Source organism: Cupressus sempervirens, chromosome 5 (assembly GCF_028749045.1).
Source record: "Cupressus sempervirens isolate cs-2001-9-10 chromosome 5, ASM2874904v1, whole genome shotgun sequence".
In the NCBI taxonomy this organism is placed as follows: Eukaryota; Viridiplantae; Streptophyta; class Pinopsida; order Cupressales; family Cupressaceae; genus Cupressus; species Cupressus sempervirens.
The window spans coordinates 660364965-660437053 of record NC_143122.1 but is presented as its reverse complement, the minus strand read 5'-3'; the positions used below and the strand labels follow the sequence as shown (position 1 = coordinate 660437053).

The window sequence follows — 72089 nt, the reverse complement described above, 5'->3', positions numbered from 1 at the left end:
AGATCATGAGAATAGTCAAAACATGTAACCTTAATAGGTGAACTTTATTGTTGTAGCAGTGAAGAATTGTGGGTGTCATCCCCACCCTAATTTTACCTTCTCATTGGAGGGTTTCTGGGTAATCAAATTTGGTGTCAAATGTTTTTTTATGCATGCTTTTATCATGTTAATTCAATATTTTTTCATGATTGTATTGATTTAAGTTTTAAAGGTTAAATTTTAGTACTTCTTATTCAACCCCGCCACCCCTCCCCCCCCCCCCCCCCCTTCTCAGAATTATACTTCCCACTTGTAAATTCCAACAATTGGTATCAGAGCTTGTAATGTTGATTGGTCAAGGATCTCTTTAAGATCCTCTACAATCAATGGATTGATGTTCTGACCAGAGTTGTGAGGAACATCCTTTACTGTTACTATGTTTATAGGTGTAGAGGTGTCATGTGGAGGAGACACAACAGAAAAAAGATGAAGTGGCAACAGTTGAGGAGCAGCAACTCGAACAGAATTTGTCAGATACACAATTGCCACATAAGATTGTCATGAGGGAGATTTTTACATGTTTCAATCATTTTTTTGTCAATGATTTCAAACCTACTTAACCGGTTGTTTTTTGGTAAGACAATTACATAATAAATTCAAGTACTATCACTTAGTTGATTGATGAAGAGGATTTGATCAATAGATGTAACAACAACACCTAGAGGAAAGGTTGAGTTATGTTTATGTAATGAAGTACAAGGATTAGTTAAGAAAATGGTAACATGATGTATTTATTATCTACTTGAGGCTACAAATTTTGGCTAAACTTAGAAAGTTTAGAAAAACATGTGATACAAAGTTTGTCTACTAAGCTTGACCGAGTGGATAGTAGGTGCTAAGCATAGTTAGTGCAAGCCAAGTAGAAAATTAGTTAGTACTGAGTAAATGCAAATTCTAATGGATGTTGAGCAAGTTAGTTAGTGTCAAGTAAAGTTTAGTAGGTGCCAAGCACCAATAAACTTTAGCTGATGCAGAGTGATTTCATAATGGATGTCGAGTAACCCAGTATCGAGCATTAGAAATGAGATAGTATCAAGCTGCTACATTATTTAAAAGATCGTGAATTTGATGAATTTGAGATGAAAAGTTTGTTTTCTTGGATTTTGTGATTCAATCCTCCATTCTACTTGGCCTTCATATATTGTAGCTTTGATAGCTTGTTCACCCTTCAAGCATTCATCCTTAAGCCTTTTTACTTATTATGACATTGTAGACTCTTCTCCTAAGCCACTTCATGAAGCAAAACCCCTTTTGACATCTTGTCTTCCATAGGTTTTTGCACACAATAACCTTTGATTCATGACCAAACATTCCTTATAAAGGAAATAAAGATATTTTGCGGCTCATTATCTATTGTCTAAATTAGGGTTCAAATGAGTTAGGTAGGATACAATGTATCTACCCCATATCTTTTCTATTCTAGAAACTTCCTCTAGAATCCACTTGAATTTGTCTCAAAATGGTTTACCTAGAATTATATTCCACTACCTCATCATAAAGTTAGCAAGTAATTTGAGTAATTACTAATAACCCTTGATCTAGCAAACACACATTAGGATTGGGCTACACGAGCACTGAAGAAGGAGAATCATCCAAAGATGCTAAGGAAAGAAACAATAAAAGTAAGAACTCTAAACGTACTTGTCATCATTGTACAAAGAAAGGACATATGACTAATGTTTGTAGAAGCAAGAATGCTAGTTAGAAAGCCAAGCCAAAGAACATGATCCATTGTTATAAGTGCAACAAACAAGGTCATTAGGCACATGAATGCATAACAAGGATTATGTATACACCAAGATTTGAAGGATGGTGCTACAATTGTCAAAAGCTTGGACACAAAGCCCACTAGTATATTTTGGCAAATATGTGACTATGTGACTAAGATTTTTAGTCACACCACTAAAAATTTTAGTCACATGACTAAAATTAATCACATCTTACAATTTCTTTGCAATTTACAAGTCTAAGTGCCTAAACAAGTGACTAATTTGGCCACTAGGTAAAATCAAAAGATCAACCAAATAGAAATGACTAAATAGACTACCAAATAAATGACTAAATAGGTGACTACACAAATAGCCACCAATAATTAGCCACCTAAACACAAGTGACTAAATAAAATATCAAATAAATGACTAAATAAGTGAGGGGATAATTAGTCACTACTAATTAGTCATTAGATTATGGGTTCAATTTAGGCCTCTTTTATGGAGCTTGATCTCACACTTTTCAATTGATAAGGCTATGAGTTGATTTAAAGTCCATACACTAAGTTTTGGATCCATAGTGATTGGGTTAGAGGTTGTTTGATTAGCCATAAGGCTAGTAATGTAATATGAAATTGTGATGTTTTGGAAGGAATATCAAAATTGTTGATGGCTTTTTAGGAATTGATAATATCATTGAATACAAATTCATTGAGGATCCAATCACAATATCACAAAAGTGCATCTAGATTTAATAAGAGAAATCTCGATCACTTCAAAAAGCTCAAGTAATATTAAAGTTGCATTCACTAGAATAGTTTATTCACTAATAGGCTTTTCTGTAGGAACTCCATCTACACCCGTCTCATGCCAAAAATTTGGTGATTTCAAAATTGATTGGTCAATAACATTTAGAGATATTATAATAAGAATAAAAAGGAATTAACTTTCTATACTAATAACTAAAATTTGATTTCATAATTTAACTTTAATTTGAATATTAATTTAATTATTATTAATTTTATTATAATTAATTTGATATTTTTTAATTTCATAAAAGACACAATGTCCTATATATTAAAATAAATAAATAATTTATTATTAAATTTATATAATTAAATAATCAATATTTAATAAAAGATTAGAGCTACCCTCTGCAATGCTTTTATTAATGTAACTTCAAATTTTTTTTTTTATAATTATAACTTCAATAAATGAAGCATTATCTTACTAATAATAGAATCTTACTATCTTTGATATTAGAATGCTTTGTTTTAAATATATGTGATTTCCTATAAATAAATACTTAGTTGAATAGAAGCTATCATTCTTTATTAAGATCTTTGTTTCACAAGAAAAATCATTCATTTATAAGTACTGCCTATATATAAAATAATTTTCCAAATAACCTTCCATAAAGACCATTGTGATTGAAATTTATAAAATAGTTCATATTTTATTTGGAGTTTATTTTATATGCCTCTATTGTGGTTGAAATTTATATACTAGTGGATATTTTATTTGGAGTTTATTTTTTTCAATTTACCAATTTTCTATCTCCCAAGAGCAAGAGGGAAAACTTATGAGTGATTTTTTTCAGGTCGAAAGTTTGGTGGGAAACATGAGTTCTATTTTGTTCATTTTTTCAATCTCCCAAACTGTAAGGTTACATTTTGAACCTTCAAGGACTACCAAGCATGACATAGGGTAGATTTCATGCTTGAATAATATAGTAGGGGTAATAATGACATGTTTCATGGAGGAATTTTGTGCTTAATAGGAAAAGAATCCTATCTGGACATAGAAGAGGCAAAGTGGAATGTAAGAGATGACATTGTTGTGGAGATCAAAGGTGAAACAAAACCAAAAGAAGGTATTGTATATATTATTATGTACTCTAATATAGATATCTCTGAATTTGACTGTGCAACTAATGCTTCTCAATTCCTTAATTTTTGTTTCAAGTAATACATAATCTAAATTTGAGATTATCTTTGTAATGCCCCGCCAAGGGATCCAAAGAATTAACCTAAAATTTCACTAAGTTTGGTAGCATTTTTTTTTTTTTAATAACATGAAAGTAAATACGACATATAGCTTGTACATAATAACAGAAGCAATAGCAATGTCCATCTGAAAGTAAACATAACATACATAACAAATTACATTCTTTAAGATCCCTTAACATTGAATTACATACATGAATCCATCTAGTACAACATCCACATGAAATAATAAAGATACATCTAATGTACAAATGTCTTTTCTGAATTACATTCTAGAATGCACAATCATTCACTGTACATGTCACTGGGTATGATAGGCTTAAAAGAATATACATATGTGAAATAAGGTACATCATCCTTTTCTAATCCATGATACATCAAAGTAAAGATAATCACATGATACACATGATACATCATCATAGAATACATATACATCCATCATAAGATCAAAAAAAATAAACTAAGTGCACGGTTCCTCCCAACCGTTAATAGCATCATTAGACCATTGTGGGTCCTAGCCATCCCTCAATGCCTAACATCCCAAATCACTGAAGAGATCATCAGTATTAACATAGTAGGAATGCCACTCCTAACATATACAACATCATATGTAGAAAGTAATCTAACATGCAAATATAAGCATAAGATAACATCATCTAACATATGCTAATCATCAATGAAAGGATACATATCCACAATCATGAAGGATGCATCAGCCATGATGTCTCAATGAATCTCAAATGATAAGAGTGGAAAATAAACTACCACTCGACCGCATGGTACCTAAGTGGTCCACTCCCACCATGCTGAGGAGATAATCTCAAGTCCCAAACAGGCTATCCAAAACACATAGCACAAATCTCTATAGTCTAGGAATCCTAAAAGTATACTAACTCAAAGGTTCCAATCACAAAACTAACATCTACTTCCCAGAGGCGCACAATGACATGTAGGAACCTACTATGCAAGAGGGAAAGTGTCATTGCATTTATCATGTACAAGTTACCCTGGCAGTTAGCTAAACTCCACGGGTCCATACTGATCTCATGCAGCCACTAGTATCCTCTCATACTGACAAGGCATACTATGGAATGCAAGGTCACAACCATGCATTCTCACTACTCCCATCCTAGCCTATAAAAGCACTCAAGGCATGGGCGAGAACAAAACACTTATCTTTTTAGGTTCATTTAGTTAGTATTAGGTGTGAATGTTATCACTTATTAATCCAACTTACAATGAGTTACCCTGGCAGCCTCTTAGGGCCCCGACCCCCATTGCAAGCCACTTCCCATCACTACATGCAGATATCCTACCCTAATGCTCATGGAATCATAAATCTCAAAATCACAAAAATAATCCATAATAAAATCATCAAATATGCATAAAAGCATCAAATCTCCATGAGCAAGCATCCATAGAAAATCAAGAACACAACAGCTCTCTATTGGCAACTGAAGTATCACTAATAATCAAAGTATCCAATGGTTCTCAATAACCAAAATATATCTCAAATCATATTGATCGAAGACTCCAAAATGGTTGAGTCAAACATGTCACAACATGACATCATCAAGAATAAATTCACATCTCAGTCCCATCATGGCGACTAGAAAATAACCAAGGATAACTGATCGATGACCAAAAATAATGGTTAAGTCAAGTATCTCATACATAAGAACCTCAACTATAACAATCAGTAATCACAGCCAATATATAGAGCATTCCATCACATAACCATGGTTGAGTTTATAAAGATCGAGATTAAAACATCATAATGTCACCACAATCACATAACCCCCAAGCCTCTGGTAAACGTCCTATACTGGTCAACACTAGTCAACCCAAAACCCCAAACAATAGCATAAAGAATACACAATGTAAACACATGTTTTGGTTTTACAACTTGAATTTAAATGTAGAGATCTCAGTTTAAGTTTCCAAGTCTGAAGAATGAATGGAGGAACACATATATTATTTTTTTGGATATAAGTTTTCCTTAACAGAACTAAAAATATCCATTTTCCAATTTATAATATTTGTTTGATACATCCCCCACCCAACTATCAATTCCTTATTTAATAATTTAAAACATTTAAATTATTAAATAGTTGAAAGTTACTAAAGAGTCACCTTATGAAAATAAACCTTCAATATAAATCATTTATCAAATAATAATAACTTAAATTTATAAATAACATATTTACATATTACATATATATATATATATATATATATATATATATATATATATATATATATATATATATATATATATATATATATATATATATATATATATATATATATATATATATATATATATATATATATATACATATGTAAATATATTAATACGTTTTCATAAGATCGATTTAACAATTTTGATTGACATCATATTATATAGCAATGAGAAATCGATTGTATATAAATGTTTTAACATAAACATTTTTTTTTTCCCTTGCATCACATTAACATTAATAACCCCCAAAACACTTGCTACGGTACGTAGTACCTGCGGTCGCAGGCACTGCACCGACAGTGGGTACGTAGTACCCCTGTTGCCGCAGACCTGTGACGGCAGGTCTCTACCTTCCGTAGGCGTGGGGTACGAATCATGCCCATGGCATTATAATATATACTTGTCTCATGTGATATGAATCGCGTTGCGATTTATTAAATCTCCCACTGCGATTTATCAATTGCTCAATTCAGTGCATTATATATAAATATACATAGGTATATATATATATATATATGTATCAATATATATATATATATACGTATGTATGTATATATATATATTCAAATTTTATAATAGATTCATAATAAATGTATACATATGCACATATATAAATATATATATATATATATATATATATATATATATATATATATATATATATATATATATATATATATATATATATATATATATATATATATATATATATATATATATATATATATATATATATATATATATATATATATATATATATATGTATGTATATGTATATGTATACTGATCTGAATATATAACCATGTATGTTTTTTTTTTTTCACAAGATTATATCTACAAAATATTTGCATTATAAAATGCATATAAAATTCTTCAATAAAATTATTCTACCCATATTGAGAATGCATATAAATATGAAACTTCTTAGAAGACATATGGAAGACACGAAGAAGATAGGGAATGCATGATGCGAAAATAGCATAAATAAAATCACAAGAATCTACCCAAATTCTGATGCTAAATCACTTTTCCTCAAAAAATCCACAGAGCAAGCTCCTCCCTTCTTCAAAATTCTCGAGTCCTCCAATGCTCCAATTGCTCTCCCAATGCTTGTCTAAGCTTCTATGAATGCTTGAATATAAAGAGCTTTCAAGAAACATCTAGAATGCTTCTAGAAACAGCTGGAAGGTGTCACCAACTAAGCATGGGTCTTTTCCAACCTTCAAGATGAGCCATAGGGTTGTAGACACCATGTGCTTAATTAATGCACTAACCCCTATGTTGTTGACACATGAGAAATAGGAAAGTGCGTTAATTCCCATGCAAGCTTATAACTCCAATTTACTTTTTATATAATTTCTATTTAAATATTATAACTCCCATTTTAATTTTTATAACTTTTATTTTAATTTTTTTATAACTTTTATTATTATTATTTATTTATTACTTTATTATTATTTTATAATTATTATTAATTTTAATTTCTAATTTTCTTTTATTTAATTCTTTTCTCTCAATTAATTCTCATTTAATTAATTATAATCAAAATATCAAAGATCGTGATATTTTATTAATTTTCTCAAATAAATAATTTATTAATTAAATCTATTTATTAAGACTTAATTAATAGAAAATTCACCATAGACCTCCGAGATAAAATATGAAAACCCATCATAGAACAAATCATACAAAATCAGTCTAAATGGTTAAAAATCATGAAATATGTCATCCGACACATTTGGTGGGTACTCAACTCTGATACTTGTCCTAACTCACTAGGACAAATGGTTTTTAGGGTTTGGGATTTGGACTTGAGAATTTATCTCCCTTCTCTTATCATTGAGATAGTATAATAGGGTACGCTCATCCTGGCAATTCAAGGAAGTCGATACCTGGTACCTGCATCTTGTAGAAAAACCATGCATGTACATCCAATATATATATAGTGCTAAGCTAAACAAGCAATGGCAGGAAGTGGTGCATTGTGTAGATCCTGACTAAGCAGGTGCCTATGACTCCCTTCCTTAACCATATTAGAAACGCCATGCAATAATAAAACATGCACACCATACACATGCAAGTATGGGGTAAGTATCCATAATAAAGCACATGAGATAGTAAACCATCTAACTGATCATCATTAATAACTGAAAACAATATAATGATCATCATACATACATGAAATGTAAAGTCTAAATGATCTCATCACATAACAACCGAATCCATATCATAATATCTGATAGTGTCAAAACAATACCACTAAACCATCAACATAAACTAGTCCATCAAAGTCTAATAATAATAACAAAAATATGTCCAGAAAAAATGTGAACGAGGGTAGGCACTACAATCTTCAAGATCAATAGCTCCATTCTCCTTATTTCAGTAGTATATATATATATGACTAGTATCTCCTTATTCTTTATTTTCCTAGAACAATCTACATTTGAAGCCATTATAGGGCTATTAGTTCTCTCATTTTTTATTTGATATATAAAAACTCCAAAACTCAAAGAGGGGAAATGTTGAATCCAAATCATTAACCACATAAAGGATTAGAATGGATATGATGTTAATGTGTCATGTTTTTGAATTCACTAGCTTCAAAACTTAAAGAGGGGAAATGTTGAATCCAAATTTTGAACCACGCCAAGGATTAGATTGTCTATGATGTTAATGTGTTGTATTTTTGAATTCAATTGTTAAAATTTATTTGCATCAATATTTTGAACCATACTCCATAATCTATTATTATTTTGAACCACACTCCATAATCCATCATGAAAGGTCCTAAATAAAGTCTTAATAAGTCTACTAAAACTCAAATATTGATGTATTAATATAGTGGGCTTTCTTTTTAACAGGATTAAATATTTCAAGGAAGGAGAACAAGTCATCCCTTATATGGAAGAGCATGTTTCTTTTAAAAAGGAATTGTGGACATGGATCAAATGGATATTTAGCAGTTACCATTAAATCAAAAAAAACTTAGACAAACTCAAAAACTAGTCCGATCTACAAAAATACTAAGACACAAATCATAGAAAGGCCAACATTTAGTTACCATTGCCAATTAAAAATTCCATTAGAAACTACAACACAACCATTTCTTGATGGTATCAGCCTTGATCTCCAAACCAATGTGACCATAATATCCTCTTGTCCCAGCCACAACCTTCAAGTTCTTCAATTCGAATACTTCCCATGCCTCTTGGGAGTTCACACCAAGAATGGTGCTCTGAATTACATTCCAATCACCAAAAGAACTTCTTGCTAAATAGTCCAATAAACATTAAAAGCCATATGGAGGTCCAATCTATATTTTTCTCTTACAAATAATTCTCCCAATCATATGATTGCTTCTATGGATTGTGTCAATTCAATAGGAAAATTGAGGTAATCCAAAATAACCACCTTTTGATATTCATTTCTAGATGGATCAGTGCAAGAAGTTGGGTCTCACTTTTGGCCAAAAAGTGGAAGTGTTTTTCCTATTTTTGAAATATTTTGTCAATTGATGTCAAAATATGAGGTATTTAGAGATTGAATATAAAAAAACACTAGCAATAAAAATTTTAGTGTTTAGAATCTAGTTTTTGAATAAGTAACCTATTTGTCTACCCATATGATAAATTATTTTTTGGGTATGGATCTTTAAAAACAACATTCCAAAAATGCTTGTTTCAGGACCATATCACGCTCGTGTACAGACACCATAATTTGACACAAATAAATGAATTTCTGTAAATCCTTTTAAAGGGAGTTACCTAATACACCTAAAATTGATGACAATATTTTTTCTTAATTTTTTATTGAATATTTTTTTAATTATTAATTATTAATTGGCTATAAAGGTAAGTTTTCAAACCTCTCATGTACAGACCAAATAATTTGATCAAAATCTCACTTTTTTCCAAAAAAAAAAAAATTAACATCAAAAGAATTGTATGTATATTGATGACATATAAATTAATTTATGAAAAATTATAAAACAAAAATTTTATTAAAGTTTTAGTAAATGTCACTTTTTAATGTTTAGGAGATAGTTTTGATTAATAAATAATGGAAAAATAGAAAATAAACTAATAACACTATTAAATTTACATTTTTGGAATTAGAACAGTAAGACCTATAATGGGTTTTTGTCTCATCGAAAAATTCAATGGGAACGACTATAAAAAATTACAACAATACCAGAAATTGTTGATTAAATGCCTTAGAAAAAAAAGGATCATAAAGGCATGGCTTGGTAGGACCAAGCCTATGCCATGCCTTTCCCCAAGGAAAAACTCCATGCAAAAGTTAGGAGCCATACCAAATTCTCACTCATGTCTCAAGAATCGTGCACCCAATTTGTAATTTAAAAATTGGGTGCTCGATTGCTTTCAACCATTGTACTCAATTGTTTAAAAATTGGGTACCCGATTCTTTTTGAAATCAGGTACCCGATTTATAAACGGGTACCCGATTTTTAAAGAATCGGGTACCCAATTTTTAAGCAATTGAGTATCCATTTCTAATGTACCTATTGGGCCCTAGACTGAGTTTCAATGATTGAATAATAGTTTTGATCTGCAACAACAAATTCTATCATGATTATTCTATTTTCTTGTCCTCTTATACAATTTGCAAGCTACTGATTCAAATTCAAAATTGGTGCAAACATGGGATCAAAAAAACGAAGAAAGAAGAAAGGAAAAGTTCTAACGGATGAGGAGATTGCAGAAAATAAAGAGAATGAAGCACAACATCAATGAGAGAGAAGACAAAGAATTAGAGACTTGAACAATGTTTCAAAGGAGAAAGACATTGAGGATACCACAATGGATGAAGAGATCAAAGAAGAGAATCCAATACAAGAAAATTTAGGTGCACATTCTAATCATGCATTCAATATAGGTGTGTCTCCAAACCCTCAAATTTTCTCTTGTGATGAAATTGGTGATTTTTTAAAAGTGAGTTACGATTTAAACGATTTAGATTTTCTTCATGAGAAGCAATTGTCAAACGATCATGCACAAAAAAATCCAATTGAAATGCATGCCCTGAAAGAAATACCAAGAAAATTTGAAAATGATATTGAAATCCCAAATAACAGTGAAAATAGTAAAGTGTCTGAAAATAAAAATTGCATGAATGTAGACATAGAAACACCAACTACTGAACAAACATGTCAGGATGATAGTAAAGTGTCTAAACACAATTTTCATATTCCTTATGATGTGTTAGATAATCTTAAGGGATTGGTTTCATGGAGACAAATTAGGACACATGCTAATAGAATGTATAGGCATTTTTTTTATAATAAGAAATTTGGGTTTCAATATTAGCTAATGTTGCAACTAATTAAAATGTCTAAAATGTGAAAAGTAATGAGAAGGTTGGGAATGTATGCAAAACCCAAGAATAAAAATGAGTCTTTAAAACAAATTGTATCCACTGTTGCTTGTGCCTTTGATGTTATCAGAAAGAGAAGTCGGTCTAAAGATAAGAATGCAGCACGATGAGCAATAACAACAACTTTAGTTAACAAATCAACATCTAACAAAAAATTGATTAAAAAAAAAAGTGGATATCTTAATGTGAATTGTAAGACATTAGAAAGAGCTATAAAGAGAAGGGTTAATTTTGAATGTGATCCAACAAATATTTTATGGACTTCTACTAGTAGACTCCCGAGATGTGATATGAAACTTACTAGTGAAGTCAAAAGTTTGATTGAAATTTTTTGGCATGATAATACAAGATTATCACCTAATTCAAGAGATGTTCTTAAATTTATAATTGGGTCAAAAATACGTGATCCATATCCTAAACACCTTTTGGACATGACTCAAACTGAATTGTTTAAAGAATTTGTAGATGGTAAGGTATTAAATATTACCATTAGTCAAAGATCTTTTGAAAAGTGTAAACCATGGTATGTAAGGATTAACAAGGAAAGAATCACATGTTGTTGTAAAACTCATATTCAATTTTGTTACCATTATGATGTATTTTGATCTATACATGGCACCATGCATAGTAAAGAAATGTTGCAATAAAAATACCACCTCAAACTATAAAATATTTCATACCAGGTTTGTTTTGTAAGCCACCTAATGATCAATACTTTCTTTTCAATATATGTCTTTCTAGTACATGTGATATGTGTGGCAATATTTCTTTGTTAGATGAATGTTTGCATAAAAATACTTTGACTACTTTTAGACAACAATTAGTTGAGGTAAAAAGATTCAAAACTATTGAATACCCATTGAAGGATGGGAAGATTGGAAGAAGGTGTGATCTAGTTACAGATAAAGTTAGTTGTAATGCATTTATGGATGAGTTTAAAAGTGTGATCATAGGGTTAGTGCAAGAAGTTGGGTCTCACTTGTGGCCAAAAAGTGGAAGTGTTTTTCCTATTTTTAAAAATTTTTGTCAATTGATATCAAAATTTGAGGTATTTAGAGATTGAATATAAAAAAACTCTAGAAATAAAATTTTTAGTGTTCAGAATCTAGTTTTTGAATATGTAATTTATTTTTGTACCTATATGATAGATTATTTTTTTGGTATGGATCTTTAAAAACCATTTTTTCAAAATGCATGTTTCAGGATCATACCACGCTCATGTACGGACACCATAATTTGACACAAATAAATGAATTTTCACAAATCCTTTTAAAAGGAGTTACCTAATACACCTAAGATTGATGATAATATTTTTCCTTAATTTTTTATTGAATAAATTATTTTTAATTAATTATTAATTTGCTATAAAGGTAAATTTTAAAACCCCTTGTGTACGGACCACATAATTTGATCAAAATCTCACTTTTTTCAATTTTTTTTTTTAACATCAAAAGAATTGTATGTCAATTGATGACATATAAATTAATTTAAGAAAAATTATTTTAAAAAAAAGTTATTAAAGTTTTAGTGAATGTCACTTTTCAATGTTTAGGAGATAGTTTTGATTGATAAATAATGGAAAAAATAGAAAATAAACTAATAACACTATAAAATTTACATTCTTGAAATCAGAATAGTAAGACCTATAATGGGTTTTTGTCTCATCAAAAAATTCAATGGGAACGACTATAAAAAAATTACGACAATACCAAAAATTGTCAATTAAATGCCTTAGAAAAAAAAAGGATCATAAAGGAATGGCTTGGTGGGACCAAGACTATGCCATGCCTTTCCCCAAGACAAAACCCCATGCAAAAGTCAGGAGCCATACCAAATTCTCGCTCATGTCTCAAGAATCGGGCACCCGATTTGTAATTCAAAAATCGGGTGCCCAATTGCTTTCAACTGTTGTACACGATTGCTTACAAATCAAGCACCTGATTCTTTTTAAAATCGAGTACCTAATTTATAAATAGGTACCCAATTTTTAAAGAATCGGATGCTCAATTTGTAAGCAATCGGGTGCTCAATTTGTAAGCAATCGGGTACCCATTTCTAATGTACCCATTGGGCCCCAAAAGCTGCCTCACAGACCGAATTTCAATGATTGAAATGATTAAATAACAGTTTTGATCTACAACAACAAATTTTGTCATGCTTATTATATTTTTTTGTCCTCTTATACAATTTGCAAGCTACTGATTCAAATTCAAAATTGGTGCAAACATGGGATCAAAACAATGAAGAAAGAAGAAAGCAAAAGTTTTGACAGATGAAGAGATTGCAGCAAATAAAGAGAATGAAGCACAACGTCAATAAGAGAGAAGACAAAGAATTAGAGACTTGAACAATGTTTCAAAGGAGAAAGACATTGAGGATACCACGATGGATGAAGAGGTCAAAGAAGAGAACCCAATACAAGAAAATTTAGGCACACATTCTAATCATGCATTCAATACAGGTTTGTCTCCAAACCCTCAAATTTTCTCTTGTGATGAAGTTGGTGATTTTTTAGAAGCAGGTTACGATTTAAATGATTTTGATTTTCTTCATGAGAAACAATTGTCAAAAGATCATGCACAAAAAACTCCAATTTAAATGCCTGCCCTGAAAGAAATACGAAGGAAATTTGAAAATGATATTCAAATCCCAAATAATAGTGAAAATATTAAAGTGTCTAAAAATAAAAATTGCATGACTGTAGACATAGAAACACAAACTATTGAAAAAACATGTCAGGATGATAGTAAAGTGTCTGAACATAATTTTCATATTCCTAATGATGTGTAAGATAATCTTAAGGGATTGGTTTCATGGAGACAAATTAGGACACATGCTAATAGATTGTATAGGCATTTTTTTTATAATAAGAAATTTGGGTTTTAATGTCAGCTAATGTTGCAATTAATTAAAATGTCTAAATTGCAAAAAATAATGAGAAGGTTGGGAATGTATGCAAAACCAAAGAATAAAAATGAGTCTTTAAAATAAGTTGTATCCACTATTGCTAGTGTCTTTGATGTTATCGAAAAGAGAATTTGATCTAAAGATAAGAATGCAACACGATGAGCAATAACAATAGCTTTAGTTAACAAATCAAAATCTGACAAAATATTGATTAGCAACATAAGTGGATATCTTAATGTGATTCGTAAGACTTTAGAAAGAGCTATAAAGAGAAGGGTTAACTTTGAATGTGATCCAGCAAATATTTTATGGACTTCTAGTGGTAGACTCCCGAGATGTGATATGAAAGTTACTAGTGAAGTCAAAAGTTTGATTAAAATTTTTTGGCATGATAATACAAGAGTATCAACTAATTCAAGAGATGTTCTTAAATTGAGAATTGGGTCAAAAATACATGATCCACACCCTAAACACCTTTTGGACATGACTCAAATTGAATTGTTTAAAAAATTTATAGATGGTAAGGTATTAAATATTACCATTAGTCAAAGATCTTTTGAAAAGTGTAAACCATGGTATGTAAGGATTAACAAGGAAAGAATCACATGTTGTTGTAAAACTGATATTCAATTTCATTACAATTATGATGTATTTCGATCTATATGTGGTACCATGCATAGTAAAGAAATTTTGCAAGAATGTGGTATAAAAATACTACCTCAAACTATAAAAGATTTCATATCATGTTTGTTTTGTAAGCCATCTAATGATCAATACTTTCTTTTCAATGCATGTCTTTCTAGTACATGTGATATCTGCAGCAATCTTTCTTTGTTAGATGAATGTTTGCATGAAAATGCTTTGACTACTTTCGGACAACAATTAGTTGAGGTAAAAAGATTCAAAACTATTGAATAACTATTGAAGGATGGGAAGATTGGAAGAAGGTGTGATCTAGTTATAGATAAAGTTAGTTGTCATGCATTTATGGACAAGTTTAAGAGTGTGTTCATACCAAAATATGTTAAACACTCTCAATATTCTAGATGGCTTGATGGACAATTTCACATATGTAAGAATACATTTCCAATTGGTACTATAGTTTCAGTTGTTGACTTTGTAGAGAACTACACGTTTGCACTGCAAGAAGAGGTACAGCCACAATATTACAATTCAGTGCAAGTTTTAATTTATGTTCATATAGTTTATAGGCATGCACTTGATAGTATAGAGGAGGATCAAAAAGTACCATTTTTATTTAAGTGATAATAAACTTCATTCATATGAGTTTGTCCAATATTGTTTCAAGGTCTTTTATGATAATTTAAAAGAGAGACAAATTCAAATGACACAATATTGGATATGGTCAGATAATTGTACAAGACAATTCAAGAATGCTAGAATGTTCTATTGGTTGAGTAGGACACATAGGCAAACTAACATCCAACATGTGTGAAGTTTCTTTGAGGCTGGACATGGTAAAGGAGAACATGATGGTGTTGGTGCATGCGTGAAGAGAGCCCTTAGTAGAGAGAAATTAAAATTTGAGGAAAAAGCTAAATTCAAAAATGCACATGAGATTATTGAATGGTGTAATAATATTATATATGGAATCAAGTCAGAACTCTACAATCAAATGTTTCTTCTACCTAGTTGAACAAAATAATATCCCTTCAAGATATGAGTGTGATACAATTAGTGAGTTAGCTAAATGGCATTCATATAGGAGTTCATATTCTAACACATGGACTATATGGACTAGGGAGCTTGCTTGTTTTTGTCAACTTTGTCTTGCAAGTGAATTGGAAGAATGTGAAAATACAGAATGGGTTGAAGATTGGCCCTACTGACATGCATTTTGAAGATGATATAGTAAATGAAGGCCAGAATGTTACATTTGCATTAGAAGACTATGATCATATTTCAGACCTCATAAAACCTAGTATGCACAGTTTAATTAGATTTTTTTGTGATCTCATGCTTCAATTTATATAATTTTCATATGTACACTCATGTGATTAAAGTGTTTCTATACTTTATCTTATCTTGTAGGACATGTTTATGCTATTATTGCACCTAGTGATAATGATGAACAGACTGAGTATTGGCTAGCTAGATGTGTGGAACCCAAGAACAAATTGACATGTCATCAAGTAGACAATGATTGTTTTGAGTATCCAATCAAGTCTGTCATTTTAGTTAGCACCTAGCTACGTAGATACCTAATAAGAAGAAATGGTTTGCCAGCATTTGAAGACTACCAAACCAAAAAGAAGATTTTACACTATTCTCATTTGGTTATGACAACAAATATCAAATTAGAAAGATACAAAGGGAGACCCGCCAATAAGGTATTATGGACAATTTCAATGGACAAGTACGAGACAATCATAGATGCATTGCAAAAGAGAGAGGATGCAGATGGTACAGTGGGATGACTACATTTAAATCAAACACATGTAAGTTTTTTCATTATTGTATTATTTTTATATATGTGTACTTATATAATTTAATTACATGTATGTTTGTGTTGTGAATACCAATTTAGAGAACTTATATACCTCTTATTTACGTCTCAATTACAATTATTTGCAAATTTAAATGTTATAGTGGATCGAACATCAACATATTGTGCAATTTTACATAGTAAGTACATCCAAATTACACATATATTTACATAGTTCAGATACCTTGAATATTAATTTATGTGTTTATTAACATCTGTGTTTTTTGTTTTACATTTTTATTTTACAGGACCTCATTTGAAGAGATGTGTTGAACCAATTTTATGTTTTGAGTTCACTGAACTATAAATATATCATTGAAATTGTCTTACATATATTGTGAAATATGTTGTGCAAACTAATTCAAAAATGAGAGTTTACTTCTATTTGAAAGTTAAAGGTATGCACTTGATAAATTATAAATTAATTTTCAATTTAAGTAATGACCTCCTATTTTGTTCCATTACTTTTACATTCAAGCATGTTTAAATTAATGTTTGTATGAAGTTTCAAATTACTATTGATTGTAATATTAAAAACACGTCACTTGCATATGATAATTTAAAGATCATTACTCATTGTATTCATTATATGTTAGATCATTACTCATTGTATTCATTGTATTGATTATATCTTACATTACCAAACAACACATTAAGATCACTTATGATACATTGTTAGGTACGTTATCCATACATGTTTGTCTTAAGGGGACATGGGAGTCCTAATAGGTCATAATAATTTCTATACATTTCAATAAGTCTTAATATGTTTGCTAGCACATAATAGGTATTATTAGGTGATAATGAGTCTTACATTACCAAACAACACATTAAGATCACTTATGATACATTGTTAGGTACGTTATCCATACATGTGTGTCTTAAGGGGACATGGGAGTCCTAATAGGTCATTATGTTTGTTATAGGTTATGATAGGTATTCATTTGTTTACTACCACATAATAGGTCTTATTAAGTGATAATGAGTCTTACATTAACAAACAACACATTAAGATCACTTATGATACATTGTTAGGTACATTATCAATACATTGTTTAATCTAGTAGGTCAATTTTATTTGTATGAATCTCAATGCATAAATTTGATGTGATATTTATCCAATAATGCTCTATAGACAGTTAAAATTATTGTTCATCTTGCATATATACTTACAAAATGTGTCATATGTTCATGAATAAAATATGTCAGAATAAATAAAATGGTTTGAATATAATTAAAACATGTTGAAACATAATAATATATACTATATACACAAGCATGATAAGAAGTTATAAATAAATAGTACTTGGTCTAACATACATAATAACATGATCTATGAATTGAAAAAATACATGGTCTAACATACAGTTTTAAATATCCTAACACAAAGTGTATACATCATAAATAATATACATCATAAAAACATAATCTATAGGTGCCAACAAGACCTAATTTATCTGATTGAATGTCCTCTTTACTCCATGCAAAGAGGACTTAGATGGATCATCATGTGTGATATGAGTCGTCTCGTCATGTCGGACACCCTGTGAGGTAGATGGATCACCCTGTGTAACATGAGGCACGTCTCATCATGTACATGCTTAACTGAAATGGGTCTCAAAATCTAGCTTGAAAATAAATTAAATATTCACTACATAAAAAAATAAATACCAGATGAGATGGGTGTCCCTTAGTAATGGGAGAGGTGCACTATCAAAACTACCAAATGCAGTAGTGGTGAGGTCCTATAATTTACAATATATACATTTTTTAAATTTGATTTTAGAGCATAATGAACTATACATTATGTACATAAATCACAATACTGACCTCAAATGATGATGTAGGTTCCTCCATTTGGCTAAGTCCTTTTCTCTCAGCAACACTTGTGGTGATGTAGTCCTAAAATTATGGATACATAAATGCTTAGTCAAAACTAAATATACATGAATAATTACAAAGTATATAATTTGTACACTACATTTTTTATACACTATAAATTGAACATGTATATATAATATATATATCATACCTGAGTGGTAGCCAATGTCACAAATGTGTCTACAAGTATGCTAGCACGATAATCATAAGATGGAGTCAAAAATAGACTATATCGAGGTTGTATGGATGAGTATGATATGGCTCGTATTCGTAAAATCAAAACATAAAAAATATATATACATGTGACTCAAAATTGTTCAAATTATAAATTAATAATAATGTACATGCATAAAAATAATACAAATCATTTTTCTTCAGTCAAAAGTTCATACCGCATGTATTTGAGGCTGTGCCTTAGTGGTAACTGGAGTAGGACTTGTACTAACATCAATCTGTGTAGATGTAGAGAATCCCTACAAAATTAGATAAAAAGAACATATGAGCACATGTTATTAGATTCGAATTTGAATGTACATTTTTATAGTGTAATTCAAAGTGCATACCGTATAAGGGACGCCAACATATGTAGGTCTCAAAAAAAGACTATACTATCTCCTAGGAGGAACAGTATCATCCATCCTCTATTATTTCAAAAGTACAAATCAATATATTTAATACAATTACACATGTATGTAGAAAGTAAATAATTATGTGTACTTTATATTTATATTAAAATTTAAATTTTACCTGCTGCTCTTGACTCTCTCTAGGCTCTTCTTTCTGCATGAGGTCAACAAATGATGACACATCTATCTCGGCACTACCATCACTACGAGAAGCATATACATCATCATCAAGATCTGCACCCTCATCATAATGGCCATCATGTGCTGCACCAGGATCACTCTACGGGCCTATGCATATGCCTCCACAACTAGTACAAACATGTCCAAGTGGAGGAGCATGTACCGCGTACGTCCACTGCTGTACTAAATTGCTTGAAATGGCACTCAAATGGGCAAAAGTAGATGAAACTTCTTGATGATGGTGAGGAGCAGGCACAACAAGTGTAGGAAGAGGTACAAGGGGCTCAGCTCGCTTGAAGTTTCTCGTTCTATCACTCAGATTTGCCCCAGGCCTATCCTGAGGCATCCCTCTACCAACCCTCTAAAATGCTTTCATATAAAAATAGTTGGGTTTCAAACCCAACTCAAACTCAGCCCATAAATTCCTAAGGAAGTACATGGGCACCTCATGGTTAGCGTGTGGTGGATGGTCAAATACCATCCACCACCACTCCCAAAAATGTGCTGCTATATGTGGATGTGTACACCATGTAATGAAAATGTGAGGCTTCTTATAACTAATTGCTTCACCTGTCTTAGGGTTTACATATATGCAGGTTATAAACCTCTCTCTATGATAAGTCATCAAAGTAGAAGGCACGCATGCTTTCCCTCCACAATTTAAATAAATCAATGTCTAAATCAAAATGATGGATGGATTCAATCATGCCTTGCATGCTATCTGCAAGATGTAGTAGGTGAGGGGGGGAGTGCCTCTCATGTTGGATAGACTCTATATCACGCATGAGATCATTGAGGTTACACCTCATGGTCTCACAGAGCTCATCTATGTTGGGTGGTGGAGGTGTGGCTAGAGGTGGAGGTGGAGGTGGAGGTAGAGGTGGAGGTGGAGGGGGCGGAGGCAGAGGTATGGGAGGGGGAGGGGGTGGCAGTGGGTCCATCAAATATAATTTGCATATATGTTTAAACAACATAAAACATAAAACATGACAAAAATACATCACAACATAAAACATGACAAAATTACTATTTAATAAAATTTAAATCTAAAATTTATCAACTAGATCTATATAAATGCGCATATCTTTATTAAAATCATATCAATTAAATAAATAAAGTTAAACACTTAAGTCAAATTAAATATTAAATACCAAATTTTTAAGTCCAATCATAAAATAATAGTCCAAAAAGATATATCTAGGTTAGTTCAAGGTTTCTTTTCTTAAAATATGAGCCACCAAGCTAATTTTTCTTTCATGTACACTTATTTTGTGATACTGGGGGATTGTATGAACTCATTATGGATTATATGTTCATCTTTGGATGAAACAAAATTAATATTATGACAAGATTATGGTTTACAATTTTGTTATGTTAACGATTTTCATGATGGCTAAGCTTAAGATTATTATAATGATTATGGTCCTTTAATGTTAGGGAACTTACCTAGCATTATGGTTTTGGTTAGAATTATATATACATGTGAACCCTATCCCTAACCATATAATAATTCTAATTCTAATCATAATCCAGAATTCATTACCTTATGAAGCTTTGGCTATCCATTTTATTGCTAGAGTAATCCCTTGAACTTTCTTAAAGTTTTCATTCCAACTTACTAATCTCCTTTCTTTATGTGAACTACTCCCGGTAGCACGATTCTTCATATTTCCTTTTCCATGTAACCACAAAATGTTCCTAATAGATTTAAATAGAAGACCAAACTGATTTAAATAAAATGAGAAGGAAGAAGAGAAACTTACACCCAATATGAGGAGACAATCTTTTAACATACTTGAATTCTACCAACTAAAGTGAGATAATTAGAGTTCCAATTGTTGAGATTTCCAAAGATTTTCTTGTTGATATAAAGACACATTTCATTTATATGTTAGGGTTTACTACAAATGGAATCCCTAGGTACCTAACCACTTAATGATGAAATCTCAATCCAGTACCATATTTACTACACAAGGTTTATCAAGGAATAATGCATCTACATTCTAGTAATGATGGTTCTCATTTTATCCCTATCTTCTAAATCATTTTGAACTATCATCGTCTTGTAACCAAAAAAATTGATAGTTAAATTAGGAAAAAGATCTTACTATATATCACTAGGAGGTGGGTATTTCTTTTTATAGAATAAGGAAATATTTTGTTATGTGGCCTTCCATTGTGCAAAGCCAATAAACATTTAGGCTAGCCATATAGGAAAATAGGAAACAAATAGGAAATCTCCAGTCTCCAAAAAAAACTTTTAGGCACTTCCAACTCAAGATAAATAGAAATTAGTCCACCCTAACATAATTATCTAGTTATGAATTGGGGTGTTAGAGTGCTTCAATACCATCCTAATTAGATATTACATGATGAATACTCACTTAGGATATAAAGGTTTAGGCATCCAATGGAAAGACAAGTTATTCGCTTCTTTAGATATATTCTTAGGCATCCAAGGGTGTAGTCTGGGCTCCTACTCGCAATGATGTGGACACCTCCACCTCTTGATGGTGAGGGAGGGTTACTTAATTAGAAGCTTGATTCGTTCAAGTCTCTTCTAATTTTTGTATGATGTATCATTTTGAGACCTTGATATCAATGTTTAATTAGTTTTAGGATTAGGGTTCAATTTGGTTTGTACTATTTGATTAGGTTTATATGCTTAGGTTTCAATTAGGACAAGAGTTAATAAACTGAATTAAGTTTTAAAATGCTAAATTTGGTTTTAGATGTAGAATTATAGTTAGATCTTTTAGATTAAAAACCAACATTAATTCAAAAAAGTTAGGTTTGAATTTCGTTTAAAAGTGTTGAATATATTATTGAGTTCTAGTTTAGGGTCATTTGGTTTAGTCTTAAGGTCAATGTTTAACTTGGTTCAATCTTAGGGTAACGGTTCAATTTGGTTAATGGTTGGGGAAAGGATTTAAGGTTAAATTCAAGGTTTCTACTATTAAGTTGGGATATATAATTAGGTTTATGATCATGGTTTAATTCAATTTGGTTTATAAGTATAATATTAATTACTTAAGGGCCAGGGTTACCTTTCAATCTAGTTTGATATATTCAATTTGGTTTAGGGTTAACCCAGGGGTTAGTTTATTTTAGTGTTAAATATTAAGATAGAATGCTTTGATATCAATCATTTTTTGATATTTTGATTATATCACCCCTATACATGTTGATAACTTATATGCGATGAATCTTACAAATATTATTTGATCTCATTACATATGTCATGGTAATTTTTTTTAGTTTATGTACATGAGATTCTCCTATATATGGTGTTTTTCTTTTCTTATAATATATAGTGTTAAATATATATAAATTTACCTAAGTACCCTTCTTGATTATCTATGATGGACATGTCGTAAATGACATATCTCTATATGATTCTTTTGATATGATATGCATGGATAATATATATAATGAAAATTTTAAATCCTTCCTATGCAATAAATGATGTAATTAGATATTTACAAATGTTTTTAGATGCACATGTACATGAAATGTAGATGTAGATATGATGCTCCTCTAGGATAATTTAGTTTAAATCATAAATAAGGTTACAATTTTAGGGTTTGACATTTGTAAAATCAATACTCAAGGTAAGATAGGAAAGTTATTTAATTATTTATATATTACCTGGTGTAGGTTTTAGCAAATTAAGATTAAGGTTAAGATGATAGTAAGGGTTATGATTAGAGTTAAATTCAATACAAATTGACATTATAGTTAATCCTAAATGACGCCTAGCCAAGGGATCCAAATAACTAATCAAAAGTTTTACTAAGCAAGCAATAACATACATACAATAATTTACATTTATAAAAAACATACGAGATTGCATTACTTAATGAGAACATTTACATTTCATTTTTAAATAATTATAAGTACTAAAAGTAAAATAAATAACACATCCACATGAAAGAATATTAACTACTTCAGTTCAATCCATTTAAATAATTTATATACATTTGTTCTGAATGCCACTTAGCAAATTAATTCGAAATGCACAATCATCCACTGTACGTGTCACAGGGTATGAAAGGCTGAAAGAATATACATTTATAAAATAGTTTACATCATCCATTTTCAATCCATGAAAAAAAGTACAATACAATTTAAGTAAAATCATTTTAGATACTAGAAGTTCTTTGTTTGGATCCCTTGATGGGCTGTTATGTGATTAAGTACTTAGTTATATATGTTTAGAGTTTTATTGTACATAACTATATGGTTAGGTCAAAATTATAGTTTAAACAATGAATTTAGGTCGAGGTTATAGTTAAAACAAGGTCGAGCTTATATGGTTCTAGGTCGAGGTTATATTTATTTGTAAAATTACATGTTTAAGCAATGAATTTACATCTAATCTAATCATTCAACATTGTAATAAATACATAAATTAAATACATTTCAAAACATCTAAAATAATAATTTTTTAAATAAACATTTACAAGACTATATTTTAATTAACAAATACAAAAATTTAAACATCTACTCATTAACAAGGTAAATTTACAATTTTATGGATATAAAAAATGAAAAAAAACTATAAATTAACATACATATTAAATTGAAAATTGAAAAAAATAAAGTAAAATAGTACAAAACATATTAAAATACCTGGTATATTGAAAACTAGCAGCAAGGCGGTGGTCAGTAGGGCTGAAAATCAGGCTCCTATATGCATCTCTAATCGGGCTCCCATTTTTGAGGTCATGAAAATGACTTCAAAAATGCTAAAAAAATGGGGTTATAAAAAGTCTTCCAAATCGGGTACCTGATTTTTAAAAATAATCAAGCGCCTGATATTTGAGCACCTCAGGCACTCAATCCTCTTTTAAATATCAGGTACCTAATTTTTGAAATTAGGCTTGGGTGCTTGAAGCTTAATTTTAGAAATGGGTACCAAATTTTTTTAAAATTGGGTACCCATTTCTAAGAAGTAAAATTCCAAGGATCTAACTTCCGTGGAATTGCGACCCAACTTCTTGTGGTCACCCCATACCAAAATATGTTAAACACTCTCAATATTCTAGATGGCTTGATGGACAATTTCGCATATGTAAGAATACATTTCCAACTGGTACTATACTTTCAGTTGTTGACTTTACAGAGAACTACATGCTTGCATCGCAAGAAGAGGTACAACCACAATATTACAATTCAGTGCAACTAACAATTTATGTTCATATAGTTTATAGGCATGCACCTGATAGTATAGAGGACGATTGAAAAACATTGAGAGAGTACCACTTTTATTTAAGTGATAATAAATTCCATTCAATTGACTTTGTCCAATATTGTTTTATGGTCTTTTATGATAATTTAAACGAGAGGCAAATTCAAATGACAAAACATTGGATATGGCTAGATAATTTTACAGGACAATTCAAGAATGCTAGAATGTTCTATTGGTTGAGTAGGACACATAGGCAAACTAACATCCAACATGTGTGGAGTTTTTTTGAGGCTAGACATGGTAAAGGAGAACATGATGGTGCTGGTGCATGCATGAAGAGAGCCCTTAGTAGAGAGAAATTAAAATTTGAGGAAAAAGCTAAATTCAAAAATGCACATGAGATTATCGAATGGTGTAACAAATATTTATACACAGGATCAAGTTAGAACTCTAAAAACAAACATTTCTTCTACCGAGTTGAACAAAATAATATCCCTTCAAGATATGACTGTGATATAATTAGTGGGTCAGCTAAATGGCATTCATTTAGGAGTTCAGATTCTAACGCTTGGACTATATGGACTAGGGAGCTTGCTTGTTTTTGTCAATTTTGTCTTGCAGGTGAATGGGAAGAATGTGAGAATACAGAATGGGTTGAATATTGGCAACAAAGATCATTAGCATCTACTGACATGCATTTTGAAGATGATATAGTAAATAAAGGCCAGAATGTTACTTTTGCATCAGAAGATTGATTGTATTTCAGACCTCATAGAACCTGGTATGACAATTTAATTAAATTCTTTTATGATCTCATCGTTTAATTTATATAATTTTCATATGTACACTCATGTGATTAAAGTGTTTCTATACTTTATCTTATCTTGTAGGACATGTTTATGTTGTTATTGAACCTAGTGATAATGATAAATAGACTGAGTATTGGCTAGTTGCATGTGTGGAACCTAAGAAAAAATTGACATGTCATCAAGTCGATGATGATGGTTTTGAGTATTCAATTGGGTCTATCGTTGTAGTTGGCACTTGGTTGCGTAGATACCTAACAAGAAGAAATGGTTTGCCAGCATTTGAAGAGTACCAAACCAAAAAGAAGATTTTACACTATTCTCATTTGGTTGTGGCAACAAATATCAAATTAGAAAGATACAAAGGGAGACCCGCCAATAAGGTATTATGGACAATTTCAATGAACAAGCACGAGACAATCATAGATGCATTGCAAAAGAGAGAGGATGTAGATGGTATAGTGGGATGACTACATTTAAATCAAACACATGTAAGTTTTTTCATTATTGTATTGTATTATATATATATATATATATATATATATATATATATATATATATATATATATATATATATATATATATATATATATATATATATATATATATATATATATAATTTAATTACATGTATGTTTGTGTTGTCAATACCAATTTAGAGAATTTATATACCTCTTATTTAGGTCTCAATTACAATTTATACAAATTTAAATGTTAAAGTGGATCGAACATCAACATCTTGTGCAATTTCACATAGTAAGTACATAAAAATTACACATATATTTACATAGTTCAGATACCTTGAATATTAATTTATGTGTTTATTAACATGTATTTTTGTTTTACATTTTTATTTTACAGGACCTCATTTGAAGAGATGTGTTGAACCAATTTTATGTTTCGAGTTCACTGAACTATAAATATATCATTGACATTGTCTTACATATATTGTGAAATATGTTGTGCAAACTAATTCAAAAATGAGAGTTTACTTCTATTTGAAAGTTAAAGGTATGCACTTGATAAATTATAAATTAATTGTCAATTTAAGTAATGACCTCCTATTTTTTTCCATTACTTTTACATTCAAGCATGTTTAAAATAACGTTTGTTTGAGGTTTCAAATTACTATTGATTGTAATATCAAAAAAAAGTCACCTATACATGATAATTTAAAGATCATTACTCATTGTATTGATTATATGTTAGATTATTACTCATTGTATTCATTATATATTACATTACCAAACACCACATTAAGATCACTTATGATACATTGTTAGGTACGTCATCCATATATGTGTGTCTTAAGGGGACATGGGAGTCCTGACAGGTCATAATAATTTCTATACATTTTAATAGGTCTTAATATGTTTACTAGCACATAATAGGTATTATTAGGTTATAATGAGTCTTACATTACCAAACAACACATTAAGATCACTTATGATAAATTGTTAGGTACGTTATCCATACATGTGTGTCTTAAGGGGACATAGGAGACCTAATAGGTCATTATGTCTGTTATAGGTTACAATAGGTATTCATATGTTTACTACCACATAATAGATATTATTAGGTAATAATGACTCTTACATTACCAAACAACACATTAATATCACTTGTGATGCATTGTTAGGTATGTTATCGATACATGTGTGTCTCAAGGGGACATAGGAGTTCTATTAGGTCATTATGTATATTATAAGTTATGATAGGTATTCATATGTTTACAAACATATAATAGATATTGTTAGATGATAATGAGTCTAAAATTGCCAAACAATACATTAAGATCACATATGATAAATTGTTAGGTACATTATCAATATATTTTTTAATCTAATAGGTCAATTTTATTTGTATGAATCTCAATGCATAAATTTGATGTGATATTTATACAATAATGATCTATAGATAGTTAAAACTATTGTTCATCTTGCATATATACTTACAAAATGTGTCATATGTTCATGAATAAAATATGCCAGAATAAAGAAAATGGTTTCAATATACTTAAAACATGATGAAACATAATAATATACTACATACACAAGCATGACAAGAAGTCATAAAAAAATAGTACATGGTCTAACATACATCATAACATGATTTATGAAGTGAAAAAATACATGGTCTAACATGCAATTTTAACTATCCTAACACAAAGTGCATACGTCATAAATAATATAGATCATAAAAACACAATCTACAGGTGCCAACAAGACCTAATCTATCTGATCGAATTTCTTCTTTACTCCATGCAAAGAGGACTTAGATGGATCATCATGTGTAATATGAGTCATCTCGTCATGTCGAACACCCTTTGAGGTAGATGGATCACCTTGTGTAGCATGATGCACGTCTCATCATGTACATGCTTAATTGAAATGGGTCTCAAATCTAGCTTGCAAATAAATTAAATATTCACTACATAATAAAATAAATACCACATGAGATGGGTTTCCCTTAGTAACAAGAGGATGCACACTGTCAAAACTACCAAATGCAGTAGTGGTGAGGTCCTGTAATTTATGGTACATACATTTTTAAAATTTGATTTTAGAGCATAATGAACTATACATTATGTACATAAATCACAATACTAACCTCAAATGACAATGTAGGTACCTCCATCTGGCTAAGTCCTGTGCTCTTAGGAACACTCATGGTGACATAGTCCTAAAATTATGGATACATAAACCTTTAGTCAAAATTAAATATACACGAATAATTATAAAGTACATAATTTTTACACTACATTTTTTATACACTATAAATTTAACATGTATATATATATATATATATCATACCTGAGTGGTAGCCAATGTCATATATGTGTCTATAGGTATGCTAGCATGATAATCATAACATGGAGTTGAACATAGACTATACCAAGGCCTGTATGGATGAGTATGATATGGCTCTTGTTTGTAAAATCAAAACACATAAAATATATATACATGTGAGCCAAAATTGTTCAGATTATATGTTAATAATAATGTACATATATAAAAATAGTACAAATTATTTTTCTTTAGTCAAAAGTTCATACCGCATGTATTTGAGGTTGTGCCTCAGTGGTAACTAGAGTAGGACTTGTATTAACATCAAACTGTGTAGATGTAGACGATCCCTACAAAATAAGATAAAATGAACATATGAGCACATGTTATTAAATTTGAGTTTGAATGTACATTTTTATAGTGTAATTCAAAGTGCATACCGTATAAGGGACGCCAATGTCTATAGGTCTCAGAAAAAGACTATACTACCTCCTAGGAGGAACAGTATCATCCATCATCTGTTATTTCAAAAGTACAAATTAATATGGTTAATACAATTACACATGTAAGTAGAAAGTAAATAAATATTTGTACTTTATATTTATATTAAAATTAAAATTTTACCCGCTTCTCTTGACTCTCTCCAATTTTTCCCTGTTGCATGAGGTCAACAAATGATGTCATGTCTATCTCGTCACTACCATCACCACGGGTAGCATATACATCATCATCAAAATTTGGTCGTTGAGGTTACGCCTCATGGTCTCGTGGAGCACATCTGTGGTGGGTGGTGGAGGTGTGGGTGGAGGTGGAGGTGGAGGTGGAGGTGGAGATGGAGATGGAGGGGGCAGAGGTGAGGGTATGGGAGGGGGAGGGGTTGGCGGTGGGTCCATCAAATATAATCTGCATATATGTTTAAAGAACATAAAACATAAAACATAAAACATGACAAAAATACATCACAACATAAAACATGACAAAATTACTATTTAATAAAATTTTAATCTAAAATTTATCAACTAGATCTATATAAATGTGCATATCTTTATTAAAATTATATCAATTAAATAATTAATGTTAAACACTTAAGTCAAATTAAACATTAAATACCAAATTTTTAAGTCTAATCATAAAATAATACTCCAAAAAACAAACTTATGGTTTAAAATTTTGTTATGTTAATAGTTTTCATGATGGCTAAGCTTAAGATTATTATAATGATTATGGTCCTTTAATGTTAGGGAATTTACCTAGGATTATGGTTTTAGTTAGAATTATATTTAGGTTTTGGATATTTATTATGGTCCTATTGTTTATAGGATATATAATAGATGGCGTTAGGATGAAAGTTAAGGTTACAATTAGAATGAAAGCTTACAGATAGAATTATGATTTGATTAAAAATTATTTATGATTGTAGTTTGAATCTTAAATAGTATCCACTTTTTAATGCAAACTATAAGTGTAGATCATGTCAGGTAATGAACTAATACATGTGAACCCTATCCCTAACCATATACTAATCCTAATTCTAATCATAATCCATAATTCATTACCTTATGAAGCTTTGGCTATCCATTTTATTGCCAGAGTATTCCCTTGAACTTTCTTAAAGTTTTCATTCCAACTTACTAATCTCCTTTCTTAATGTGAACTACTCCTAGTAGCACGATTCTTCATATTTTCTTTTCCATGTGACCAAAAAATGTTGCTAATAGATTTATATAAAAGACCAAACTGATTTAATTAAAACAAGCAGGAAGAAGAGAAGTACACCCAATATGAGGAGAGAATCTTTTAACATACTTGAATTCTCCCAACCAAAGTGAGATAATTAGAGTTCCAATTGTTGAGTTTTTCAAAGATTTTCTTGTTGATATAAAGACACATTTCATTTATATGTTAGGGTTTAATACAAATGGAATCCCTAGGTACCTAAACACTTAATTATGACATCTCCATCCAATACCATGTTTACTACACAAGGTAGGGGACTCAATATTTAGCCCTAATAAGATAGATGTAGAGACATAAATCTTACTACTCGATACAAAGAAAAGAGGTCCAATTTGATCATTAAATGATTTGTGTTGCATTCTTCTAGCTTAAAAAGAATAAAAATATTCTCAACAAACTATACGTTAGATACTTATTAATTATTTGGAGAGTAGATCCTCTAACTTTTAGAGACAATAGGTTATCTCTAAGGAGATAATGTAATGAGTCAACAACAATAAAAAATAAATAGGATGCAAGAGGACACCCTTTCATAATTGATCTAGAGAGTCCTAAAAATTATGATCTAACCCCATTAATTTATTTACCAAAACCCTAACACCAATCACAAGAGAGGACATCATTTGACATAATATTGGATGGAATCTTGCGCTTGCAACATTATCATAGTGAAACTCCATTCTGACACCCTTTTGTAGACATTTTCATAATCAATTACTTGAGCATGCCTACACTCTATCTTGGAAGTGTTTCTCAATCCAAAGTTTTCCAATAGGTTATCAAGTTCTCCAATATTTATAAATATCCTTAAAAAAAATCTTTCGTGTAGGGTTAATTATCTTGAGTAGGATATATTCTAGTCTAGACGCTAAGACCTTGGCAAGAATTTTGTATGATATGTATTTAGGAGTGTCCTGTCTCTAATTTTTAATAAGATTCTTATCTCCCCTCAGGGATCAATTTTATGAGCCCTCCGTTGATTACTTGACCTAGGGATTTTTTGAGCCCTCCATTGATCACTTGATCAATTTTATGAACCCTCCATTGATTACTTGACATAGGGATTTCTCATTACTAATTTTTTGGATGGAGGAGCTGATTTATGATAGAAATGGGTTTATCAAGGAATAATGCATCTTCATTCTAGGAATGATGGTTCTCATTTTATCACTATCTTCTAAATCATTTTGAACTATCATCGTCTTCTTACCAAAAAAATTGATAGTAATATTAGGAAAAAGATCTTACTATATATCACTAGGGGGTGGGTATTTATTTTTATAGAATAAGGCAATATTTTGTTATGTGGCCTTCCATTTTGCAAAGGCAATAAACATTTAGGCTACCCATATAGGAAAATAGAAAACAAATAGGGGAATCTCCAGTCTCCAAAAAAAAAACTTTTAGGCACTTCCAACCCAAGATAAATAGAAATTAGTCAACGCTAACATAATTATCTAATTAGGGATTGGGGTGTTAGAGTGCTTCAATACCCTCCTAATTATATATTACATGATAAATACTCACTTAGGATATAAAGGTTTAGGCATACAGTGGAAAGACAAGTTATTCACTTCTTGAGATATATTCTTTGGCATCCAAGGGTGTAGTCTAGGCTCCTACTCGCACTGATGTTCCACCTCCACCTCTTGATGGTGAGGGAGGGTTACTTAATTAGATGTCTGATTGGTTCAAGTCTCTTCTATTTTTTTTATGATGTATCATTTTGAGACCTTGATGTCAATGTTTAATTAGTTTTAGGATTAGGGTTCAATTTGGTTTGTACTGTTTGATTAGGTTTACATGCTTAGGTTTCAATTAGGACAAGAGTTAATAAATTGAATTAAGTTTTAAAGTCTAAATTTTGTTTTAGATATAGAATTATAGTTAGAGATTTTAGATTAAAAACCAACATTAATTCAAAAAAGTTAGGTTTGAATTTTGTTTTAAAGTGTTGAATATATTATTGAGTTCTAGTTTAGGGTGATTTAGTTTAGTCTTAAGGTCAACATTTAACTTGGTTCAATATTAGGGTAATGGTTCAATTTGGTTAATGGTTGGGGAAAGGATTCAAGGTTAAATTCAAGGTTTCTACTATTAAGTTGGGATATATAATTAGGTCTATGATCATGGTTTAATTCAATTTGGTTTATAAGTATAATATTAATTAGTTAATGGCCAAGGTTACCTTTCAATCTAGTTTGAGATATTCAATTTGGTTTAGGGTTACCCAAGGGTTAGTTTATTTTAGTGTTAAATATTAAAATATAATGCTTTTATATCAGTTATTTTTTGATATTTTGATTATACCACCCCTATACATTGATAACTTATATGCGATGAATCTTACAAATATTATTTGATCTCATTACATGTGTCATTGTACTTTTTTTTAGTTTATGTACATGAGATGCTCCTATATATGGTGTTTTTCTTTTCTTATAATATATAGCGTTATATATATAAATTTACCTAAGTACCCTTCTTGATTATCTATGATGGACATGTCATAAATGACATATCTCTATATGATTCTTTTGATATGATATGCATGGATAATATATATAATGAAAATTTTAAATCCTTCCTATGCAATAAATGATGTAATTAGATATGTACAAATGTTTTTAGATTCACATGTACATGACATGTAGATGTAGATATGATGCTCCTCTAGGATAATTTTGTATTATTATAAATAAGATTACAATTTTAGGGTTTGACATTTATAAAATTAGTACTCAAGGTAAGATAGGAAAGTTATTTAATTATTTATATATTACCTGGTGTAGGTTTTAGCAAATTAAGATTAGCAAATTAAGATTAAGGTTAAGATGATAGTAAGGGTTATGATTAGAGTTAAATTCAATACAAATTGACATTATAGTTAATCCTAAACGACACACAGCCAAGGGATCCAAAGAACTAATCAAAAGTTTTACTAAGCAAGCAATAACATACATACAATAATTTACATTTATAAAAAACATAAGAGATTGCATTTCTTAATGAGCACATTTACATTTAATTTTTAAATAATTATAAGTACTAAAAGTAAAATAAATAACACATCCACATGAAAGAATATTAACTACTTCAATTCAATCCATTTAAATAATATATACATTTGTTCTGAATGCCACTTGGCAAATTAATTCAGAATACACAATCATCCACTATACATGTCATAAGTTATGAAAGGCTGAAAGAATATACATTTATAAAATAGTTTACATCATCCATTTTCGATCCATGAAACAAAGTACAATACAATTTAAGTAAAATCATTTTAAATACTAAGTTTTTGTTTGGATCCCTTGGCGGGCTGTTATGTGATTAAGTACTTAGTTATATATGTTTAGGGTTTTATTGTACATAACTATATGGTTAAGTCAAGATTATAGATTAAACAATGAATTTAGGTCAAGGTTATAGTTTAAACAAGGTCGAGGTTATATGGTTCTAGGTCGAGGTTATATTTATTTGTAAAATTACATGTTTAAACAATGAATTTACATCTAATCTAATCATTCAACATTGTAATAAATACATAAATTAAATACATTTCAAAATATCTAAAATAAAATTTTTTTAAGTAAACGTTTATGAAACTATATTTTAATTAACAGATACAAAAATTTAAACATCTACTCATTAACAATGTAAATTTACAATTTTACGTATATTAAAACTTTAAAAAAATAATAAATGAACATACATATAAAATTAAAAATTGAAAAAAAAAAAAAAAATAGTACAAAACATATTAAAATAGCTAGTATAATGAAAACTAGTAGTAGGGGGGTGGTTAGTAGGGCTGAAAATCGGGCTCCTGTATGCCGCTCTAATCAGGCTCTCATTTTTGAGGTCATGAAAATGACGTCAAAAATGCCAAAAAAGTGGGTTTAATAAATTCTTTCAAATCGGGTACCCAATTTTTAAAAGCAATTGGGAGCCCAATATTTGAGCACCTCGGGCACCCGATCCACTTTTGAATATCAAGTACCCAATTTTTGAATTTTTGCTCGAGTGCTTGAAGCTTGATTTTAGAAACAGGTACCCAATTTTTTAAAAATTTGGTAGCCATTTCTGAGAAGTACAATTTTGTGGATCTGACTTATGCGGAATTGTGACCCAACTTCTTGTGATCACCCAAATAGTCAATGCTTGACCTCCTTGATGCCCTCAATTACTTCTGCAAATCACCCAATGAAAATAGTGGCAATTCTATTCTTATGAGATGCCCGCATGCCATCTCGCCTCAAACTAAGTTAAAAAAAGAGAGGTTGCATTGCTCAAACCAGCTAATATGATGATAAACCAATTACAAAACATTGTAATAAGAAAACTAGTCTATTTTCATTAGAAGTATGTCATCTCCCCTAAAACAAGTGAGAATAATAGAGGTCATGTTGCTCAAACCATCCAATATGATGATAAACCAATTAGGAAGCATTGTGATAAGAAAACTAGTTTGTTTTCATTAAAAGTATGCCATGTCCTCTAAAACAAGTGAAAAAAATAGAGGTCATGTTGCTCAAACCAGCCAATATGATGATAAACCAATTGTGGAATATTATGATAAGAATGATAGCTTCTTTTCAGCATAAAATTCCTTGTGTGGTGTCAATTTCTAACTAAAATGATTTCATGGTTGTGGACTTAATGGCTTATGAGTAAGAGTGTGAGAAATTGGATTATTATCCTATAATAATGTAGATGGCATCATCATGGAAAAGTATGCAACAAGATCTTTATATGATGAGTTGTCATATCCTAATGGATGGGAAAGACCTTTTACATCCTTTTCATAGCATGAAGGAGTTTAGATCAGATATTTATGTTGTTTGACATGACATATTCTTCATAGCATCAATATTCCAATCAGAAAGATCATGTGTGGGATGTTTAGATTATCTACACTTGTTGAAGAATGTTGTTAATTGTCTAGTTTTGAAATATTTTGATTTTGAACATGTTCATTATAATAAGAGAAACCTTATGTGTGTATTTAACTATTTATCAATAATTTAATAATATAGATCTAATGCAATTAATGATAAAATATAATACATATTACTAGTAGTAAATTATATATATAAATATTACATATAGTTTGTTATTAATTATATTCAAATATATATGTGTTATTATTATGAGTCCCCCCCCCCCCCCCCCCCCCCGGCCCTTGCAGCCCTACTATATTTTCAAATTTTTTGATCTATTAGAGTAACTCTACTTTACGAATATAGGTTATGGCAAAGAGGCAACAACATCTATCATGCATGGGTTTTTCAGTTCCTGAATTGAGTTCATTTTTAAATCAAATTGCCATCTCTGGTACCAAGTATGTTTAGGTAGACTGTCAAGTAGTTCCTCATTTGATTGAATAGTTGATAAATTTGTTTAGTTTATGTTGGAACTAGCTAATAAAGTTGTCAAATAGATCTACTTTATGTAATAAAAAATAGTATTAACCAAATGATCCTAAGTTGCCGGTTCAGATTTTGGTACGGATGCTGGTTCGAGATTCGTCTAAATTATTTTGGGCTTGGATTTGGATTCGTTTTGGGTTCTTTTGTACAAAAAAAATTTTAAAATAAAAAAATATGTATGTGTGTATATATATGCAACAAAAAAGTAAATCCATACTTGAATTTGCTAATAGTAAAAGAACATAGCAAAATACACCACTGAATCTACGTTTCAATTCAATAGGACATTAATTTCATTATTTAGCCATACGTTCAACTTGATACACTTGCTTGGTCACATGCATGGAACATAGTTCCATCTCAAGGGGATAGTTTAAGAATGAAAGGAATTACCAAAATATAAGTGCAATTCTCTGAATTTTTATTTTTTATTGGTTAGAGCATTTCTAACTAGGCTATATCAAAAGTTGTGATACAAATTTGAAGTCCCAGATTCAAAGATATAATATATTTTTAAAGACATTCCTCTATATTCACCAATTTAGATGTCACCTATTGTCAATTTAGCTTTCCTTTAAAAGCAAAATTTCATTTTCATACACAAATGCATAAATGGCATATAAACAATTTTTTGGTTGGTTCAGTGGCCACAATTCGGTTGGGAGGTCAAAAAAACACTTTTAAAAAGTCAAAAAATTCTGAGACCAAATTCAGCCCTGGTCCAGACAGCAAATTCTTCAAAATTAGCTATAAATTCTGCTCGGGTTCCTCTAATAGAATTTGTAGCAAATTCGTAGCTCTACAAGAGAATTTGGAGAGAATTTGACAAGGACCAGACTTTGTACAGAATTGAACCATAGGATTGCTGGAGAGAATCTGGTAACTTAGAGCAAATCAACAAGTATTTATTTTTTGATAGAGTGATATGCCTTGAACCCTTTCAAATGATGGCGTGTGATCTTTTGTGAAAAAATAATTACATGATGATGAAGGAAAATGAAATTTATAGAAAAACGTTACAGGTTTAAGAAACCAAGGTCATATATGTATTGTTCTCATGATTGTTAACATTGAATTCTTATTTGAGATGCAACAACTAGGATGCCATATTCAACACAACTATCTTGGACAAATTGCTCTCGATCCATCCACAATGATTCCACTTACTAACTCTCTCTATATTTAGTACAACTGTATTGTTCCTCCCATTCAACCTCCATGTCCCTTCAAAGCTGGCAAATGAAAAACAAGGCCCACATATCAGTGCAACTACATGGGCTAGGAGACACTCAATTTTTTTTTTTTTTTTTAAGGACATGCTATTGTGCTTAAACATGACACTATTCTCATGAATTTTACAAAGTTTGTTTAGTATAAACTATCCTAACCTATGATATCTTGGAACTAAAGACTAAATTTTGACTTTTGAAACTACATTCTCTTTCTAAATGTACTATTCAAAGGATAGGCTATAACCATTGACAGATAATTCTTTCTATTCATATCACTGTGCTCTGATCTACTCTTTTGGTTTCTTATTTATGACTGCCCATGCTAGTAAAAATTTTGACACCTGCATCTTCTACCTTGAAAATCCTTAGCACACATGTGGAATTTGGTGTATGATCATGTCTATGCATTCCAATACAACTAGGTATTAAGTGTTGCAGTCTAATCAATTAGTCAATAATTAGCAATTGTACAAGTGCTAAGTCATGCAATAATCTAGGTAGCCATATCATTTGGCATGACAGGATCATTTAAGTCTTTCTGTTTTGTTGTTAGGGAAAACTATTGGCATGGTGAGGCTAGATCCCTTTTCTGAGCCAAACTAGTGGTACAGATCCTTGTCTGTTGTTAAGCTTAATTACCCAATGCATTGCTCTATAATTAAGTGGAGACATTAACTTGAAAAGATCAACCATAGGGGTATAGAAATATATAACAATATTGTAGAGAAGGCCAAACCAACCTCCAGATAAATGGGATTGTGCTTAACCAATCTAGCTGGATTATATAAGATAATGTTTTCCAAAAAAAGACCTTGCAACATTAACTCCAGTTATTGTAACTTTGATGCATGAATATTTTTTCAGATGATAGAACCAACCTGGCCTATTCCCTACATATGAAGCATGTAAGTATCCCATTGTAATGGTAACTATATCTTGTTGGTACTATTATTATGGTTGCTTCTGCACTCTAGAGCTTCACTTAAATCTGTCAAAGCTCTAGAATTGCACATAAAATTTAGTAAGAATGTACAAAGATCAGAACTGTATTGTTCAAGACTTCAGATAAGATGGAATCAAAATATCAGCAATTCCATGCTTGGAGAATATTGATAATGTTTCTTTGTTTGATTAGAATGTTTGAGGAAAAGCACAGTAGCCTAATAAGAAGCAATATATAGTAGGCCATACATCCTAGAAAAGGTTGCGCCATGGCATGCAAAGAAGGCATGATGCTTGTTGGGTGAAACACTTAGTTTATGGGCGTTGTTTCTTATTGTCAAGGGGCACCAAGATCTTCCAAATCATTCCCAAACCTTTTGGCATAAATTAATGGTGATTTTGAGTTGTGATGACACTTTATTCTGTTGTACCTGTTGCAACAATATTATATCGGACCTATAGATGTCTAATTAAATTCACCAGTTCAATTAATACTCCTTTCGATATATTTTGGTGATGTTTAGAGTTATGTTGAAGGGGTGTATCAGCCTATGTTTTTTTTGGGGCATGAGTTTTTTTAGTTCTGGATTAATTTCCATCTCAATGAACAAGTGGGAGTTATGCAATTGCACATCACTAAATAAGTGAGAAGTGTCTGTACTATTGTACTGTACACTCCAATGTCCATTGAGTTAGAATCGATCTTTTCTTTCATTTAATGTGGATCAGTTACTTCAGCATATATTTTCCTTGAATAATCCATTTTGGCTAAGTGGTAAGGCTGGCTTGAATATTTGAACAAGATTTCCAACTAAAACTTTCTGATTTTCTGGCACATTTTTAACATTAAAGTATGAATTTTATTTTGTTTTATCGTCTACTTTTCCTCCATTCTCATGATACTCAAGTGATTGATAATTGAATCCCCATGAATCTACTTTCATTCAACTCAATTTTGGGGTAATTTTATTCATTTTGTTCAAGTTATAACAGTTTTTGTGTATGCTACTTCCCAGATTTTTCTGTAACAGTCTGGTTGCAGCAGATTGTACAGACTTTTATGGACTTTTGATGACCTTAAACATATATGGTTGTTAATTTTTGTGAGTCAGCTTTCATTTGCAACTGGTTTGGGTCAATTTCATGCTGATTTGAGAAAGTTAGAGTCTTTTTTGTAATTGCAGGCCCAAACTCAACGTAGTGTAACCCAAGAGCAAACAAAATGTAAAACATTATTTCCTCTCTGTTCTGGGATGCCCAGGGTTGTATTATATTTATATTTTTTATATGTTGTTTATAACTCTAAGATTTCAGGTATCCATTCACATTTTTGACAAGAGTTTGGAAGCATGAGTGGTCTAATATTCATATGTAGCAGAGAGTGAACTTACAGATTTGATGTTGCATGAGTTATTGGATGTTAGGTTGGATATATTGGAACTTGGATAAGTATTAAGCGTATATCTTGATTCCAAAAAACTCTAATATAACTTCTACATGAGCTTTTTGTGCATGAACAAACTCACATCTTTGGACTGCCCATTTAAAAGAACACTATTACAGTCATGGCAGCAGTCCACAAACATAGTTGTAAATAAAAAAGGCATTGATACATGTTGCATGCATTTGTCTTCAAGCCATAGGAGTTTTGGCGTCCTCAAATCTCAATGGCATAAAAACTTACCCATTTCAAATTAAGTAGACATTTATATTTGTGACTATCATACTACTTGCACAACTGTCAAAGGGACAATGTTATCCATTTGGAGAAGCTCATCATTGTGTTTTGAACTTTCCTTGCAAGTTTGCAATTTGCATGCATATTCGTGTAGGATCCTTAATATCCAAATATAATATAGGTTCCATAATTTCATTCCTTTTATTGATGGTTATTCATTAGAAATTGAGTATCCAATGTTGACTGTTACACTCACAGTCTAACATTGTTTTTGTCATTGTTACAAAGGAATTAAACTTTGAAGGTTTGTGCTTGATGTATAAAGTTCATGTATTGCATCAGTGGTAGATCATGTATCTAGTTTGATCTTAGGTAACTTTGTTGTATATCATGGTATCTTTGTACCCACAGTCCCATATTAGGACTATCACATGGAAACAAGAGAAAGTTGCAAGTCTAAACTTGATCAGAACCTTATTGCATTGTCAATTAGGTATGTTATCTAGGACCTAAAAGGCCTTGAATTTGTTGCTTGTTACACAAAATTAGTGAGAGAATACTGGAATAATTGATTTTCCTAAAAGAGCCTTATCCCTATTTTTTGAATCAGGTAAAAACTTGGTGGAGACTATGCGAGAAGTGGATATTTGATGCTTGAGCAGCTAATGGTTTGGAGTTTGAGTAAAATTTTCTTTCTTCAAAATCATTGCTTGTTGTTTGGCATTTCAAAGCCCAACCATGTCATTTGAACTCATTTAGTTTAGTACCTAAGGTTTTTGGACAACATATTTGTAGGTTATTACTGCTGCAATATATTATTTCTCATTTCCAACAAATGAGTATTCATTTATCATTTATAGTTAGTTTAGAGCACCTGGGTATTTCCAGCTTCGTATCCGCTTTGTGCCTTCAAATCTTAGTAGGTTTTAAGCTCTAAAAATTGCAAGTAATTGTCATTTATTATCTTCTGTTAAAAATCTGAAATTTGCAAAATATATATTTCTTCTCTATTCTGTATCTCATTCTCAAGGAAAATAGAAAATCAAAAGCACAACGAGGCTGCATATTACAGAATTTGAATCCCACATACACATTTTTCATTCATATCTGACAAATAATTTTTGATAATAATGGTAGATAAATATTAAAGTGCATATCATATGATGGATATCCATACATGTTCCAAAGCTCCTATTTTATCACAGATTAGGAGTATGTTGGCAATGATTGTTGAATCTAGCTTTATACCCACCAATTGCATTTTATTGAAATTTTTTAAAGCTTTTCAACAAATCACTTTTGTGAATACCTTCCAATCATTTCTCTCGGACCATTGCTATCATAAGATTTTTTGTGCATATATACAAGGAGTTGGTCATGCCAAATATTTTTGATGACTATGCTTTTAGCAAACATTCTCAATAAATTGAGCTTAAGAGCTAATTTAAAATGATTTGTGTAGGCCATTGAGGGGGTTCCATAGATCAAGGAAGGTTATAATCCAGCTACGTGAATCCTAGAAGTAATGTTTGGGTTCCAAAGATCAAGGAAGGTTATAATCTAGCTACGTGGATGGTGGAAGTGATTTCTAAGTTCCACAGATCAAGGAAGGTTGCTATGTGGATGTTGGAAGACTTCACCCTCTAGGTGTCAACTATAGTGAAGTCTATAAAGCATCAAGACTATATAGGTTAGTAAGTTTTCCATTTTTGATCTTTTCATTCTATCCCAATGGATTTTACATTTTATTTTCTATCTTGTTGTTCATTTTCATAGCCCAGGAAAAACATGGCAATGGTAGATAGTTTGAGCAAGCCAGTTCCAGGCCTAAGAGAGCTTCATTTTGAGATAAATTACTCTCAGCCCTTTCTAGCACAATGCATGGCTCGCTTATGGAAGCAACATAGGTCCTACAAGGGAAACCCTTAGTACACCACAGTTGGACTCTTCTTCACATAAATTTATCTCATTAATGTTTGTTGGAAATTTGGATCCAAAAGTTTAGGGTTTGAAATTCATATTTCATCTTTGTTTCATTTTTATGCTTCTAACTAAAGTTTTAGATGATGTAACTAACTATTAAAACATTCCTTTTCTTAGATATGCAAGTCTTATATTACCACATAATTAGATAAAATTTTCCCCTTGTAGAGAGTGTTTTTATATTCCAATGTTGTATGCCTGCTATTCGATAATGCAAATAACTATTGAAGCTTTTCTTTTATGACTGGAAAAAGCTCTTTGTTGTCCCTAATAGAATAAAATAATTGTTCATTATGTTGAAATAGAGTTGCTTCAGCTAAGAGATCATAAGGTTATTTCTTTCGAGAGAGATCTTGAATGTTTGGTAAACTATGCTTATACAATATGTAAATAGAAATGACATCGTAGATGGTAATCATACTTTTCTCATAGTCGCATCATCTCCATAATTCCACTCATTGAATTTTAAGAAACCATCTTGATCCAAAGTTAAAACTAACAACAATATCATGGCCAAAATTTAGCACATATATGACGCCATTATGCAAAATTTGCACTTATATTAATGATGTGTAGGATAACAAGTGACACCGAGCTTTGTTCTTAAATAACCAAGTTCTCCAAAATTGGAAAGAATCGTCTACTGAATTTTGTATCTCCCTTACGGTACATGGATGACTGGTTAAAATACCAAATTTTCTCAATGTTCTTCTAGGGAATTATGAAGCATGGATTTAACTCTTGGGATATTCTTTACTTATGATCTCTCTCTCTCTCTCTCTCTATTATTTTATAAACATATGTGTTGGTTCCCAAAATCTCAGATTGAAAATCGAAAAGCCTGCCACTTCTCCAATAGAATTCCGCAATCAATTATGGCCAACAAATGAGAATCTCCTTGATTCCCCTACAATTCAAGCTCCATTACACCTAGGCGGTTAGACCTCCTCAAACCTAATCACTTGGTCCAAAACTTTTCTAAAGTGAATTTAATCTTTGGAGTTCTCTAGCTAGCAAGGTCTTTGAACTCAATTAAAATGAAAGTAATGCTAAGTATTTGAATTGTATTAATTGTATAAGGTTTGTTTATAATTAATTTGATGCTTGTAGAAAGGAACATATAGATTTTCTGACTTCAATAATAGAAAGACCAGTGCCTTCTTTGTTCATCCGGGCAATAAAGTCAACTTCAATGAAGATTTACATGTACAACTTTATAATGTTCTACACACTGATACTGCCAACAATTAAATAATCAAGATGCAACAGATCAAATATATATGTAGTCTTAAATTAGTCCAAATTGAATTTTAACTCCTTTGGTAGGGAGACAAACTGGACATAGAAAACAATTTGATATTTCACAATATCTGTGATGATCCAATTTAAAATGCTGAATGATATGTCCACTTATCCAACATTTAAATTGTATCCAAATTTTAAAAAATAATTCCAAAAACGATTCATGCCATTTAAAAATAAACAAAAGACATTCTATTTTATTATAAAAATAAAATAATTAAATTTATATTACAAAGTCATATTATAGCCCTTCCTCCTCACAGGAATATATCTTTCATAAATGCTTCTTGTTTGTAGAATGTTTTTCCAAATGTCTGATTTTCCTTTGAGTATCTCCCTATTTATAACTTAATGATATAAGCATTCTCTCACAACCAAAGCATTTGCGGTTAATCAATCTTGGACGCACACCTGTGCCTCAACATTTGCCTCCGACCATGTCGAAATTGCACTGGGTGTAGGTAGAACAAATTTGCGATCATTGACCCTTTCACATATTCATTCTGCGTGTGGCTTTGGTGAATAATTCATTCACTGCCGGTATCGAGTGTGGGAGTTTGAATTGGTTGCCGCGATAATGAATAGAGGTTGCAGCTCCTTCCAAACTTACGACTCCTCCCAGCTGTCAGAGCCCTCTGTTTTCTTCTCTATCGTGCGGGCTCTACAATACTTTCAGTACTTGCTATACTCTAAAGCACTGATACATATTGGGAGCAGTCTGGGTGCTTTCTTGGTAGAACAAATGGAATGCAAGTTTTAAGCCTCGTAGTTATCTTGTGACACGTATCATTTCATCTTTTGTCTTCCCATATTGAGCTCCTGTTACCTCTGCCTCAATCATTCTGTATGATATGATATCAACGTTGATCCATGTACATGGTTTTGTCATTATGAGTATTTTGAGGTTTATATTTGTTTCTTTTCAAAGTCTGAGTATTACCTGATCCATGGAATCGCTCTTTGTGGGACTCTAACCCAAAAATCTTCAACGGGCTTCCTCCAATCTTCCTGTGCAACGATCCAAAGTCTGTTTGATGTGCTCAACTCTAGTGCTGTGTATTCTGATCGGTATCTGTGTATGATTTAAGGCTATGTTAACCTTTCTCTATATAGCAATCTACTGTGATCTATAGAGCAGAGCTAAGGTGTCTGTCATCTTCGCTTGTAACAAAAAGAATGATTCCAAGCCCTCGTGATTGTCTGGGTATATTAGGCTTGCTTAATATTTGAGAACATATCTTTTCAATGTATTCTTCTTCTATCTTCAGTAGAACACTGCAATCCTCTTCCTTTATCAAATCTGCATTTGTCTGGCTTTCTTCTAATTTTTTTCAGGCGCTAGAACATTCTTATCAAACATAACACCCTTGAGAACCTTGGATTTTTCTCTGTTTTTGACATATCTGTTGGGTTGCTTCTCACTCCCATGATGATTTTTGTATATGCTTTCACTTGTTCCTAGTTACAATGTGATATTTCTATTGTGACAAACTGGAAGTCACAGTTCTTTACATCCTTATAAATATAAATGATGAAATGCTGAGGTATATACATGTTGCCCAAGTGTTTGCCTCTGGTGATATCACTGACTGTTATATCTTCATTGCCTATAATATTTATGTGAAAATCTTGTAACTTTTTTTTTTCTTTCTTCTGTTACATGGAACTTCACCAAATCATGTTATTTGTATTAGTTGTTGTGTCATCCCACTCAATCATAATACTAACAAGTTTTTAGGTTCCATCAGTATGCATGTCTCAAAAAAAAAATCATTCATAATCATTGGATTTAAGGATGACTCTTTCAGAGAGGGAGACAGAGGAAAAAGAGAAGAACCAAAAAAAGAAAGAGTGAGACAACTGGGGGCGTCTGCTGTGAGGAGGTGAGCAACACTTACCAGGTTCCCTTCCTAGATTTTTCTAAATTGTTCAAAACATGTTGAAGAACCATGCATGATTACATATCTGCTGATAAATAATGTAATGTTATTGCAAAAGGAAAAAGTTAGTATTGTTTTAATTATGGATGTTTGTATATCCTCCTCTATTTAAAACATTAAGAAACCGAGTTTTCTCTGTAGATCCACTCCTTATAATGAGTAGCTTGTTTAGCTGATTTAGTGTTTCATCTTTATAACCTTGGATTTTTAACAATAAATTTGTTGGGTCATGTACCATTAATCAACGTAATTGCAGCTATCGAGATATAATATCTAATGGCTCAATCGCAGAAAGTAACAGTAAAATTTTCTGTCCAGTTTCCAATGTGAAAGTGTTGTACCTGACTTTTGTTTTCCTTTGCTATGCCATTATTGTTATGTTTTTTATTCTACTTACATTTATTCGTCACTGGTTGTTCAGATATATTCCTTACACCATTTTTTTTTAATAATTATGAGGAGACTTGTTACAAATTTGGCTATATCATCAAACAAAGAAATATAATGAGTTTGAAACAAGGAACAAACTGCATGAAGCCATTAAGAGTAGACATTAGTTTCAATTCTTTGATCATAGTTTTGTCCCAACAATGATGACGAAGAAACATTCAAAGACTTTGAGATCTAAATGTATAAGTTGAAGATATATTGTCAATGAAGATGTGAGACCTTTTGACACACTGTTAGAACTTACATTATGTGAAGCATAAAAATGTCATTATATGCAATTTTTATGTCTAAATCTCTTCAAATAACATTTTGCATACTGCTTTGAAACTTTATTGTTGTCATTTTTATTTAGTCGATTAATATTTTCTTTTGTACTTCTGCATTCTCCATCAACTCTTCCTCATGAGATAAGGACCCCCATGAATGGTGTTCTAGGTAAGATAATTAGAATATCTTTACAAAACTTGGAAACTTATATGGAAACTCTATTAGGATATACATCATCGCTACTGATTTATTAGAAAATACATCTTATGTATTAAGAAAATAATAAAAATTGTGTCTTTTGATGTCTTTTAATAGGAATGTTAATGAAGACAAAATTAGAAGCAACTCAAAAAGAATTTGCATGAACAACTCAAGCCAGTGGAGATACCCTCATAACCATTATAAATGAAGTGCTTGATAAGGAAAAAGTTCAATAAAGCAGGTTAGAGCTGGAAGTTCCTTTCCACTTGCAATCTATTTTGAATGATGTTGTTTCTCTATTCTCTATAAAATCTCAAGATAAGGCATTAAGGTATGCTCACAATTCTTATTCCTTCAAAAAACTAAATGAATGATTTGTAATTCCTTGAGAAACAAATATTCAAATTTTTTTTTTTTTTTTTTCATATAAGGATATTTTATTATATTTTTACAATACAAATTGGTTAGCATCTTGGGAAACAACATGACAGTAAAAGACAATTTCAAATAAATTATATATGTAAAGGAAATGGAATTTTTGAGCAACAAAAGAAAAGTTTCAGCCTACTGTGGATTGAGAATGTTTGTCAAGAAAGCATGTTGGAAGTAACTATATCTTCTGAGTATGACTCATGAGTGCTCCTTGCATGATATTAGGATACAACAAAGGAAACTTGTGAAACTTGGACTAAATGTTATTTTAACAAGTGGTGTATCTTCCAAACTATTCATTCTCTATAAACCCATAAAATTTACATGGAAAACCTTCTCAACATGAGCTTTCCATTACCTTTACAATTGGTACTTGGAGGAAAAATAAGTCTAGAATTGACTCCTGCCCACCATGCTAGTATACATGTAGTCATGTTCCAACATCCACTTTTATATTGAACCCTTGAAAATCCCTTGAATTTGATGAATAAATATTACAAAAACTCCAAAAAGGATGTACTATATGCCAACATCAAAATGCTTCATGCATGAAAGAAACTCTTGATAGCTTCTAAAACACAATTTTTCATGATCAATCTCTTACAAACTGCAAGGCTGATTCGGAAAATAGGCAAAAATGGAAACATCTTATGTGAAACCCTCATGTAAAATAAAGTAAACAGCATGAAATTTCATGTGATCTTATTGAAGATATAGATTGTGTAGACATAGACATTGTGGGACTGTTTGGTTCTCTATCCCCATTACAACTTCTTGATCATCCACTTAATTTAAGCATGACATCTTGAGAAACATCAAAAATCACTCATCCTTAGGGAAAATAGTATTTGGATCCATCACAATATTAGCAATGACATTTATAACTATTGAGATAATATCTCTAACTACTTGGTGCATGTTTTCGGAAAAGTAGCACCCTTGAGGTGTGAACTGCATATATAGCACAGATTACTGCAAACCCAAAGGTCCTAAAGGTTTAGTCTATCTTTGATGTTCTCCTAGAAAGTCTAATCGTCAAAAAGATAGATTATAATAGTTTCAGCTAGTCTCAACAATATAATAATGACGATTCTTCCTCTTCCAATTAATATTTCAGTGGTAGTGTATGATAACCTGTTCAGCTTGGTAAAGATTTCCTAAAATATTAGAGAGGGATAAGCATCTTGATGCCATGAGCTACTATCAGCCTTTTCATCTAAATAAATATACATATCTGTACTTAATTGCGCATCACTTTCTTAAGTAAAAATCAAATCTAGGGCATGTTGTCAACATAAATTATTACACAATTTATCAGCACTTCCTTTTAACTGGTTTCACCAATCTATGAGTTTAGTATAATGGTTCTACTTTTCAACTAATCTCTTTCAAGGATCATCCTTGCCACTAGATTTATTAGGGATGAGTTCAAGCGAAACTTGTGGTAGCGACTCATCAGAAAGGGAAAGTGCACTTCCCAGGAGGGCAAGTTGATCGGTCTCATTCTCAAATCATGATCTTACTATTTGATTTTTTGATCACTCCGAGTTTCCATCCTCTACAATTATTGTAGGAAAATCCTTTATTAACAGGCTGAAATATGAGTCAAATAGCTTTGTGAGACCATACAAGGTTAGTCCTCCCACTTGTATGCTCAAAGTTGGCGCTACGCCATGTAAAAACTCCTGAACCGTTGAAATGAACCTGTGTGCACTGCTTGAAAGCTTCAATTAGATTGAACTTCCACTAGTTGAAATATTTTAAGCTCGATTGAATAGTTTTTTAGCAACAAGGGAATATGTTAGTACCCAATCATTAGTTGCAGCAAGAGTAACAATGATCTCCTCAATATTTTTTAAGTTGGCATCCAATGCTTGTTCCATACTGGGCCCAAACAACTTGGACAATAGGGAAGAGTGCAATGCCCTAAGCTTCCAACAAATAGCAATGAGCTAAGGCTATTTGAACACATTATGTAGCAGCTCAAAGCCCTCTAGTAGGTACTAAAGAAGAAAGTGCGTGCCTCTTCACAAGGAGTGTAAATTCCCCAATTTGTTTTCTATCCCACATTACAAGCTCTAAGACATGTGTTGATTTCTCTTTAAAATAACTGGAGAATCACTCGTAGCTTGTGTAATAGAAGGAAAACCAAGTTTTGAAAGAGCTTCAATATATGCACCACCATAAGAAGTGTTGGATGGTCATAAACCTTGAATATTATGCCTAGGTCATTGGTAGTGAGCATTGAGTAATAATGTGTGCGCACGAGGACCATTAAAAAGTCCCTTGAGTACAAATATTGTAGTTCAATTTTCAATAGCACAAGTGTATGTTTGGTGAGTAGCATTGGCAAGTTTCTTAGCAAGCCAATGTCTACAATCAGATATAGAATTTTTTAATAAAGTGAGTGCAGTTGGACTCAGAATTCCCTTATCTTTGTAATACCCCAAAATTGGCTCATTGCTATTATACCAATTCTAGTCTATTTCTGATAATTTCAAAGTCCTATTCTAATAGGCAATTCTCATTCTGCTATTCGCTACTTGACTTAATTGTCAGATGCAGAAAAACCCTAATCTGCATTCATAATATTTCTTATTTAATTCCTATAGTACGTACTCATATTAGTTACATTAAACCTACTTGATTAATATTTAATTTAATTATTAAGTATTTATACTTTAATTAAATTAAATTATGTCCTAAGGCTAATGTTCTATGAAATTAAATTTATTTAATTTAATAAATACTCCTATCTCAATTAATTAAATGTAATTATTTAATTAAATGGGAAAGGTATTTCTAATTAATTAAAAGAAATTATTTAATTAAATGGAGTACTTGCTTCTAAATAATTAAACAAAGTTATTTAATTAAATGGGAAGACATTCCTAATTAATTAAATAAAGTTATATAATTAAACAAAAGTGTCTCTAATTAATTAAAGATTATTTAATTAAATAGAAAAAGTAATTATGAGAGCATATTTCATTTTATTAAATTAAATATCTCAACAAAATCTCTCTTTAGTTCAAAAAGGGGAATTTCTAGTTCACTATTGATCAAAAATGAGTTAACACAGTTAACTCCTTTTTCTACTCAAATTAAAACAGTTAACTCCTTTTTCTACTCAAATTAAAACAATTAACTCCTTATTTATATCAAATTAAGTCTGTTAACTCCCTTTAATTTGTGAATCTCCCTTTATGACTGAAACTCATCTTCAATCCTAACCGTTGATCTGAATCGATCTCAACCGTTGATGGATTCCAAGAAACTCTATTTAAGAGACCCTCATCTCTTCATTTGAGGAGGATGAATTGATTTGCTATCGAATTGCTGTTGAAATTCATGCTCATATTTACTTACATTTCTTGCATACATTCTCATTTTTAGTTTAATCTCATTTTAGTTTAATCATGCATATGCTTAATCTAGTTTGCTTCATTTGTTCTTAGATTACATTGCATCTTTCATTTTCTTAGATTAATCTGTATACTCATTCTTAGCTTAATTCCATTGTCAAAATCCTTCGTTCTTAGAGGGTCTGGTTGCTTACACCTCGATTCTGAGGATATTAACAGGAAAAATCCCTTTAGATAGAAGGCAATAGGTCGCTTTGCAGGGCAAATTTCGGATGAACAATTCAATGTTCATTCCGTGATGAATCCACAAATAAGAACCGTGTTGAAGTGTGTGTGTTAGCATAGGCCGCATTTTCACGCATACATTTCTGGTGCCCACCGTGGGGCTCGAAAATCAATTTTTTTGGCCTCTTTCTATATTTTTTTAATCATTTTTTTTGTGCTTTGTCCATACTGTTCTGTACAGGTTCGCGCGCCAAAGAACTTTCTCACGCGACACGAAAAGAATCTTTGCTCGAAGATTCTAGATCCTCGCGCAAAAATGAACAGTCAGCGCAAAGAAGTTTTACGGCCCGTACAACTGTCAGAAATTTCGCGTGAAACTCTATTGATAGAGGCAAAATTTTTTGCATTGATTTGCATGTTTTCTAATTTTTCTGTTGACTGTTAGCAGTTTCTAGTGTTTCTGTGTTTTTTTTTTTTTTTTTTTTTTTTTTGAACAGCATAGTAGCGGTTTGTGGAATAATGAGAAAAGCGTGCTAAAGTTGTCAGAAATAGGTAAGAATCTACTAAGCGCGTTGCGAGGATCACCAGGTAATCTTCATTAGCTGATAACATTTCATTTGGATCTAAAACAAACATCTTTCGTGTTGAGCTTGTGTGTTTCCTTCTGTACTTCCATTTTACAACACATGCATAAACTCATACTAGGGTGTAATCTCTGTTAGTATTCATTTGGTAGGCTTGGTCTTTAGTGATAGATTTGATTAACTACCTTGGGTTATTGGACTCGCTAATCCGCTGGCCCCTTGTTCCACCCTGTGGTTGCAAGCTCAGCACCACGTTAAATAGGGGAGGGGTCTACAGGACATAAGCGTTAAAGGCTCCACAAGGCAACCCTTTTGTGTTTTTTTAGAACTCGCTAATTTTTGAGTTGTGGACTCATTTTGGCTTGTGTGAGGGGTTAAATGTTCCACATCTTTGGACTCACCTCACATTATTTAAAGCATTAAATGTACCACTTTGTGCTTTTTGATTACTTTTAGATAGATTTTCTTTCAGGAATTAATATCTGTACACACATAGTAATTAAGCCCCCATGAACACTATTCGTGGATCTTGAGGGAGTGGGTTCCTAGTGAAACTCCTCTCTAAGACGGATTCCTTATGGGTGGGGAGGATACTTTGAGCATCTCATAGATAGATGAATCTTTGACTTGCTGATTAAGGCATCCTTTCTCCGGAGAGGTTGATAGATCACAGGAAGATGATATCATAGATCTTTAAGGGATAATCTTAGTCTAGTGTGTCGGATTAATCTATTTTCTTTGATTGGGCTAAAGGTGAAAAGGTGTCAAAACCTTGAATCTGGAAGCTAAAGTCCCCTTGTGGTATACTATTATGAGTCGGTCACCTTTAGAGAGGGTTAACCATAGCAGACAATCCCTCTACAGGGAAAACTGTAATGACAGAACCTCAAGCGGTAATAGCCATTTTTGCCATGGTAGTGACAACTGCTATATAAATGTCCTTGTGGAAGAAATCTCCACGGGTGTGGTTCATTGTGGGTTATCAGATCTCCCTAGCAGCTCTTGAAGATTAAGTTCTCAGACTGTGTCAAAACCTCGGTGTGTCGGGATTGGAGGTCACCCCTGTGAGCCATAAAAGTTGCAGAGTCAAACCATTATTAAATACCTTAGAGAAGCCAACTTTTATTTTTCTAAGGAATGTGTGTGATGATTGCAAAACTCTTTGAAGATGTACACAAATAACTCTCTTAGGTATTAACACAAACTAGGTCACTTGATTGTTCATGTGCAAGGTTGCTTTTGCCCTTGCTCATTGTTTTCAAATGTGCTTGAAATCACTTACTTGCTGTTCTACGTGCCTGTTTATCTGCCTAGTTATTGGATTGATCAAAAAAAATTGTCAAAATTAGTCGCTGTTGTGAAACTGTTCTATCCATTCGCACGAAATCATTTTGGTCTCACGCGAAATCCTTTTGGTCTCGCGCAAAATCATTTTGCTCTCGCGCCAAATCACTTGGCTCTCGCGCGAATCCATTTTTCCCTTGCACAAAATTAAAGTTCTGTTGCACATCTTCGTGTGATCCAGAAACATTCTCACGCAAAATTAAAAACTATTCTTGATCTTCGCGCGAGACAAAAACATCTTCGCGCGGCCCATAAAACTTCTTCAAGCGACCCGTAAAGGTTTTTTGCGCAAAATTTTGTATCAACATTTACAATCTGGGTCTATTCTAGCTATCTGCGGCCTGCACGCTGTCTTTTTTTTTTTTTGCGTCCGTTTATCGCTCTTTATTTGCAAACAGTCCTAGAACAGCAACACTTCGCTTAATTGAAATCTTGTGTCTTATACCTTGACTAGTCTCGTCTCATACATTCTCATCTTAATGCTTGCCATACTTTGTGCTGCAGTGGTCATAATCTCTAGCTGTTCTAGCCTTTAAATCAGACCATTTGTGCGTTAGTGAACAACATTCTTGTTACTATCTTGTCCTTTTTGAGACTCAGTCTTAGTATAGTCCTTGTCTGGGTTCTAGCTTCTTGTCCTTGCCTATGACTGTCACAACCAGAAGCGGCAATGTGTTTTATCCTGATAACATTCGACGTGGTCGTGCTAGGAGTCATAATCACAGCAGAGGTAGCTTACCTTTCACTACGCAATCCATATCCAGTTTGGCTAGTGAGGCATCTTCACGGTCTTCCTCACCTACAAGATCATCTCGAGATCAGCGAACATTTTTTAATTTGCAACAAATTGGGAATCTTTTTTACCAAAATGATACTGAGACAGGTAGGAGTCCTGCATTCTCAAACACAATGTATGACCCTTTCTCCACAGACCCTTTTCAAACACAACGTACAGAAACTGAACAAGTTCCTATAATGACTAATCGTGAGCCTGAACAAGGTAGCCATAGTCGACATCAAGAACAACCTAGGAATGACAAGGAGAAAGAAAAAGAAAATGATACTGATGAAGAACAAGAAGAGGTAGAAATCCTTCCTGAACACATAGCAAGATGTCAAAGAGACAAAAACTTTCAGGAGGTCATGGGAATCCTAATCAACGAAGAGAAAGAAAAGTACTTTCTCAAACTCGCCCAAGAGGGAGCTAAACTGCCCACACATTTCGATGTAGAGACCATTATCACACGTGAAGAGGAAATTGAGACCACTAAACTCCAAAAACAACTAAAAATTATGCAAGACCAATTGGCTCAGATGATGCATGAGAAAGAGAAACCCAAAAAGACATACACATTGGACGCTCTTTGTTCATTTCCATTTGACACAAGTATAAACATGTCGCCTTTCCCAAGAGGTGTAGAATTACCCAAATATGACAAGTACTTTGGTACTACTGATCCTCAAGATAACTTGTGGGAATTTGGTGCTTTGTTTATGGAGTTTATACACAACCAAACGTACCTCATGCATTTATTCCCTAGAAGCCTAGGTGGTCAAGCTTTGGAGTGGTTTTCACATTTACCTCCTGGAATCAAGACATTTGATGAAATTGCTAATTCATTTGTTCAGCAATATTCTCATAACATTCAACATCCTGTAAATATTTGAGATCTATGCAACCTTAAACAGAAGGTTGGTGAGCCTTTTCTCACTTTCCTCCAATGGTGGAGAAAGCTTTATACCAAGTACTCCCGTAAAATCCCAGAAATGGAGAAGCTCGACATTTTCACCAATAACCTCTTACTTGATTTCGGGTATAGAGTCCAACTACAAGGTCCACGTACCTTTGAAGACATGATTACAAAGGCTATCTGTATCGAAGAATTTATGGTCAAGAAAGGTGAGCTCACTCTTCAGAGAGACTCAAAACAAGGTTCCACTTCCAACAAGGATAAAATCAAACATGTCAACAAGAATCAAGAAATTGTACATGATGGGGTTGTTGATAATGTCACACCAAAACCTGTTAAAGTAGGATTTAATCTCACAGACTGCTTCAAAGCGGCCAAAAGTGCTGAGAAGCCTCTTCTTGACAATAAAATGTCTGGGAATAAACTGAGAAACTCATGGGCAGCACGACCCAAGTGAGAGTATACGCCTTTAGGAGAACCTTTGGATATGGTTTACAAAACATTGCTACAACACAAGCTTATCTCACCAATGGATAACCCCCGTCCCTATGATCCACAACCACGTCCACCATGGTGGAATGAGACCTCATTTTGTGAGTATCACCAAAACAAGGGTCATAAAACCATCAACTGTATAAACTTACGTCATAAAGTCCAGGACATGATTGATACTGGTGAACTTGTGGTAGATGGACATAACAAAAACTCGGACCACAAGGCGTTCAAAGAGCCTTTCCCACCTTATGAAAAAGGAGAGAATTCGAAACCAGAACCCTACAATAAGGTCAACTATACATATTCCAATGATGACAATGTCATTCACATGGTTGAACCTGTAGATTTTGAATACTGTGATATTATTACCATAAAGGGGAAGCAAGATAACGATAAACCCAAGATACCATTCGTCTTGAGGGGCCCTACTTCTAATAACATGGATAATACGTCTTTGCAACATTGTGCTAATGTTGTTACTCACTCTCATGCAAAATTGGTGCTCAAAGGCCCTACACCTCCTACTTCAAATCTCGAACAACACAAGGACAAAGCCCTTGCTGGTCCATCCAGTAAAGGTGCAAAATGCACGATGAACTTGACTGCAACTAGTTATAGTATTCTAGATCAATTGAAATGAACCAAAGCTCACATTTCTATATTTGAGCTGCTTAAAATTTTGCCCGCTCATAGGCAAATTCTAGACAAATCCCTCACTGAGAAAAACATTCCTCAAGATCTTGATCTTGAACGATTTCAATCCATGGTAGGTCACTTGACCTCACCTCATCTTATGACCTTCTCCAAGGAGGATGACAACTCACTAAATCACCCACACAATCAACCTCTACACATTGAGGTTATGATCCACCAGACACGTGTTCGTCGGGTACTAATTGACAATGGCGCTGGCCTAAATATTTTTTCTGTGGCTCTGCTTAGACAATTGGGTTATTCTGAGGACTCTATTGATCCTCGACGAAAGATCACTATTAAAGCATACGATGAAGTAGAACGAAAGTCACTAGGTCTTGTGACTTTACCAATTCGCGTCGGTCCTGTCGAAAGGGATGTCACCTATTAGGTGCTTGACATTCCCTTAGCCTACAACATTCTGTTAGGACAGCCATGGATACATGAGATGCGCGTTGTACCATCCACATACCACCAATGCATTAAATTCCCATTTCATGGTTCTAAAGTTACTATTCCTGCAACTACTAGCTACACTTGCAATATGCTCAAAGCTGCTGTATCTTTCATCCCTACTAACCATGAGTCTACTGATTGTCACAACAATAAGCTGAAACAAATTGAGCAGTCATTTAAATTGAAAGAAACTGGTATGGGAGAGTACCACATGGAACCAGTGTTATCATTAACATCAATTCTAGAATCTCCTCAACATTTTGGGAGACCCTCACTAGCAAAGAAGCCATTCGTGTTGACACCTCATACCAAGTTTAATGGTTCTTTGATCAAAGCTATAGTTCCCTTAAAAGATGAAAGTGGAAACAGAGCCATTGCTGCATGGCTTTACAAAGAAGAGTCTCCAGTAGACCTAATAGAACAAGTTCGAGAAATCACTCCTAAGAAGTATGGACCTGGTCTTAAGCTTATGAAGCGTTTTGGCTACAAGGGAACTGGCCCTATTGGGTACAATAACAATGGTTTAATAGATCCTGTCAAAGCAACAGCTCGAAGCAACAATGACACAACTGGCCTAGGGTTCAAGAAAGTCCCTTTCCATTTGGGATCCAATAAATTCATACCTGTACGTGAGAGTTCATCTGAAAATGAGTCACAATCTAAATCAGGTACTCAAAAGGAAGAATCTGATGATGACGATTCTTACCCTCATCCTATTCCTTATGATCTTGCTAAATTCTTTGCTAAGCCAGATGACTTTGTGCCATGTGTTAGCACTCTGGATGATACTAGTGATTCTTCTGAGGACAATATTGAGCAACTCGAATATCATTCAGAAAAGGGAGAATCTAGTCAGTCATGTCATATTGAGTATTTGTCTAAGAATCTAGAGGCTGAAGGAGAGTATGTCCCTATCACTGTTGGGGAGTTCAATAGTCTCTCACCATGTAGCACCGATTCTCATGAATATGAATTTGACAATCTTTCAGAAGCGACTACTGATAAAGACATTGACCAAGTGCATGTCTATGAAAATCAAATCGAAGTGAGTGAAACATCTAGGGATAGGTCACAGGGGTCTGATCGAACTAGTGTCTTAGAGTCATCAAGTACTAACGTTCGTACTCTGAGACATTTGAATACACCTGTGGGTGAGGTCGCCGTAGGTCTCGAATTGTTGGTACACGCATTTAATAACTATATTGTGAACGCAATTGAACCAGCCACTACTCTCTCACTCACACATCCTGAGCTTATAGACTGGAACCCCAATGCATCTAACGAAGTCCCCACATTCCAGAATGACTATACTCTTGCCTGTTACCTAAACGCTATCGAACCTGTAACATCTTCCACCAATGAGCAAAGCATCAACATGACTGAGGCCGACATCAAATATCTTAGTCACATAATTAAAAAGAAAAAATGCAAGAGGTCCGATGGTGAAAACCACATTGTGGTAGTATTAGATCCAAAAATAGTAAAAACAAAAGACGTATACAAGGGTGAAAACCTCTCTGACGCGCCTGCAGATGAGATATTTGATGTCCTTCCCAGTCACTTTCAGGAGAGATCATCAGTGTTAATAGAGCCAACATAGCCAATTAACTTAGGCACAGAAGAACATCCTCATGTGATACATTTGGCTCAGCCATTGTCAACTGAAGAAAAGGCACAATTCATTGCCTTTTTCAAGGGAAAGAAAATAAATTTTGCCTGGACATATTCTGACATGCCAGGATTGGATCTTGATCTTATTATGCATCACTTGTCCATAATGCCAGGCATAAAACTAGTTAAACAGAAGCTCCGCAAAATGCATCCTCATGTTGCATTGCTAATCAAAGCCGAATTGGAGAAACTTCTGAAGGCTGGTTTCATTCGTGCAATTGATTATGCTGAATGGATATCCAATATTGTCCCTGTGTCCAAGCATGATAAGTCTATCAGAGTTTGTACAGATTTCCGTGATCTTAACTTGGCATGTCCTAAAGATTACTTCTCACTCCCTAATATCGATATGATTATGGACATGACAGCTGGTTATGAGATGTACTCACTTATGGATGGTTTTTCTGGATACAATCAGATAAAAATTGCACCAGAAGATCAAAAGAAAATAGCCTTCACATGTGCATGGGGAACCTTTTGTTGGAATGTGATGCCATTTGGTTTAAAGAATGCTGGAGCTACATATCAGCGGGCTGTTACTACAATCTTCCATGACATGATGCATAAAACTATGGAGGACTATGTTGATGATACTTTGGTCAAAAGCACTAAATTCAATACCCATTTGCATGATTTGGGACCAATTCTAGATCGTATGGAAAAGTTTAGTCTTCGGCTCAATCCTAAGAAGTGTGCATTTGGTGTCACATCAGGAAAACTAGTAGGATATATTGTTTCTACAAAGGGAATTGAAGTAGATCCAAAAAAATTACAAGCAATAATGGACATGCCACCACCTCGAAACATCAGTCAGATGAGAGGACTACAGGGAAGGCTTCAATCTATTTGCAGATTTATTTCACAATTGGCGGATAAATCACAACCCTTCAAAAAGACTTTACATAAAGGTGTGAAATTTAATTGGAACCAGGATTGTGAGCAAAGCTTAACACAGATTAAACAATATCTTGTCAATCCACCAATCCTTATGCCTCCCATGCATGGGAAACCTTTGCTTTTATACATTTCAGCTACTGAAACATCTTTGGGAATCCTGTTGGCTCAGGAAGACAATGTTAACAAAGAAAGAGCTATTTATTACTTGAGCCGAACATTGGTCTCTTATGAGAAAAACTACAATATTATTGAGAAAGCTTGCTTGGCAGTTGTCTTTGCTTCCCAAAAGTTGAGACACTACATGCTTGCCCACACTACATGGCTTGTGGCTAAAATAGATCCATTAAAGTATTTTCTCAGTAAGGCAGCTCTCACAGGAAGATTGGCTAAATGGGTCATGATACTAAGTGAGTTCAACATCCAATATGTTGAACGCAAAGCTATAAAGGGACAGGCAATTGCAGACTAGCTAGCTAAGGCACCCATACCGAGTCTCCTGCCAATACACATTGATTTTCCAAATGAGTCAATTCTAACACTCACTCATCATACATGGGTTATGTTCTTTGATGGATCCTTCACACAACAAGGATCAGGTGTTGGATTACTTTTCATCACACCACAGAAATACTCATTGCCTAAAGCATACAAGATTATGTTTCCTTGTACAAATAACATTGTTGAATATGAAGCTTTGATCAATGGTATGAAAATTGTAGCTGAATGGAGAGTAGATCAATTGGATATCTTTGGTGACTCTCAGCTTGTCATCAACCAAGTAAATGATGTGTATCAAACAAAGGATGAAAAACTAATTCCTTATAAGTGCATGGTTGATGACTTGACAAAATATTTTGCACACATCACCTTCCAACAGGTTCCACGTGCAGATAATAAAGCGGTTGATGCCATGGCCACTCTGGCCTCCCTTCTACAAATGCCAGAAAATGATCTTCGACACGAGTTCTTGTTGGAAGCGTTACACTACCTAGCCTATGACACACCTGATTCCAAGATGATCTGTTCTATTATAGGACAAGAATCATCCTGCTACCATCACATCTATTCCTACCTTCATAATCAAACCATTCCGAAAGGTCTGATCCAGAATGAGAAACGTTACCTAATCTGCAATGCTTCACATTATGTCATTATTGTTGACGATCTATATAAGAGAGGTCTCAACGGAACACTCCTTAGGTGCTTAGAACCCGACAAGTCCAAACGTGCACTAATTGACGTTCACGAAGGCATTTGCAGATCTCATTCCAATGGCCTAACACTAGCTCACAAACTCCTTCGTGCTGGTTACTACTGGCCTAAAATGGAGCAAGAAGCTATTAAATATGCTAGGTCCTGCAAACAGTGTCAACTACACAAGAATCTCATTCACGCTCCAGCTAGAGAGTTGATTCCCTCTACTTCAACATGGTCATTTCAACAATGGGCCTTTGACTTGGTGGGATAGATTCACCCAACCTCTTCTAATGGACATAAGTTCATTATCACCACTACAGATTATTTCACGAAATGGGTAGAGGCAGTCCCTCTCACAATTACTGATGGCAAAACTGTAGCGCTTTTTATCACAAACTACATCATCTGTAGATATGGTATACCATCCTCAATCAGTACTGATAATGGAGGACAATTCAAAAATAAAGACCTTAAGGAACTGTGCAAGAAATTTAAAATTACACAACATTGGTCTTCCATTTATTACCCCCAGGGCAATGGGCAAGCTGAGGCATCCAATAAGGCAATCCTCAAAATTCTTCATCGCACAGTCAGTAAGTCAGGGCAAGACTGGCATCTCCAGATCAATCCAGCCCTATGGGCATATAGAACAAGCATTAGAACTCCAACAGGCATGACTCCTTTTGCGTTGGTATATGGGGCAGATGTTGTGCTTCCGATAGAGGTCGAGATCCCTACCTTGAGAATCTCTATGAAAGGCCTTATCACAGATGATGACTATAGGATAGCCTGGCTTCAAGAACTTGTGTTACTAGATGAACAATGACAAGTGGCCTGTGATCATCTACGAGCACATCAACAAAGAATGGCGCAAAGCTACAATAGGAGGATTAGGCCATGTGACTTCCAGCTTGGTGATCTCGTCCTAAGAGAGAATCCTCATAATCAACAACAACGAATGCAAAAGGGAAAGTTTGAACCAAACTGGCTAGGTCCTTACATCATTACTGTAGTATATGGATCTGGCGCTTATCAACTTTCCACAACTGAAGGAGAAGTGCTTAAAGAGCCTATGAACACTCTCCACCTGAAGCGGTTTTTCAGTTGATTCAATCTCAGCAAGCTATCTGTACATATCTAAATGTCCTGAAAAAATCCTAAACATCAGAAAATGTCTTGAAAAAAAATCCTAAAAATCAGAAAAAGTCTTGGAAAAAAAAAAAAAAAAAAAAAAGCATGCCAAGAAGGTGAAAACCTGGTAAATAGGCGCCTCTTGTTAGTCACTTTCATGCTTTTTCTTTCCTGCTTTTCCTGCTCATGTATCCATGGATTGAGTCTTGTCATAGGTCGGGGGCATTCCCTTCCAGTGTCACTCTTTTTGAGATTCTCCTTATAGAATCTCCTTCGTGACAGTCACCAGTTGTTCTAACTGCGTCTGCCTACTGTCACCAGTGTCACTCTTTTCAAGATTCTCCTTATAGAATCTCCTTCGTGACAGTCACCAGTTGTTCTAACTGCGTCTACCTACTGTCACCAGTGTCACTCTTTTCGAGATTCTCCTCATAGAATCTCCTTTGTGACAGTCACCAGTTGTTCTAACTACGTCTGCCTACTATCACCAGTGTCACTCTTTTCAAGATTCTCCTCATAGAATCTCCTTCGTGACAGTCACCAGTTGTTCTAACTATGTCTGCCTACTGTCACCAGTATCACTATTTTCAAGATTCTCCTTATAGAATCTCCTTCGTGACAGTCACCATTTGTTCTAACTGCGTCTGCCTACTGTCACTCTTTTCAAGATTCTCCTCATAGAATCTCCTTCGTGACAGTCACCAGTTGTTCTAACTGCGTCTGCCTACTATCACCAGTGTCACTCTTTTTAAGATTCTCCTTATAGAATCTCCTTCATGACAGTCACCAGTTGTTCTAACTACGTCTGCCTACTGTCACCAGTGTCACTCTTTTCAAGATTCTCCTTATAGAATCTCCTTCGTGACAGTTACCAGTTGTTCTAACTGCGTCTGCCTACTATCACCAGTGTCACTCTTTTCAAGATTCTCCTCATGGAATCTCCTTCGTGATAGTCACTAGTTGTTCTGACTGCGTCTGCCTACTGTTGTCACCCTACTGAAGAGATTTCTTTCTTACATATTCTAGACATTGACACTTGACATCATTCCGAAAACATTAAACTCAATGATATACTAGTTTGGATATGCTGAGCATTTTCTCTTATTGCTTTGTTTTGCTTTATCATATCTCCTCGAGCAACATCGATGATGTCATCTCCGACTAGAGAAGTAATGACTGGGGGCATGATCTTTTCATATGTTTTTTGTTTGTAGATTAGTTCCAATAAGTTGATACATTCCTATAAGAGGGGTGTCCACTATAAGAGCCTCCATTTCATATTGGATGGCTGTGTGTACCTCGACTCCTTTTATACAGATATGTCAATGATATTGGTTCTTCTCCTTGTTTGTTGGAGTGAACTCTTCATGCTATAGTACATACTGATACTCGTCCTATTAAGTGAATGTGCGGGTCACTGCAAGTATATTTAGCACACTTTTGTCTCAGGTTATGAACACAAGGGTCGTTGTGGATAGCATAAATATTGAATACTTTGCATAAGAGGAATCTCCCGTGTGTTTGGTGTGCCTGTCATGCAAGCAACATTCAGGTCATCCTAGCATTCATGCTTTGATGCTTATGTTAACTTGTTACATTAAAAGGGACAAATGTTCCGGTCATTCTGGCTTCTTGTGCCTCAAATGCTTACATTTAATCCTGACATTCCAATAACATATGTTACATTCATATTTTCATGATTGCAATGTCAGTGGAAATTGTGTAACATACGAGCTTTGTTTTATATCCAATGATGATAAATCATCGAAGCTTGGTGACCAGACCTAAGGCTGCATTTAACATAGCCTTGCATACTTCATTTGCATTAGCACGCAATTCGATGGTAATCCTATTCATACTCCACATGCATCAGATTCCTCCATAGCTGCACAAGCGTTTGGTTCATCGATTCTCGTTCCTCAATGGAATACTTGTGACTCTCAAATAAAAATGCACAAATGTTAGTTCATACATATGCGTTCTATCTAACCATACATCTCATGAACATCAGAGCAAAACAAAACAGACAATGACATGTACACAGGAATACTCGGCTCAAAATATCATGTATATATATATCAAAGAATGGGTCAGTACAAATAAAATGGGTGCTACTCGAGTGCAATCGATCAAAAATGATACATCTGGTGCTGGCACACCAATTGATACATAGCCAGAGATCAAAATAAAAGTCAGGCATAGAGCGTCTAACTTTGTCCCAAACTGTCACCTCCAGGAGGAGCGAGAGGAACAGGGCCAACAGGTGGCAGAGGCGGTGGTGGCATATCCGGCCTGACAGGAGGTCGTGCACCTCTGAACTCTCGTGCGTACTGAGAGAATTGTTGCACTTGCAATGTCTCATTAGGTACTGCACTAGTGTATGCAGCATAATAATATGTAGCTCGAGAAGACTGGAAGCAGATCTCATCCTGGGCCAACTCTAACCTCCACTCTGCAGCCTCCGCGCACTCTCTTTGGCGATCTGTCTCTCTCTGTCTCTCTACCAGCTGTGCATCCTTGATTGTCACTACAATCTGCAACTCTCCCAACTATCAGGAGGCTGCACGAACCCACTCTCGGTACCGCCATACCATGTCCTATACCCCACCTACCAGCTGATCCGGCATATCCTCATCGACCATCTCTGGTGCATACTGAGGTGGAGGTGCCTACTACGGTGGAGGTACCCGCTATTGTGGGACCTCCTGCTGATGAGCTTGCTCCTCTATCCTCTACCTCCTCCATCGACTATGTCCCACTCCACTGCCCCCAACACTTGGTTATGATCCCATCTGCCATGGGGGAATAGGTATCTGTTGTACCCGGTGCTGGACTTATGGTGGCACCTGTGGTTGTGGCTGCTGCTGCTGTGATACTTGTACCTGCCCTGCCATCCCTAATGGATCTATGAAGCGTGGGAAAGGATGGCTCATCAAAAATGCCTGATATGCAGGCGTCATCCCGACATCTACTACCTCTGGCAGGTAGTTCCACTGAACTACAACAAGGCTGGGAATGTCTATCATGGATCATCCTGAATCCATCCGTGGAGGCCATCCCCACTCTATATCCTTCTGCACCCTAGCATAGGCACAGTACTCAGCCGAAATGTCCTGTGGTTGACCATATTGCCACTACACTCGTGAGATGACAAATCTCTCTATCACTGATGTCGTCCTGCCTGCCAGCGGTTGAGAACAAAACATCCAGGGCAGCTCTCTTGAGGCATTATCCTAGTCCTCTATCTCTTTCTAGGGTCACCATATAACAGACACCAGGTCATCAAGATGTGTCCGCCAATGCTCAGTCTTACCCAGGTGGGCCTGGGTAATATGCCCTCGATATCTGCAAATGTAGGGCTCCATGGGCTCCCAAGAATCCTCAAAAATTGGCCTACATACAGGAAGATGCTCCCAGGCCTAGATCTATAACACATAAACACCTGCTGCCATGGTCTTCTTCTCGTGGAAGATGACCTCATGCATCTCATGAAAAAGAAGGGCCAACATACACTGACCCCACCCAAAGATCTCAGGTGCCTCAATCATCCTACGGAGCATGACACCCCATCCACACTCCAACCCATGCTGTCCCCTGTCGGGACATAGGAAGCAGCTTAAGAAAATACCCAACACGGATGCTAACCTGTTTGTAGGTCCATAATTATGCATCAGCTCATCCCAGCTGATGGTCGTGCCTCTCGGTAGCTCTCTCTCAAAAACAATGGATAGTGCCTCTGTCCCTAATCGAGGCACTGTATCATATACAACCCGGGCACCGTGAAAGGGAATCCTCAAGATCCTCCATATGTCCTCTGGTGTGATGGTCATCTCACCCATCGACAAATGAAATGTGTTCATCTTCGAATGGAAATGCTCTACCAATGCAGTCAGTAAACCGTGATTCACCATCACGGCTAGAATCCGACATAGTGAAGACAAACCCAATCGGGCAATGTGTGCTCGATCTGCATCATCCAAACTCTGCAATAACTCTCCATAACGCGGATAATGAGATCTAAATGATAAGTCTCCAAATACCTCCTACACGCACAACAAAAAAATGATAAACAAACGATCAGTATCAAGTCGAATCGAAGCATCAAAACAAAATACAATGCGATTTCTAAATGCGAAAATCACAAAACTTGCACAGAATTTCGCACGAGATTGCTGAAATCTCGCATGAATACATATGGTTTCGCACGAAGAAACTCTCCTTTGCGCGAAAATAGATCTCCTCGCACGAAGATAGATCATCTCGCGCGAGAAAAGAGGTTCTCGCACGAAACAGGATTTGCCACGCGCAAAGAATCTACATCTTCGTGCGAAGCCAAAATCGCCTCCCGTGAAGATATTTCGGCCGCGCACGAAGAAACAACACATCCTGTTTCTTCATGCAAAGAAAGAATATCTTCACGCGAGAAGAGATCGGTCTCGCGTGAAGAAAGAATTGAACATCCTAAAACATGCTAAAAACGTGCATAAATGATCTCAAAATACGTGTAATCGAAAGTATGAAGATGGGAGATCGATGACTCACCGGTGGTCCATAGTCTGCTGGCCGACTGTGTCGTCTGGAGTGCTCAGAACGATGATATCTCAAGTTCACTGCCATGTCTATATCAGAGCTCAAAATCACTAAAAGACAAAAGCACAAATGAATTGAAAATGACCCTTCAAGCCATTATATAGGTGTTTACCAAATTTTTCAAAGTGCTCGGATTTGCGCAAAAATTGCACCCTTGGCTAATTGGACCATCCTGGATTCATTTTCGGGATCAAATTCGAAACCTGACACACCCAAGAACCTTAAAAATGTGTTTTAAAATTTTAGGGACCGATGTGATCGAACGCTTGTGCAATCAAAATCTTTCTGATACTTTATGATTCTTGGAATCCTTTCAACTTTACATTCTCCGTATTTTCAAAATTCTTTTTGAAAATAGTCAACTTAAGTCAACTTTACATTATATACTGCTTCAAATCATATTTCTGGTGTGTCATCTTTCCATTTTGCTCCCGAGGGGGCATGATGATTACATCATTAAATACTTATTGCTCGGGGCATTTAGTTTCCATCTTATGTCCTAGTCACTTGGGGCATCTCATCACTTGGGGCTTTTTGTTCCCTTCTATCTGACATCTTTGCCATCTATCTTATCTTTTCATCAATTGATCAACCTTACAACAACTCTTCTCAGAGTTCGATGGACAGGTATGGGGACAGTCTAAACCTTGACTCCTGAGGATCAAACCTCGTTCTGGGAATGATTCTATGACTCATGATGAGACCTTGTTATCTTTTATAAATTTCGAGTATCTAGGTGTTCTATCTGGATCCTTGAAGGTTAAGCTCCGTTCTGGGGATAATCTTCTAAATGCTATCAATTTCAGGTATCTAGGTGTTCTATCTAGATCCTTGAAGGTTAAGCTCCGTTCTAGGGATAATCTTCTAAATGCTATCAATTTTGGGTATCTAGGTGTTCTATCTGGATCCTTGAAGGTTAAGCTTCGTTCTGGAGATAACTTTCTAAATGCTATTAATTTCGGGTATCTAGGTTTTCTATCTGGATCCTTGAAGGATAAGCTTCGTTCTGGAGATAATCTTCTAAATGCTATCAATCTCAGGTATCTAGACATTCTGTCTAGATCCTTAAAGATTACGCTTCGTTCTGAAGATAGTCTTTTAAATGCTATCGATCTTAGGTATCTAAGTGCTCTGCTTGAATTCCTTAGGATTAAGCTCTGCTCTAGAGATGGTCCTTAAAAAACTTATCAATTGGTCTCCGTGTCATCACATTCGGAACCAATCTCATGTTCGCATCATGCTTTCTGATTATCTTTGAATTGAACGTGTTACTCGCACATTCATTCAAAGAGGAGAAAAAATTAATACCCCAAAATTGGTTCATTGCCATTATACCAATTCTAGTCTATTTCTAATAATTTCAAAGTCCTATTCTAATAGGCAATTCTCATTCTGCTATTCGCTACTTGACTTAATTGTCAGATGCAAAAAAACCCTAATCTGCATTCATCATATTTCTTATTTAATTCCTATAGTACATACTCATATTAGTTACATTAAACCTACTTGATTAATATTTAATTTAATTATTAAGTATTTATACTTTAATTAAATTAAATTATATCCTAAGGCTAATGTACTATGGAATTAAATTTATTTAATTTAATAAATACGCCAATCTTAAGTAATTAAATGCAATTATTTAATTAAATGGGAAAGGTATTTCTAATTAATTAAAATAAATTATTTAATTAAATGGAGTACTTACTTCTAAATAATTAAACAAAGTTATTTAATTAAATGGGAAGACATTCCTAATTAATTAAATAAAGTAATTTAATTAAACAAAAGTGTCTCTAATTAATTAAAGATTATTTAATTAAATAGAAAAAGTAATTATGAGAGCATATTTCATTTTATTAAATTAAATATCTCAACAAAATCTCTCTTCAGTTCAAAAAGGGGAATTTCCAGTTCACTATTGATCAAAAATGAGTTAACACAGTTAACTCCTTTTTCTACTCAAATTAAAACAGTTAACTCCTTATTTATCTCAAATTAAGTCTGTTAACTCCCTTTAATTTGGGAATCTCCCTTTATGATTGAAACTCATCTTCAATCCTAACCGTTGATCTGAATCGATCTCAACCGTTGATGGATTCCAGGAAACTCTATTTAAGAGACCCTCATCTCTTCATTTGAGGAGGATGAATTGATTTTCTATCGAATTGCTATTGAAATTCATGCTCATATTTACTTACATTTCTTGCATACATTCTCATTTTTAGTTTAATCTCATTTTAGTTTAATCATGCATATGCTTAATCTGGTTTGCTTCATTTGTTCTTAGATTACATTGCATCTTTCATTTTCTTAGATTAATCTGTATACTCATTCTTAGCTTAATTCCATTGTCAAAATCCTTCGTTCTTAGAGGGTCTAGTTGCTTACACCTCGATTCTGAGGATATTAACAGGAAAAATCCCTTTAGATAGAAGGCAACAGGTCGCTTTCCAAGGAAAATTTTGGATGAACAATTCAATGTTCATTCTGCGATGAATCTGCAAATAAGGACCGTGTTGAAGTGTGTGTGTTAGCATAGGCCGCATTTTCACGCATACAATCTTGAGCATCCACAACTATATGTGACCTTCATCTAGGGAAGCCAAAGCTTCATCCACTCTTTGTTCAGCTAAAGGTGCATCCAAAATATTAGGAACATCTAAGGACCATTTATCTAATTCTGCAATCTCATAATCTTTTGAGGAAGGAGAGTATTGAATTGAGGCAATCCAAGAACTATTTGATAATGAATCCATACGAACACACTCTGTAAGTCCATGAATTAAGGTAGCCTGAGTAGAAATTAAATTTCTTATTAAAAGAAAATCACCCTCCTTATCTGATATCTCTTTCAAAGTGTAGATAAATGTAGAATAATTGGCATAAACACTTTCACATATTTCTTTAGCAGATGCTTTCTTAAGTTCTAAAATATGTGTACACTATTGCCAAATTTCCTTCTCATTCATGGATTGGCACTTCAGCTGAACATAGCCATCCACATAAAAATTGTCCATTGTAAACAATTTCAATTTATCAGAGAGAGCACCATCTTCACTTTTGGTGCCATTAGCAGTCACAGCTCATGTTGGAGCGGAGGCCCTATAACCGATAGAAGGCTTTAACAATGCCATCTTCATCAAAATTGAAAAATCCCTCAATGTAATAAGCAGATCCTAGGCTAAGAAGAAGATTTTTATCCAAAATAACAAAGCTAAATGCCCAAAAAAACACTTCTAAAATACAATTATTCCTTTCCTACTCAAGCATAGTCACTTGAATTCACAAATAAAACCCACCTGATGCTAATTCTTATCACTAGCATCCATAAATAATTAGTCTCAAACCTCAACAAAAGATACAAAACCCTTAAACATCTTTAACCATTTAGTCCCCCAACCATAAATTAGATTTAAATGGATTTGTTGATTTCTCTATTTCCTTTCTGTCCTATTTGTCTTTCATCCATTGTATTTCTTTGATGGTCAAATTCAAGGTTTTAGCAGATAATAATTCTAAATTCCTAGCTATTTATTGTGTTGAATCATGTTTAATGCCCATGAGGAATGAGTGACCTCACCTAACTCATACTTTTAACCTTGATTTACCATGATTAGAGGACATGATTTTTTCTTGAATTCATTTTTTTGCAGAGGGTAGGCAATTAGAATATTATCGTAGGATTCTTAATTTTTTTTTGGTGTCCCAAACATCTTGATTATTGCAAGGTGAAAATAAAAATTAGTTCTTGCTACTTCTTCAATTTGAAACGAAATTTGATATGAGGAAATATGTTTGCATACAGTTTTAAATTGTTTTCAAAATAAGTTGAAAATAGTTAAATAACTATATTTAGTTTTGTATACCCATTTTTGAAAGGATTTTGATCTAGTTAAGGATAAAATTGCAAACTAAAAATTATGTTTCATTCTTTCTTCCTATTTTATAAATGAATGATTCTTTCCATTATTCTGTTTTGAGTGTTACATGTATAAACCAAGCTTGCAGTTTTGTAAGTTTTTTATTTTATAAATATGTTTATATAAAAAAATAGGGGTTTTGAGGGAACATGATTTTGTTTGGTTCTATACTGATCCAAACAACAATTCTAGCAGGAATTACTCCAAATATTTTACACTTCTAAATTATTCAAGTTGTAATGCTAGTTTCAATTGTATCACTTCAGAATTGTTATTTTTTTACATATTGGTGGTTCAAAGAAACAACACTTAGAAGTACATCATTCATCTAGATAAATGCAAGTTCTTTAAAAGGTCTGAACTAAGATTTGTTACAAAACTCTATGTGGTTTAAATGAAACTTGGATTAACTAGGCAGAAATGTTGATATAGTAAGTTCTTTGTTGAGTCTCTTGGGTGTACTTTAACTGAGCAAGGAATCTCTTTCAAAATATCTTCTTATGTATGACTAATAAAGACTATAATACTGCAACCACTCACTCATAAGAGGTTGCCAACAAGCCAACTATATGCTTGGTAAAGGTAGGGATGATGCAAAGTTTCCACCATTTTGAAAAGATGACAAAAGCAATTCAAAAATAAAATTGAAATATGATGGGTTAGCATTCCTACTCACTGATGGTGGGATGATAATTTTTTGATTCTAGCAATTTTTTTCTTTCCTTTTATAGATTATTTGACTATAGATTCCATAAATAATGGTTTGAGAATATCATAGGGATCACAAACAGAAAACCCTCCAAACCACAAACCAACAATTATTTATCACTTTGAAATGCCTCTAAGTGTTATTAAAAATGTTATACAAGAAAGTGTTCCAATAGGCTCAAATTTTCTTTAACCAAACACCATGTATGTATACTTCATTTGAAATAATAGGAAAGTTTAAGCATTGAACCATTTTTTAAATCTATAATGCAACAATAAGTTCTCATTAGTTTGTATGGGCTTCAAATTTTATTAATAAAACACATGGAAATTAAAAATGATTTACAAAAAATAATTTTGTCTAGACTCTAGAGTGCAAGTTCACTTTCTTGGAGGTTTTAAATATTTGTGCCATTTTTACACCATTTTTATCCATTGATATAGCCCAAATTCTTACCATGTTTAGTAGAAATTCATGCATAATATTGATTATTATGTCTATTGCATGTACTGTCAATAGAAATTACTTATAAATCACTAAAGAAATGATAATGAAGTTCACTCAAAAGATAAACACAAACAATGTAGAAAGTTACACATTGTATGATTATTCTTTAAAGGGTAGTAGCTCAATGGAAGAGCCCCTACTTTACAAGCAGGAAGATGGTGGTTCGATTCTATCATGCCCTATTATGACCAAATCCTATTAAATATTGTACTAAATATGTGATCAAATATAATACTAAATATGCTACTAAACATACTACTAAATATGTGACTAAATATATGAAAAAATATGTTACTAAATATACCACTAAATATGTTACTGATTAAACTATTAAATATATGACTAAATACGTGATTAAATATACCACTAAATATATGATGAAATGTTTGACTAAATCAATTATCAAAATCAGTAATCAAATAAGTGATTAAAATTATTTAGTAGTAAATTTAGTGGTGTTATAAATGACTAGATATTAACTACTATTAGTCACTTGACTAAGTTTAGTCACGTATATACAATTTCTAGTAGTTTTTGTAGTTACATATTGCTACTTTTGTACTAGTGGCCTTTGAATGCACATTCAAGTCCACTTGGTCATCAAACACTGGAAGAGGCCATGAAAATTCCTATAATTAGGATTACAACATAAGATATAGCTATCATTATTGTCAAGAGTATGGACACATTCCTGAGAATTGCATAAGAACACATTTCAGAAGCAAGTACAACAGATGGTTGAGTCAAACTACATGCTTTAGTTGTTTGAAGACTAATCATATCAACAAGCATCGTTGAACAAGGTCAAAGGCACCTAACTCAGAGTTCAACAAAGCAAAAGGGAAAGTAGATGTTAAACACATTAGAGGATAAATGAATAAGACATGGAAGAAGAAAGATGGATGCAACACATCAAATGAAGGGATCACTTCACCTAAAAGGTAAAGTGGTCACACTTCATCAAACTAAGAAAGAACAAGGTATGTGGGACTAATATTTAAATGCTTCATTACACATTAGTTCCAACATAAGTTAGTATTGTAAAGGATAAAAATTAGCATGAATAAAGATGCAAGTTTATGAGAAAAATACAAAGTTAAAACTATAAGTTTTCACATATTTTTCGAATAAGGAAAGTTGCCTTCAGATGCCGAGTGAATGATAATGAGTGCCAAATTGTCAACCAAGACTAGTTGGAACCGAGTGAGTTGTTGCTACCAAGTGAAGTAGAATTTGTATTGATGCCGAGTAAAGTAGAAATTTCATAAGTAGCTAAGTGTATAGCTGTATATGCACTAAGAATTAAATGCTCTGTATTGAAGGGTATAAGGTCAATTTTTAAATCATTTTTCATCATTCAAACATAAAGCAAAGAGCGATCAGAGAAAAGAAGTGATCTTCAAGTAAGGACAAAGAATTTGTGCAGATTTTAATAGTAATTACACGTCATTTCATTGATCTAAGGTATTTCTCAAGTGCTAAGCTATGCTATTTCAAAGTTTTTTGAAACCCTAGATTACAAAAATGGCCTCTAGTTCTAAAATCCCTAAGGATAAGGAACCGTTTGAAGTTTAACTAGTTAGCAATGAGGTCAAGCAGCCAAAATTCAGGCTAATTCTAGAAGTTGCATATAAAAATGACCCTACTGGCTCTTTATCCATTATCCCACCAAAAGTCATAATGTTTCAAGATGTTAGGAAATGCTACAATTGCAAGGTTGGAGCAATAGGAGACATGCAAATTCACCAAGCATATGACAAATTATGTGAGAATGGAGTATTAAAGGAAGAATTTGAAGTCATAGAGAGGAAGGGCTTAACCCATGCCCTAGATTTCCCCACAATTTTCAAAACAAAATGGATTATAATTGTTTTGAGTAGAATCCATGATGGTCATCCATGGTTAGAATGAGGAACCATTAAAATTTCAAAAAGAATTGTGCATATGGTTACAGGTTTCCCAACCCTAGATTGGCCCAAGACCCTAAGGAGCGATGCTAAAGAGGTAATTGAGAAAAATACAGGGGTAAAGTGGAACAAGAGAGGAATGATTATTGGTACTATCAAAGATCCACTTCTAGATTTTGTAGTGAGGTTCATATCACACAAATTATATTAATCAAGTTGACTAAATAGTGTTCCATGTATAGCAATTGATGTAGCCTATAAGATTGTCAAAAGAGATCACACCTATGGTCTTGCAGAGCTTTAGTTACAATAAATCATTGAAAACCTAGGAGCAATAAGAAAGTCAAAGAATGCTCAATATAAGTTTGGTTCAATCCTTGTGTGCATATTCTTTTATGTAAAAAATGAATTCCCATCTTTTGGCAAGGTTGATTGGAAAACAAATAGGTCAGTTACAACTCAAGTTAATGAGTATATTGAACAAATGGGAGAAAAATTTGAATCAGTGATGACAAGCTATTTTGAGGACTTTAAGAAGACCATGAAGCAAAGATTGAGAATTCTAATTTCCCTAGTAGAGTAGCACATCAATGATATATGTTTTTTAGTTGATATTTATTATACTTATATTCAAGCAGTGGTACCAAGAGTTAGATGGCTAAGGCCACTAGGATATGAAATAAACATTGATGAAGCATCAACAAAAATCACAACATTGCTTGCAGAGTAAATTGATAAAAGTGCAAAACCTTTTGAAACTTATGATGTTGTTAGATCAAAAGTTGACGTAGATCTAAAGACAACATCTATATTGAAAAAGAAGGATAAG

The 72089-nt window shown here is 33.2% G+C and overlaps 1 pseudogene; it reads right to left on the bottom strand.

Annotated features, from left to right (window-relative positions):
- Window positions 1-46536: 46536 nt before the first annotated feature.
- LOC149557625 (exocyst complex component EXO84B pseudogene) lies at window positions 46537-67351 on the bottom strand (annotated as a pseudogene).
- Window positions 67352-72089: the final 4738 nt, after the last annotated feature.